Source organism: Mustelus asterias, unplaced genomic scaffold (assembly GCF_964213995.1).
Source record: "Mustelus asterias unplaced genomic scaffold, sMusAst1.hap1.1 HAP1_SCAFFOLD_35, whole genome shotgun sequence".
NCBI classification, from domain to species: Eukaryota; Metazoa; Chordata; class Chondrichthyes; order Carcharhiniformes; family Triakidae; genus Mustelus; species Mustelus asterias.
The window spans coordinates 3843895-3914342 of NW_027590117.1; the positions used below are offsets into that span (position 1 = coordinate 3843895).

At 45.0% G+C, this 70448-nt stretch overlaps 2 protein-coding genes, 4 non-coding genes and 1 pseudogene across 6 annotated transcripts; 1 reads left to right on the top strand and 6 right to left on the bottom strand.

Moving 5' to 3' along the window:
* Window positions 1-3928: 3928 nt before the first annotated feature.
* On the top strand, window positions 3929-16420 carry LOC144482240 (histone H1-like). The gene is made up of 2 exons (XM_078201430.1): window positions 3929-4552; window positions 16382-16420. The coding sequence occupies exons 1-2, from the start codon at window positions 3929-3931 to the stop codon at window positions 16418-16420; spliced, it is 663 nt and encodes a 220-aa protein (XP_078057556.1).
* Window positions 16421-18589: 2169 nt separating this feature from the next.
* Window positions 18590-19000, bottom strand: LOC144482241 (histone H3). The gene has a single exon (XM_078201431.1). The coding sequence runs from the start codon at window positions 18998-19000 to the stop codon at window positions 18590-18592; it is 411 nt and encodes a 136-aa protein (XP_078057557.1).
* Window positions 19001-19383: 383 nt separating this feature from the next.
* LOC144482242 (uncharacterized) lies at window positions 19384-21605 on the bottom strand (annotated as a pseudogene).
* Window positions 21606-33211: 11606 nt separating this feature from the next.
* trnad-guc (transfer RNA aspartic acid (anticodon GUC)) lies at window positions 33212-33283 on the bottom strand. The gene has a single exon. It is a non-coding gene; the product is annotated as a tRNA-Asp (tRNA).
* A 16531-nt stretch (window positions 33284-49814) lies between these two features.
* trnas-gcu (transfer RNA serine (anticodon GCU)) lies at window positions 49815-49896 on the bottom strand. Its single transcript has one exon. It is a non-coding gene; the product is annotated as a tRNA-Ser (tRNA).
* Window positions 49897-50652: 756 nt separating this feature from the next.
* On the bottom strand, window positions 50653-50724 carry trnam-cau (transfer RNA methionine (anticodon CAU)). Its single transcript has one exon. It is a non-coding gene; the product is annotated as a tRNA-Met (tRNA).
* Window positions 50725-55752: 5028 nt separating this feature from the next.
* trnar-ucu (transfer RNA arginine (anticodon UCU)) lies at window positions 55753-55843 on the bottom strand. Its single transcript is given in 2 exon segments — window positions 55753-55788; window positions 55807-55843. It is a non-coding gene; the product is annotated as a tRNA-Arg (tRNA).
* Between the last annotated feature and the right edge of the window lie 14605 nt (window positions 55844-70448).

Here is a 70448-nt window from a genome sequence, read left to right on the forward strand (position 1 = left end):
ATGTGCAAACTCCACACAGACAGTGACTCAAGCCGGGAATCGAACCCAGGACCCTGGAGTTGTGAAGCAGCAGTGCTAACCACTGTGCTACCGTACAGATAATGTGGGTGGAGGGAGCATTAAACACAGGTTAAAGAGATGTGTATTGTCTCCAGACAGAACAGCCAGTGAGATTCTGCAAGTCCAGGGGACAAGCTGTGGGGGTTACTGATAATGTGACATAAATGCAACATCCCGGTTAAGGCTGTCCTCATGTGTGCGGAACTTGGCTATCAGTTTCTGCTCAGCGACTCGGCGCTGTCGTGTGTCATGAAGGCCGCCTTGGAGAATGCTGACCTGAAGATCCAAGGCTGAATGCCCGTGACTGCTGAAGTGCTCCCCCACAGGAAGAGAACAGTCTTGCCTGGTGATTGTCGAGCGGTGTTCATTCATCCGTTGTCGTAGCGTCTGCATGGTTTCCCCAATGTACCATGCCTCGGGACATCCTTTCCTGCAGCGTATCAGGTAGACAACGTTGGCCGAGTTGCAAGAGTAGGTTCCGTGTACCTGGTAGATGGTGTTCTCACGTGAGATGGTGGCATCCGTGTCGATGATCCGGCACGTCTTGCAGAGGTTGCTGTGGCAGGGTTGTGTGGTGTCGTGGTCACTGGTCTCCTGAAGGCTGGGTAGTTTGCTGCGGACAATGGTCTGTTTGAGGTTGCGTGGTTGTTTGAAGGCAAGACGTGGGGGTGTGGGGATGGCCTTGGCGAGATGTTTGTCTTCATCAATGACATGTTGAAGGCTCCGGAGGAGATGCCGTAGCTTCTCCGCTCCGGGGAAGTACTGGACGACGAAGGGTACTCTGTCCAGCGTGTCCCGTGTTTGTCTTCTGAGGAGGTCGGTGCGGTTATTTGCTGTGGCGCGTCGGAACTGTTGATCGATGAGCCGAGCGCCATATCCTGTTCTTATGAGGGCATCTTTCAGCGTCTGGAGGTGTCTGTTGCGATCCTCCTCATCCGAGCAGATCCTGTGTATACGGAGGGCTTGTACGTAGGGGATGGCTTCTTTAACGTGTTTAGGGTGGAAGCTGGAGAAGTGGAGCATCATGAGGTTATCCGTGGGCTTGCGGTACAGTGAGGTGCTGAGGTGACCGTCCTTAATGGAGATGCGTGTGTCCAAGAATGCAACCGATTCCGGAGAGTAGTCCATGGTGAGTCTGATGGTGGGATGGAACTTGTTGATGTCATTGCTCACCATGACTCCAAAGGAAGAAAATATCATCGATGTATCTAGTGTATAGCATCGGTTGAAGGTCCTGTGCGGTGAAGAAGTCTTGTTCGAACCTGTGCACGAAGATGTTGGCATATTGAGGTGCGAATTTGGTCCCCATGGCTGTTCCGTGTGTCTGGATGAAGAACTGGTTGTTGAAGGTGAAGACATTGTGGTCCAGGATGAAGAGGATGAGTTGTAAAATTGTATCTGGAAACTGGCAGTTGACAGCATTGAGTACTGAGGCCGTTGCAGCCATTCCATCATCGTGGGGGATGCTGGTGTAGAGTGCCGATACATCCATTGTGACGAGGAGTGCTCCTGGTTCAACTGCTCCATGTGTGTTGAGTTTCTGTAGGAAGTCCATAGTGTCGCGACAAAAGCTGGGGGTTCTTTGTACAATGGGTTTCACGATGCCCTCAACATCGCCGGAGAGGTTCTCGCACAAGGTTCCATTGCCTGAAACGATGGGACGGCCGGTTGTGTTTGCCTTGTGTATCTTTGGGAGGCAGTAGAGATCTCTACTAGGTGGTGAAGAAGGCATATGGCATGCTTGCCTTTATAGGACGGGGCATAGAGTATAAAAGTTGGGGTCTGATGATGCAGTTGTATAGAACGTTGGTTCGGCCTCATTTGGGATACTGCGCCAGAAGGACGTGGAGGCTTTAGAGAGAGTACAGAGGAGGTTTACCAGGATGTTGCCTGGTATGGAAGCGCTTAGTTATGAGGAGAGATTGGGTAAACTGGGGTTGTTCTCACTGGAAAGACGGAGGATGAGGGGGTGACCTAATAGAGGTGTATAAAATTATGAAAGGCATAGATAGGGTGAACGGTGGGAAGCTTTTTCCAAGGTCGGTGGTGGCGTTCACGAGGGGCCATAGGTTCAAGGTGAGGAAGGGGGGGGGGGGGTAGTTTTAACATGGATATCAAAAGGACATATTTTACACAGAGGGTGGTGGGGGCCTGGAATGCGCTGCCGGGCAAGGTGGTGGAGGCGGACACACTGGGAACGTACGGAGTGGGAATGGAGGGATACAAAAGAATGGTCGAGTTTGGACCAGGGGAGCGGTGCGGGCTTGGAGGGCGGAAGGGCCTGTTCCTGTGCTGTATTGTTCTTTGTTCTTTGTTCCTGAGTTGCTGATTTCATCAAACACCAGATGTGTCCATAGCACAGTTTGTAAACTGAACTTGGCTTGTCTCGTAGTTCTGGACAGTTTCGGCCACCTTTCTTTTTCCCATTGTTTCTGACTGAGAACTCATTGATTAGTTTTGAGGCCTTTTCTTTCATTTAAACAACGTTTCAGCTGAAAGCAAATTGAATGTGGATTTTCCATTAGAAACACAGTGATTATGAGAATTTTTAGTGAATTTTATTTTAGGAGTGCCCACCTACTGTTCTGACCTGCGATAGATAATTAAATGAATTGCCACTGTGATGGCCAGGAACTGACCCTTGGTCAAATGCCCTCACAGTCACCACCATCACTCACCTGGCTCTGCCACCCCCTCAGTCTGAAAGTCCAGCTCAGACAGTGAATTTGGTTACCTTCGGGCCCAATTGGAGGATGGTCAGAACATGTCTGCTACTGTCAGAAACTCCATTATCAGCGAGTGGGGGATGATTATTTAACTGGCTGTCACTGGTTGTTGAGGTTGTGATTTACTGTTACCTGTCAGTGCAAGAGAAACAAATAAAACAGGAAAATCGAGAGACTCCGAGAGCAGTTAATTTGTATCTTCACCCTAAAGAAACACAATCATGTCTGCAATCGCTATAATAACTGAAAAAACAGATATAATTGGCTGTTGCCGTGGAATCTGGTTAACAGATGTGGCCGTGCACCCCATGGACTGCAGCGGTTCCAGAAGGCAGCTCATCACCACCTTCCCAAGGGCAATTAGGGATAGGCAATAAATGCTGACCCAGACAGCGACACCCACATTCCATGAATGAATTCAAAGAAAATCTGCGGGGAGCGGGCCTCAGAGTGTTTAACACTTACTAAGGTGAAAATTATAATGAACCCCCCGGAATACAGATGAAAGGCTAAAATGAGGAGAAATTCGGTCCTGGGACCTTACAGTTGGTGAACATTTTGTCCTGTGAATGTGTCGATGTGAATACTGTGTAAGGGAGAGTGTATGAAAGGAGCGGGCGGGTCAGACTAATCCAACTGTGTTTGTGTGTCTGTTCTGATCATGAGATCCCCGAGTCTCTCTTGTGTAAAATAAAGCAATCTTCCAATCAAAGATTCCCTTAGTCCCCCTGCTGAGCCCCAAAGTGAGATTTCAAGGCAAATGGTTCGCTAAATTGAAGATTTCAGTGGAAAAGTAGAGAACATGTCAGCTATCGCGTGTGAGAGCGCGATCAGTGCAGCAGTAAAACGGGTTTCAGTGGAAAATGGAGTCTCCAGTTCGAGTGAAACCTTTTCAACAGCAAACATTCGTGTGTCAGAAACATGAAGGATGTGAGCTGGATCTCTGGAGAGGCGGAATTTCATTGCAGTGGGAGAGTTTGTGAGGAGAGAGAAACACAGAGAGGCTGGAGGAGCCGGGAGCTGACAGCAGCTTGTCTCTGCTCCGTCCGCTCTCTGCCTTTAAGTTGCTCTGTGCCGCCACCACTGGGTTCATTTCGGATCCAGTTCTGACTCTCACACAGATTTTCCACACACTCTCGGATATGACTGAAACTGCAGCCGCCGAAACGGCTCCTCCAGCCGCTCCCGCTCAAGTGAAGTCTCCCAGGAAGAAGAAGGCGGCTCCCCGACCTGCGGCAGCCGGTCCCAAGTTCGGCGAGCAGATCCTCACAGTTGTGGCGGGATGCAGCGATCGCAAGGGGATGTCCCTGGCCGCGATAAAGAAAGCTTTGGCTGGCAGTGGAGTGGATGTGGGGAAGCGCGTCTCCCAGATCAGGTTAACGATCAAGAGGAAGGTGGAGACAGGGTCTCTGGTGCAGACAAAGGGACAGGGCGCCTCCGGCTCCTTCAAACTCGCTAAGAAGGAAAGCCCGGGGAAAATGGGAAAGAAGGTGAAGACACCAACAGCCAAGAAATCTTTAGTAAAGAAAACAGCGGCCAAGAAGCTGACAACAAAGAAAGCAGCAGCCAAGAAACCCGCAGCAAAGAAACCCGCAGCAAAGAAAACTCCAGTGAAGAAATCAACAGTGAAAAAAACAAGCAGCAAGAAGGCGGCAACTCCAAAAAAGGCGGTGAAGAAAGCAGCCCTGAAGAAAAAGCCTCCTGTGAAGGAGGTGACGGGCGGAAAGTCTGTCAAAAAAGTGACTAAATCGAAGGCCAAACCCAAAGTGAAAGCAGCAAAAGCGAAGAAAGCGTCAGGAAAGAAGTGAAACAACCCGAGCAAATTGTAAACCTCTGAACCCAAAGGCTCTTCTCAGAGCCACCCACATCTCTCAGGAAAGAGCTGATCCCGCTAGAAAATGCTTCCTGTCCCGCGGCCCGGCTCATTCTCAATAGAGATCATTTCAAATTCAGACTAAAGCAAAACACAGCAGAGGCTGAATTTCATTTGAATTTCACATTTGTTCAATCGCCACTTTCTCTCATAATAAAGATGTCTGGTAGATTCAGTGTGAGACAGTAACACTGGCGGCTAAATACCGCTTTCCAACTTCAATTTTAACACAGGAGATTTCTCCAAACAGCTGCAATACGGTATTTGTGAACAGCTGGAAGCAGATGTGGGTGAAGATGTTACTGAGGCAGATTCTTGCTGGAGAATAGACTATGTTTAAGTCGGAATATTACTGACTGGGAATCATAATGGGGCCAGGTTTAAAAACACAAAAGCAAAGAGTCACGACCCGAATCGTTAACTCTCCCTCTTCACAAAAGCTGCCGGAGCTGCTGATTATTTGCAGCATTTTCTGTTTTGATTCCATATTTCAAAGCTCCGGGTTTGTGGAAACTCTTGAGTGTGAAGGGCGGCTCTGGAAGGGTTTGTGTGGGGAGCTGTGTTTCGCTTCCATTGTTAATAAACGGGTTGAAATTGGCGGTTGCAGAAACATGGAGGTGGAGCTGAAAGATCAGGGGCCGTTCTGTGTGTGTGTGTCAGTCCGGCTCTCTCCTCCCTCCCGCTCTGTGTTTAATCTTCACTCTGTCTCCTCCCCTCTCTTCTCTCACTCCGCCTTTCTCAGTCAGGTCGGGGCGGGCTGTATAAAAGGAGACTGAAAAACTTCATCTCATATTGTGCAGAGATCTGAGTGAAGAATCATCATGTCTGGCAGAGGGAAAGGAGGCAAAGGACTGGGTAAAGTGTGGAATTAACTCTCTCGCAATCTATTACTGTATGTCAGTTTGAATTTACCTCTCTGTCTCAACATATTACTGTGTGTCAGTGTGGAATTAACTCCCTCTCAATCTATTACTGTGTGTGTGCGGAATTAACTCTCTCTCAATCTATTACTGTGTGTCAGTGTGGAAGTAACTCCCTCTCAATCTATTACGTTGTGTCGGTGCGGAATTAACACTCTCTCAAACCATTAGTGTGTGTTTATATGGAATTAACTCTCTCTCAATCTATTGCTGTGTGAGAGTGTGGAATGAAATCTCTCTCAATCTATTAATGTGTCCGAGAGTGGAAATAACTCTCTCAGTGTATTACTGTGTGGCAGTCTGGAATTAATTCTCTCTCAATCTATTACTGCGTGTGTGTGTGAAATTTACTCTCTCACAATCATTTATTGTGCATGAGTGTAGGATGAAGAACAGTAGGAGTAGGCCATCTGTCACCTCGAGGCTGCTCCGCCAGTGAATAAGATCATGGCTGATCTTTTTGTGGACTCAGCTCCACTTACCCGCCCGTTCACCATAACCCTTAATTACTTTACTGTTCAAAAATGTATCTATCCTTGCCTTAAAAACATTCAATGAGGTAGCCTCAACTGCTTCACTGGGCAGGGAATTCCACAGATTCACAACCCTTTGTGTGAAGAAGTTCCTCCTCACCTCTGTCCTAAATCTGCTTCCCCTTATTTTGAGGCTATGCCCCCTAGTTCTAGTTTCACCCGCCAGTGGAAACAACTTACCTGCTTCTATCTTGTCTATTCCCTTCATAATCTTATATGTTTCTATAAGATCTCCCCTCATTCTTCTCAATTCCAATGAGTATAGCCCCAGTCTACTCAGTCTCTCCTCATAAGCCAACCCTCTCTGGAATCAACCTATTGAATTTTCCCTCCAGTGCCAGTATATCCTTTCTCAATTAAGGAGACCAAAACTGTACACAGTACTCCAGGTGTGGCCTCACCAGCACCTTATACAGCTGCAACATAACCTCGCTGTTTTTGAACTCCATCCCTCTCGCAATGAAGGACAAAATTCCATTTGCCTTCTTAATTAACTGCTGCACCTGCAAACCCAACTCCTTGAGATTCCTTCACAAGGACACCCAGGTCCCTCTGCACAGCAGCGTGTTGCAATTTTTAATCATTTAAATAATAGTCCATTTTGCTGTTATTCCTACCAAAATGGATGACCTCACATTTACCAACAGTATCTTCCATCTGCCAGACCCCCGCCCACTCACTTAGATTATCTGTATCCCTTTGCAGACTTTCAGCGTCCTCTGCACACTTTGCTCTTCCACCCATCTGAGTGTCATCTGCAAATTTTGACACACTACACTTGGTCCCCAACTCCAAATCATCTATGTAATTCGTAAACAATTGCGGTCCCTACACTGATCCCTGAGGCACACAACTGGTCAATGATCGCCAACCAGAAAAATACCCACTTACCCCCACTCTTTGCTTTCTGTTAGTTAACCAGTCCTCTAACCATGCTAATACATTACCCATAACACTGTGCAACTTTATCTTATGTAGCAGTCTTTGGTGCGGCTCCTTGTCAAATGCCTTCTGGAAATCCAGATACACCACATCTACAGGTTCCCCATTGTCCACTGCACATGTAATGTTCTCAAAGAATTCCAAAAATTAGTCAAACATGGCCTGTCCTTTATGAACCCATGCTGCGTCTTACCAATGGGACAATTTATATCCAGATGTCTCGCTATTTTTCCCTTGATGATAGATTTAAGCATTTTCCCTACTACAGAAGTTAAGCTAACCAGCCTATAGTTACCTGCCTTTTGTCTACCTCCTTTTTTGAACAGTGGCGTCACATTTGCCGTTTTCCAATCCGCAAGAACCACCCCAGAGTCCAGCGAATTTTGATAAATTACCACTAGTGCATTTGCTATTCCTCCCGCCATCTCTTTTAGTACCCTGGGATGCATTCCATCAGGACCAGGAGACTTGCCTACATTTAGGCCCATTAACTTGCCCAACACTACCTCTTTCATGATGATAGTTTCTAGGTTCTCACCATAGCCTTCCTGTCATTAATTTTTGGCATGTTATTTGTGTCTTCCACTGTGAAGACCGACACAAAATACCTGTTCAATGCCTCAGCCATTTTCTCATTTCCAGTTATTACATCCCCCTTCTCATCCTCTAAAGAATCAATGTTTACTTTCGTCACTCTTTTTCATTTTATATATTATAACGGATTAACGGTCTCTCACTCTATTACTGTGTGTCAGTGTGGAATTAAGTCTCTCTCAATCTATTAGTGTGTCAGTGCAGAATTAATTCCCTCTCCATCTATTACTGTGTGTCAGTGTGGAATTAACTATCTCTCAATTACTGTGTGTGAATATGGAATTAACTCTCTCTCAATCTATTACAGTGTGAGACTGTGGAATTAACGCTCTCTCAATCTATTGCTGTGCGAATGTGTGGAATTAACGCACTCTCAATCTATTACAGTGTGTCTTTGTAGAATTAACACTCTCTCAATCTATTACTGTATGTCAGTGTGGAATTAACTCTCTGTCTCAATCTATTACTGTGCATCAGTGTGGAATTAACCCTCTCTCAATCTATTACTGTGTGTCAGTGTCCAATTAACTGTCTCAATCTATTACGGTGTGACAGTGCAATGGAATTAACTCCCTCTCAATCTATTACTGTGTGTCAGTGTGGAATTAACTCTCTCAATCTAATACTGTGAGAGAGTGTGGAATTAACTCTCTCAATCTATTACAGTGTGAGACTGTGGAATTAACGCTCTCTCAATCTATTGCTGTGCGAATGTGTGGAATTAACGCACTCTCAATCTATTACAGTGTGTCTTTGTAGAATTAACACTCTCTCAATCTATTACTGTATGTCAGTGTGGAATTAACTCTCTGTCTCAATCTATTACTGTGCATCAGTGTGGAATTAACCCTCTCTCAATCTATTACTGTGTGTCAGTGTCCAATTAACTGTCTCAATCTATTACGGTGTGACAGTGCAATGGAATTAACTCCCTCTCAATCTATTACTGTGAGTCAGTGTGGAATTAACTCTCTCAATCTAATACTGTGAGAGAGTGTGGAATTAACTCTCTCAATCTATTACTGTGTGTGAATGTGGAATTAACTCTCTCTCAATCTATCACAGTGTGAGACTGTGGAATTAACGCTCTCTCAATCTATTGCTGTGTGAGAGTGTGGAATTAACGCACTCTCAATCTATTACAGTGTGTCTTTGTAGAATTAACTCTCTCTCAATCTATTACTGTGTGTGAATGTGGAATTAACTCTCTCTCAATCTATCACAGTGTGAGACTGTGGAATTAACGCACTCTCAATCTATTACAGTGTGTCTTTGTAGAATTAACACTCTCTCAATCTATTGCTGTGTGTCAGTGTGGAATGAACTCTCAATCTATTGCTGTGTATCAGTGCGGAATTAACCCTCTCTCAATCTATTACTGTGCGTCAGTGTCCAATTAACTGTCTCAATCTATTACGGTGTGACAGTGCAATGAACTCTCTCTCAATCCATTACTGTGTTAGTGAGGAATTAACTCTCTCTCAATCCATTAGTGAGTGTCAGTGTGTAATTAAAACTCTCTCAATCAATTACTGTGTGTGTGAGCGTGGAATTAACTCTCAATCTATTCCTGTATGTGAATGTGGAATTGACTCTCTCTCAATATATTACAGTGTGAGTGTGTGGAATTATCTCTCTCAATCTATTACTGTGTGGGAATGTGGAATTATCTCTCTCTCAATGTATAACTGTGTGTCAGTGTGGAATTAACTCTCTCTCAATCTGTGACTGAGAGAGAGCCTGGAATTAACTCTCAATCTATTCCTGTATGTGAATGTGGAATTGACTCTCAATATATTACAGTGAGAGAGTGTGGAATTATCTCTCTCAATCTATTACTGTGTGGGAATGTGCAATTATCTCTCTCTCAATCTATTTGTGTGTGCCCACGTGGAATTAACTCTCAATCTATAACTGTGTGAGAGTGTGAAATCAACTCTCTCAATCTATTACTGTGTATGTCAGTGTGGAATTATCTCTCGCTCAATCTATTACTGTGTGTACATGTGGAATTATCTCTCGCTCAATCTATTATTGTGTGGGAATGTGGAATTATCTCTCTCTCAATCTATTACTGTGTGTCAGTGTGAAATTAGCTCTCTCTCAATCTATTGCTGTGTGTCAGAGTGGAATTAACTCTCTCTCAATCTATTGCTGTGTGTCAGTGTGGAATTAACTCTCTCTCAATCTATTGCTCTGTGTCAGTGTGGAATTAACTCTCTCAATCTATTACTGTGTGGAATTAACTCTGTCTCAGTCTATTACTGTATGTGAGTATGGAATTAACACACTCTCAACCTATTACTGTGTGTGTGTGTGTGTGTGTGTGTGTGTGTGTGTGTGTGTGTGTGTGTAGTTAACTCTCAATCTGTTAGTGTGAGAGTGTGGAAATAACTCTCTCTGATCTATTACTGTGTTAGTGTGGAATTAACTCTCAATCTATTACTATGCATGAATGTGGAATTAACTCTCCCTCGATCTATTACAGTGTGTCAATGTGGGATTAACTCTCTCAATCTATCAGTGTGTCAGTGTGGAATTAACTCTGTCTCAATCTATTATTGTGTGTGAATGTGGAATTAACTCTCGCCCAATCTATTACAGTGTGAGAGTGTTGAATTAACTCTCTCTCAATCTATTACTGTGTGAGAGTGTGGAATTAACTCGCAATTTATTGCTGTGTGTCAGTGTGGAATTAATTCTCTCTCAATCTATTACTGTGAGAGAGCTTGGAATTAACTCCCAATCTATTACTGTGTGCCAGTGTGGAATTAACTCTCTCAATCTATTACTGTGAGAGAGCTTGGAATTAACTCCCAATCTATCGCTGTGTGTCAGTGTGGAATTAACTCTCTCTCAATCTATTGGTGTGTGCCAGTGTGGAATTAACTCTCTCTCAATCTATTGCTGTGCCAGTGTGGGATTAACTCTCTCTCAATCTATTGCTGTGTGTCAGTGTGGAATTAACTCTCTCAATCTATTACTGTGAGAGAGCTTGGAATTAACTCCCAATCTATTGCTGTGTGTCAGTGTGGAATTAACTCTCTCTGAATCTATTGGTGTGTGCCACTGTGGAATTAACTCTCTCTCAATCTATTGCTGTGCCAGTGTGGGATTAACTCTCTCTCAATCTATTGCTGTGTGTCAGTGTGGAATTAACTCTCTCTCAAACTATTGCTGTGTGTCAGTGTGGAATTAACTCTCTCTCAATCTATTGCTGTGTGTCAGTGTGGAATTAACTCTCTCTCAATCTATTGCTGTGTGTCTGTGTGGAATTAAGAACAAAGAACAAAGAAAATTACAGCACAGGAACAGGCCCTTCGGCCCTCCAAGCCTGCACCGACCATGCTGTCTGACTCAACTAAAGCCCCCTACGCTTCCGGGGACCATATCCCTCTATTCCCATCTCATTCATGTACTTGTCACCACCGTATTCGCTTCCACTACCTCTCCCGGCAATGAGTTCCAGGCACCCACCACTATCTGTGTAAAACATCTGCCTCGTACATCTCTTTTAAAACTTGCCCGTCGCACCTTAAACTTATGCCCCCTATTAGTTGACTTTTCCACCCTGGGAAAAAGCTTCTGGCTATCCACTCTGTCCATGCCTCTCATAATCTTGTAGACTTCTATCACCTCCGTCACTCCAGTGAGAACAAACCAAGTTTTTCCAACCTCTCCTCATAACTAATGCCCTCCATACCAGGCAACGTCTTGTACCCTCTCCAAAGCCTCCACATACTTCTGGTAGTGTTGCGAACAGAATTGAACACTATATTCCAAGTGCAGCCTGACTAAGGTTCTATAAAGCGTCAACATGACCTGCCAATTTTTAAACTCAATACCCCAGCCGATGAAGGTAAGCATGCCGTATGCCTTCTTGACTACCTTCTCCACCTGAATTGCCACTTTCAGTGACCTGTGTACCTGTACACCCAGATCCCTTTGCCTATCAATACTCTTAAGGGTTCTGCCATTTACTGTATATTTCCTATCTGTATTAGACCTTCCAAAATGCATCACCTCACATTTGTCCGGATTAAACTCCATCTGCCAACCCTCCGCCCAAGTCTCCAACTGATCTATATCCTGCTGTATCATCTGATTGTCCTCATCGCTATCCGCAAATCCACCAACCTTTGTGTCGTCCGCAAACTTAGTAATCAATCCAGTTACATTTTCCTCCAAATCATTTATATATATTACAAACAGCAACGGTCCCAGCACTGATCCCTGAGGAACACCGCCATCCCAAGCAATAGATTGAGAGACTGTTAGTCCCACAGTCACACAAAATGAATGATTGAGAGAGAGTGAATTCCACAGTGACTTACAGTAATAGATTGAGAGGGAATTAATTCCACACTCTCACAAACTAATAGATTGAGAGAGTTAATTCAACACACACGCACTGTAATAGATTGAAACAGAGAGCTCATTCCACCGTGACACACAGTAATAGATGAAAAGAGGGAGATAATTCCACACTCTCTCTGTTTTGGATTGCGAGAGAGATAATTCCACACTGAGACACGGTAATAGATTGAGAGAGTTAATTCCACATTCACGCACACTAATAGATTGCGAGTTAATTTCACATTCATACAAGTAATTGATTGAGAGACTTTTAATTCCACACTCGCACACAAGACAAGATTGAGAGAGCGTGAATACCACAGACAGACAGTAATAGATTGTGAGAGTTAATTTCACACTCACACACACTAATAGATTGAGAGAGAGTTAATTCCACACTGACACACAGTAATAGAGAGAGAGATAAATCAACACTCTCACACAAGAAAAGATTGAGAGAGATTGAATCCACACAGACACACAGTAATAGATTGAGGCAGAGATAATTCCACACACTCACACAGTTATAGATTGAGAGAGAGTTAATTCCACACTCATACAAGTAATAGATTGAGGGACCGTTAATCCCAGTCACACACACAAATGAGAGGGAGTGAATTCCACTCCGACACATAGTAATAGATTCAGAGAGAGTTAATTCCAGACTGACACACAGTAATAAATTGAGAGAGTTATTTCCACTCTCTCACACAGTAATATATTGAGAGAGAGTTAGTTCCACACTCAGACACACTAATCGATTGAGAGAGTTAATTCCACACCCACACACAGCAATAGATTGAGAGAGAGTTATTCTATGTTCCCACACACTAATAGATTCAGAAAGAGTCAATTCCACACTGACACTGAAATAGATTGAGAGAGAGTTAATTCCACATTCACACACAGCAATAGATTGAGAGAGAGTTATTCTATGTTCCAACACAGTAATAGATTGAGAGAGAGATAATTCCACACTCTCACACAGTAATAGATTGAGAGAGAGATAATTCCACACTCTCACACTGTAATAGATTGAAAGTTAATTCCATGCTCTCACACAGCAACAGACTGAGAGAGAGTTAATTCTACACGTACACACAGTAATAGATTGTGAGAGAGTTAATTCCACACTGACACAATAATAGATGGAGAGAGAGTTAATTCAACACTCTTTCACAGTAATGGATTGAATGTTAGTTCCACACTAGCACACAGTAATAGATTGAGACAGAATTAATTCCACAGGAACACACAGTAATAGATTGAGAGAGAGTGAATTCAACACTGACACACAGTAATAGATTGAGAGAGCGCTAATTCCACACACACACACACACACACACACACACACACACACACACACACACACACACACACACACACACACACATGCCATTGTCACATTGTCTAATTTGGTAAAGCCAGAAGTACGGTACTTATTTACTATCTCTGCCATACCCTCTGCTTCACTGAGCAGTTTACCCTGCTTGGCCCTTATGAACCCCACTCTATCCTTCACTAATCCTTTACAATTAATATGTTTGAAGAAGATGTTATGATTTGTATTAGCGCAGCCTGTGAACATTTCCTCATGCTTCCTCTTCATTATTTCAGCCTTAGCCTCTCTCCTGCATTTTGAGCTGTTTTTCCTGATTTCTATTGCGATTATTATTCCAGCATGCATCATATGCCTCTTTTTTTCTTCCTTATTTTCGTGTCAATAACCTTAGACATCCAGGATACCCTCGCTTTGGATACCGCATATTTGTGCCGGTGGCTATGTACCTGGCTGGCATCCCATTCAACTCAACTTTGAAAGTCTCCCATTTGTCAACCACTGGTTTATCCTCGCAATTTGCCTCATTTGCCACATTTTGCCCTCCCTTAATCTATCTGTTTCCTTTTGAAACCTCCTCACGTATACTTCACAATTAATTTCTTATCTATCTTTATGCTGTCAGCAAATTTAGCAACGGTACCTTCAGTCCCTTCATCCAAGCAATTTTTATAAATTGTAACAATTTCTAGCCCCAGCATGAATACACCACTCATCAGATCCTGCCACCCAGAAAAATAACCATTTGTGCTAACTCTTTTTGACCTATTAGCTAGCCAACCATCAATCCATGCCAAAATGTTATGCCCAAAACGATGAATGTTTATTTTACACAATAACCTTTGATCTGGCACTTTGGCAAATGTCTTCTGGAAATGTAAGAACAGGACATCCACCGGTTCCCCGTTTACAGCACATGGGCCTCTTTCAAAAAACTCCAATAATTTAGTTAAGCATGATCTCCCTTTCAGAAACCATATTGACTCTGCCTGTAACCTTGTATTTTTTCCAAGTTGTAATATTTATAATATCTTTCATAATGGCTTCTAACATTTTCCCAATGACAGCTGTTAGGCGAACAGCCTGTAGTTTCCTGCTTTCTGTCTCCATCCCTTTTTGAATCAAGGTATTACATTTGTTATATTCCAACCTAATGGAATATTCTCCAAAGCCAGGGAAGTGCATCAACTATCTCATTCGCCACTTCTTTCATGTCCTTCACGAGAAGTCCATCCGGACCCAGGAATTTGTCAGCCTGTAGACCCGACAATTTGCTCAATACCACTTTCTGTTGATTGGAATTTTCCTGTGTTCCTCCCTCCCTTCCATTTGCTGGTTTACAGCTATTTCTGGGATGTTACTTGTATCCTCTATCGTGAACACCAATGAAAAATACCTGTTCAATTAATTTGCCAATACCCTGTTTTCCATTATCAATCCCCCAGTTGCACTTTCTATAGAACCAATGCTCACTCTGCTAACTCTTTTCTTGTTTAACTATCTGCAGAATCTCTGACTATCCACCTTCATATCACTGGCTACTTGTCAGCTTCAGCTTGGAAATTTCCTGATAAACGCAGCTTTAACAATTGTTTGTGGACAATTCAACATTTCCACCATCCTCTGTAAAGAAGCTTTTTCTGAAATTACCCCTGAAATGCCTCTCTGTCATTTTACGGTGAGGTTCCCCATTCAGAGCCAATAATTTATCTCTCTGTACCCTGTCAAATCATTCATTGTAAACATCTCACTCACATCATCCCTTAATCTTCCATATTCAGGTTATTACAGGACTTGTCTTTGCAATTTGTCCTCATCATTTGAGTCTGGTATCACTGGTGAAATCCTGTTGCTCCCACTCCAAGGCCAATCTAACCTTCTTGAGGTGTGTTGTCCAGACTGAACGCAGTGATCTAAATGGGGTCTAAACAGAGTTTTCTATAACTGTAGCACGAGTTCCAATTCTTCATATTCTATTCGCTTTGTTACATTATTTTTTACCTTCCTGTCCACTAGCTGATAATGATGTATGTACACGGCTCTCTGCTCCTCCACAGTTTCTTGCATCTCGCCACAAATATAACCACTCTGCTCTATTACATAACAAGGCAATTTCAAACTTAATGTGTTTCCCAAAGATAATCTGTTACTGCTCCACCACTAATAACGTTTTCCGTTGTTCTTTCAGCCGGTGTAAGTCCAGATAATGGAAGGGAGAAAGGAAAAATCTTGCTGCCTTTTTCCCGAATCCTATTTGATCATCATTCCAACAACAATTGGGTCAGGAAATCTAATTGGTTTTCCTCTGGGTGAATCATAGAATCCCAACAGTGCAGAAGGAGGCCATTTGGCCCATCAAGTCTGCACCAACAACAATCCCACCCAGGTCCTAACCCCACATAGTTATCCCGCAAATGCCTCTCAACGATGCATCCTGGGACACTAAGGGGCAATTTAGCACGGCCAATCCACCTCACCCGCACATCTTTGGACTGTGGCAGGAATCCGGAGCACCTGGAGGAAATCCAGCAAACACGGGAAGAGCGTGCAGACTCCACACAGACAATGACCGAAGCCAGCAATCAAACCCAGGTTCCTGGCGCTGTGAGGCAGCAGTGCCACCGTGCCACCGTGCCAACCCATAAACCTCTAATTTGCCCCATTAGGAATCCACCCCATTTGGGATTTGAACCCAGGTCTCTGGGTTTCCAGACCAGTACATCCATCCTCTGCCTCTTTCCTCTTCTGAAAGAGGAAAGGGCTCCTGTTTTCTCCCACAGTCCAAAGATGTGCAGGTTAAGTGAATTGTCCATACTAAATTATCCCTCAGTGTACCCAAACAGGCGTCGGAGTGTGGCGACTAAGGGATTTTCACAGTAATTTAATTGCAGTGTTAAATGTAAGCCTACTTGTGACGAATGAATTATCTTTTAAACTTTCGTTTGTGTCTCCTGTCCTGTAATCCAAACACTGACCCAGAATTCACTCACTGCCTTCGCTTTGTGCTAAAAACTGTGATTATTCTGTTATTTTCACAGCTCCTAAATGACCCCATTAGCGGCTGTTTTTCGCGGTAACGGTCCCTTCTCTCAATTCCTGAAATGTTCATTGATTCATCATTTTATTCACAGTAATTCTCCGCAGGGTAACATTCCGGAGTGGGATTATTCCAGAGCGGAATAAGGACAGTGTGCGGACTCGATCCGGCTCCCTGTTTTCAGTGAAGGACACTGGGTTCTGATTGAAGACTAAACGGAGTGTTTTCCTTCTGGGCATGCTGTGAACAGGGATTGATTCCCGCCCAGGACAGTTAGAAAGCGATATGAGAATGAAGCACATTGAAAGAAAATGTTAAAGCCGCGCCTGCGATTGGTGACGGGAAGAGCTGAATAAAAGGAAATCAATAGAAGGGATTTGAAATCTCTGACTGAGGGCAACATTGATTTGAATTCGCTCCTTTCCCACAATGAAATTGGCGGGCTTTTGGAAATGGACACATTCTCTGCTTCTGCCGGTTGTTGTGGGGAAATCCCGCCCTCTTCTGTTTCTAGTGAGCTGATTGGTGAAGAATATAGGCAAATGAGGTGAATAGAAATCATAGAAATCATAGAAACCCTACAGTGCAGAAGGAGGCCATTCGGCCCATCGAGTCTGCACCGACCACAATCCCACCCAGGCCCTTCCCCCACATATTTAACCGCTAATCCCTCTAACCTACGCATTTTAGGTTTCTAAGGGGCAATTTTTAACCGGGCCAATCAACCTAACCCGCACATTTTTGGACTATGGGAGAAAACCGGAGCACCCGGAGGAAACCCACGCAGACACGAGGAGAATGAGCAAACTCCACACAGACAGTGACCCGAGCCGGGAGTCGAGCCCGGGACCCTGGAGCTGTGAAGCAGCAGTGCTAACCACTGCGCTACCGTGCCGCCAAGCAGCGGCCAATCAGAGGAGCTGTCAGTTTATAAGAACAGTCAATGCTGGAGAAATTGCTGATTCTTTGTGAAAGTGTTTGTGAGATTGTGCAAATGTCTGGAAGAGGAAAGAGCGGCGGGAAAGCTCGGGCCAAGGCCAAGTCTCGCTCCTCCCGGGCTGGACTGCAGTTCCCAGTGGGCTGTGTTCACAGGCTCCTGAGAAAGGGCAACTATGCTGAGCGTGTGGGTGCCGGAGCCCTGGTTTATCTGGCTGCTGTGCTCGAGTATCTGACCGCTGAAATCCTGGAGCTGGCCGGGAACGCGGCCCGGGACAACAAGAAGACCCGCATCATCCCCAGACACCTGCAGCTGGCCGTCCGCAACGACGAGAAGCTCAACAAGCTGCTGGGAGGGGTGACCATCGCTCAGGGCGGGGTGCTGCCTAATATCCAGGCCGTGCTGCTGCCCAAGAAAAGCAGCGCTGGGACCGCGAAGAGCAAGTGAAGCGACCAGTCTTTAATCTGATAACCCAAAGGCTCTTTTCAGAGCCACTCACTTTATCTGAAAAAGGGCGACCTGGTGTCTATCGGTCAGTTTCTGCACTGCTATTCACAGCACAGCTGTTTCCCGCTTTGTTCTCTCAATCCGTACTATTGACGCATACAGTATTTTAATACAAGTTGCTGTTGTTTATCGGGGAAACCATCCCAGTGAACTGAAATGATCCTATTTCCAATATAATTGCTTTAAAATGTGATAGTCGCATAGACATTCACAGAGACAATAATTAACACTTTTCCAGATCCAGTGACTGACTTTGAAAACCGATGAATGTCCTCACAAAGTCAGTCACTGGATCTGGAAAAGTGTTAATTATTGTCTATGCGAATGTGCAAGCGTTCCTGCAATGGCTACATCTGTGTGAGTGGGTGACTGTTTGAGACATGCTTCATATTCTGAACTTAATTGACACAATTTTCAACACTCTCGCTGCGACTCGAAACACGTGCGGAGAAAGTGAATTTGCGGAATTATTGCTCGGAAACTGAAATGATCGCAGGTTTAATAAACTACTTTAAAATTAAATTGTGGTAAAATTGTTAACGGCATCGCTTTTACTCCAACCATCAAAGGATTGGAGATATGAATGACCTCAATGCAACGGAGAGTTAATTGTAACATTGAGAGGTGTCAGTACTGGAGCCCTGGGAATATCCTGTCCTGGGAATTGAAACACTAGAATCGTTAACAGGAGATCGCAGCTCTTTCATTTGTCGAGTTGGTGGCTCTTAAAAGAGCCGTTGTTGTACTTGGTGCTGAAGTCGGGGTTTAGGCGCGTTCCCCGCGGATGCGGCGGGCCAGCTGGATGTCTTTGGGCATGATGGTGACTCGCTTGGCGTGGATGGCGCACAGGTTGGTGTCCTCAAAGAGCCCCACCAGGTAAGCCTCGCTGGCCTCCTGCAGGGCCATGACGGCCGAGCTCTGGAACCGCAGATCTGTCTTGAAGTCCTGAGCGATCTCTCGCACCAGGCGCTGGAAGGGCAGTTTGCGGATCAGCAGCTCGGTGGATTTCTGGTAGCGGCGGATCTCCCTCAGAGCCACAGTGCCGGGTCTGTAGCGATGAGGCTTCTTCACTCCGCCCGTGGCTGGAGCGCTCTTCCGGGCAGCTTTGGTAGCCAGCTGTTTGCGAGGAGCTTTCCCTCCGGTCGATTTGCGCGCTGTCTGCTTGGTCCTGGCCATTTTCTGAGCGGATTCAGCACAATCTGAGAGACGAAGACTGTTAATACAGAGTCTGCGCTGCATCCGCGTTTTTAAACTCTGTGAGGAACCGCCCCCAGCGGGAATTGGCCCAGGAAGTTTCAATCAAATTGTGACCAGGGAATTAATATCTGTAACTCAGGTTCTAATTGGTTCAGTCGTTTCCTTAACCGCCCCTTTCAGAAATTGGGCCGTTTTCGATGCAAGAAATGACCGTCTGTTTCAAGAAGACTTTATTCTTTATTAATTGGACACTGAACAGCCTGTCCCAGCTGCCGTTCCCAGGTCACTGCTCTCTCTGTGAAGCGGGTGAGCAGCTTTTAAAAGAGCCTTTGTTGAGTGTTCGGTAGAAAGGGTCGAGTTGTTCAGCCGCTGAATCCATAGAGAGTGCGGCCCTGGCGTTTCAGAGCGTACACCACATCCATGGCAGTGACCGTCTTGCGCTTGGCGTGTTCAGTGTAGGTGACCGCATCCCTGATCACATTCTCCAGGAAAACATTCAGCACCCCGCGAGTCTCCTCATAGATCAAACCCGAGATCCGCTTGACACCGCCACGGCGAGCCAGGCGGCGGATTGCTGGCTTGGTGATGCCCTGGATATTATCACGGAGCACTTTGCGGTGCCGTTTTGCGCCGCCTTTACCCAGTCCTTTGCCTCGTTTCCCTCTGCCAGACATGATGATTCTTCACTCAGATCACTGCACAATATGAGAGGAAGTTTTTCAGGCTCCTTTTATACAGCCCGCCCCGACCTGACTGAGAAAGGCGGAGTGAGAGAGCAGAGAGGGGAGGAGACAGGGTGAAGATTAAACACAGAGCGGGAGGGAGGAGAGAGCCGGACTGACACACACTCACAGAACGGCCCCTGATCTTTCAGCTCCACCTCCAGTTTCTGCAACCGCCAATTTCAACCCGTTTATTAACAATGGAAGCGAAACACAGCTCCCCACACAAACCCTTCCAGAGCCGCCCTTCACACTCAAGAGTTTCCACAAACCCGGAGCTTTGAAATATGGAATCAAAACAGGAAATGCTGCAAATAATTAGCAGCTCCGGCAGCTTTTGTGAAGAGAGAGACAGAGTTAACGTTTCGGGTCGTGACTTTGTCCTTTTGTGTTTTTAAACCTGGTCCCGGAATAATTCCCAGTCAGTAATATTCCGACCGAAACACAGTCGATTCTATAGCAAGAATCTTCCTCCGGAACAACCTCACACACATCTGATTCTCGCTGTTTGCAAACACTTTATTGAAGCTGTTTGGGGCAATCTCCTGTGTTAAAATTAAGGGAGTCAGGATGGCCGAGCGGTCTAAGGCCACAGTCTCCTCTGGAGGCGTGGGTTTAAATCCCACTCCTGACATTGATGTTTGGCGAAGAATTGCCGTCTCACAGCGCCAGGCACCTGGGTTCGATTCCCGGCTGAGGTCTCTGTCTGTGCGGGCTTCTTCCGGGTGCTCCGGTTTCCTCCCGCACAACAAAGTGCCTGTCAGGTTGATTGGCCATGCTAAATTGCACCGGAGTGTCAGGGGGTAAGTCCGGTCAATAAATAGGGTAATGGGGATCCGGACTGGGTGGGATTGTGTTCGGTGCAGACTCGATGGGACGATTGGCCTCCTTCTGCATTGCAGGGATTCGGTTAGAAATGAGGCGGGAATGCGGTTTTGAGCCGCCAGTGTTACTGTCTCACACTGAATCTACCAGACATCTTTATTATGAGAGAAAGTGGCGATTGAACAAATGTGAAATTCAAATGAAATTCAGCATCTGCTGTGTTTTGCTTTAGTCCGAATTTGAAATGATCTCTATTGAGAATGAGCCGGGCCGCGGGACAGGAATCATTTTCTTGCGGGATCAGCTCTTTCCTGAGATGTGGGTGGCTCTGAGAAGAGCCTTTGGGTTCAGAGGTTTACAATTTGCTCGGGTTGTTTCACTTCTTTCCTGACGCTTTCTTCGCTTTTGCTGCTTTCACTTTGGGTTTGGCTTTCGATTTAGTCACTTTTTTGACAGACTTTCCGCACGTCACCTTCTTCACAGGAGACTTTTTCTTCAGGGCTGCTTTCTTCACCACCTTTTTTGGAGTTGCCGCCTTTTTGCTGCTTGTTTTCTTCACTGTTGATTTCTTCACTGGAGTTTTCTTTGCTGCGGGTTTCTTTGCTGCGGGTTTCTTGGCTGCTGCTTTCTTTGTTGTGAGCTTCTTGGCCGCTGTTTTCTTTACTAAAGATTTCTTGGCTGTTGGTGTCTTCACCTTCTTTCCCATTTTCCCCGGGCTTTCCTTCTTAGCGAGTTTGAAGGAGCCGGAGGCGCACCTTTGTCTGCACCAGAGAGCCTTTCTCCACCTTCCTCTTGATCGTTAACCTGATCTGGGAGACGCGCTTCCCCACATCCACTCCGCTGCCAGCCAAAGCTTTCTTTATCGCGGCCAGGGACATCCCCTTGCGGTCGCGGCATCCCGCCACAACATTGAGGATCTGCTCGCCTAACTTGGGACCGGCTGCCGCAGGTCGGGGAGCCGCCTTCTTCTTCCTGGGAGACTTCACTTGAGCGGGAGCGGCTGGAGGAGCCGTTTCGGCGGCTGCAGTTTCAGTCATATCCGAGAGGGTGTGGAAAATCTGTGTGAGAGTCAGAACTGGATCCGAAATGAACCCAGTGGTGGCGGCACAGAGCAACTTAAAGGCAGAGAGCGGACGGAGCAGAGACAAGCTGCTGTCAGCTCCCGGCTCCTCCAGCCTCTCTGTGTTTCTCTCTCCTCACAAACTCTCCCATTGCAATGGTATTCCACCTCTCCAGAGATCCAGCTCACATCCTTCATGTCTCTGACACTCGAATGTTTGCTGTTGAAAAGGTTTCACTCGAACTGAGCCGTCTGACCCGCCCGTCCCTTTCATACACTCTCTCTTACACAATATTCACATCTATACATTCACAGGACAAAACTTTCACCAAATGTAAGGTCCCAGGACGGAATTTATCCTCCTTTTCGCCTTTCCTCTGTCTTCCGGGGGGTTCCTTAGAGTTTTTCACCTCAGTAACTGTTAAACACTCTGAAGCCCCCTCCCTGCAGATTGTCTTTGAATTCATTCATGGAATGTGGGTGTCGCTGTCTGGGTCAGCATTTATTGCCCATCCCTAATTGCCCTTGGGAAGGTGGTGGTGAGCTGCCTTCTGGAACCGCTGCAGTCCATGTGCTGTACGGCCACATTTGTTCACCAGATTCGCGGCAACAGCCAATTATATCTGTTTTTTTTCAGTTATTATAGCGATTGCAGACATGATTGTGTTTCTTTAGGGCGAAGGACAAATTATCTGCTCTCGGAGTCTCTCAATTTTCCTGTTTTATTTGCTTCTCTTGCACTGACAGGTAACAGTAAATCACAACCTCAACAACCAGTGACAGCCAGTTAAATCATCATCCCCCACTCGCTGATAATGGAGTTTCTGACAGTGGCAGACAGTTTCTGACCATCCTCCAATTGGGCACGAAGGTAACTAGATTCAGTGTCACAGCTGGACTTTCTTACTGAGGGGGTGGCAGAGACAGGTGAGTGATGGTGGTGACTGTGCGAACATTTGACCAAGGGTCAGTTCCTGGCCATCACAGTGGTAATTCATTTAATTATCTATCGCAGGTCAGAACAGTAGGTGGGCACTCCGAAAATAAAATTCACTAAAAATTCTCATAATCGCTGTGTTTGTAATGTAAAATCCACATTCAATTTGCTTTCAGCTGAAACGTTGTTGAAATGAAAGAAAAGGCCTCAAAACTAATCAATGAGTTCTCAGTCAGAAACAATTGTAAAACGAAAGGTGGGCGAAACTGTCCAGAAAAACGGGACAAGCCAAGTTCAATTTACAAACTGTGCTGTGGACACATCTGGTGTTTGATGAAATCAGCAACTCAGGAAGCTCCTTAATTATAACTAATGAAAATAACAGTTGTTTAAGCAGAGTGAGTGATGGTGGTATAGGGGTGAGCATAGCTGCCTTCCAAGCAGATGACCCAGGTTTGATTCCTGGCCAACGCATTGGTCATTTATTTCGAACCTTATCCACGGCCTCTTGTGTTTTAAACTGAGTGGACAAAAACAGGGCAAACGAAACATTTGACAAGAATGAAATAAAATGCAGATAGCTTTTTCATTTTTTGTTCGGACATAATTCTTTTTTGATGAAAAATATTGGAAGAGAAAAACAAGTCTCTGACCGAATAAATGAATTTTCAGCCAGACACAAAGACTCAAAGTAAAAGTAGAAGAACAAATTTCAGCTCCCACACTGTGTGCTGCGCAATCCTGGTGCCTGATGAAGTTAATGTGAACGTTACTGAGGTGGTTACATTATTCAGACAAATAAGAGCTGCCAAAAGATAAAATACTGGAAAATCTCAGCAGGTCTGACAGCATCTGTAAAGAAAGAAAAGAGCTGACATTTCGAGTCCAGATGACTCTTTGTCAAAGCTTTGACAACGGATCGTCTGGACTCGAAACGTCAGCTCTTTTCTCTCCTTACAGATGCTGCCAGACTTGCTGAGATTTTCCAGCATTTTCTCTTTTGGTTTCAGATTCCAGCATCCGCAGTGATTTGCTTTCATTCTTTAAAGAAGCAGCTGCCGTGGCTGCGTGGTTAAGGCGTTGGATTTGAAACCCAATGGGGTTTATCCATGCAGATTCGAACCCTGCTGGCAGCAAGTGTGATTGGAAATGTTTGCTTTCGGCAGCCACAGAATTGCAAATCCAATTTTTTTGGAATGAATTCTTTGGATCTCCAGCATGCTTTCAGCTACATAACAGGAAGGTGAGCTTGGAAAGGACATAGAAACATAGAAACATAGAAACCCTACAGTGCAGAAGGAGGCCATTCGGCCCATCGAGTCTGCACCGACCACAATCCCACCCAGGCCCTACCCCCACATATTTTACCCGCTAACCCCTCTAACCTACGCATCCCAGGACTCTAAGGGACAATTTTTAACCTGGCCAATCAACCTAACCCGCACACCTTTGGACTGTGGGAGGAAACCGGAGCACCAGGAGGAAACCCACGCAGACACGAGGAGAATGTGCAAACTCCACACAGACAGTGACCCGAGCCGACAATCGAACCCGGGTCCCTTGGTGACCCGTAGGCGGCACGGTAGCACAGTGGTTAGCACTGCTGCTTCACAGCTCCAGGGTCTTTGCTGTTTGTAATATATATAGAAATGATTTGGAGGAAAATGTAATTGGATTGATTAGTAACTACTAATTACAGCAAAGGAACAGGCCCTTCGGCCCTCCAAGCCTGCACCAACCATGCTGCCCGACTTAACTGAAACCCTCCACCCTTCCGGGGACCATATCCCTACATTCCCATCTCATTCATGTACTTGTCAAGACGCCCCTTAAAAGTCACCACCGTATCTGCTTCCACTACCTCCCCCGGCAACGAGTTCCACTCTCTCTGCAAAAAGTCTGCTCGTACATCTCTTTTAAACCTTGCCCCTCGCACCTCAAACCTATGCCCTCTAGTAATTGACTATTCCACCCTGGGAAAAAGCTTCTGACTATCCACTTTGTCCATGCCTCTCATAATCTTGTAGACGTCTATCAGGTCGCCCCTCAACCTCTGTCGCTCCAGTGAGAACAAACCAAGTTTCTCCAACCTCTCCTCATAGCTAATGCCCTCCATACCAGGCAACATCCTGGTAAATCGTTTCTGTACCCTCTCCAAAGCCTCCACATCCTGCTGGTAGAGTGGCAACCAGGATTGAACACTATATTCCAAGTGGGGCCTAACTCAGGTTCTATAAAGCTGCAACAAGACTTGCCAGTTTTTCAACTCACTACCACAGCTGATGAAGGCAAACATGCCGTATGCCTTCTTGACTACCTTCTCCACCTGCATTGCCACTTTCAGTGAACTGTGTACCTGTTCACCTAGATCCTTTTGCCTATCAATACTCCTAAGGGTTCTGCCATTTACTGTATATTTCCTATCTGTATTAGACCTTCCAAGATGCATCACCTCACATTTGTCCAGATTAAACTCCATCTGCCATCTCTCCGCCCAAGTCTCCAACCGATCTATATCCTGCTGTATCCTCTGATGGTCCTCATTGCTATCCGCAAATCCACCAACCTTTGTGTCGTCCGCAAAGTTACTAATCAATCCAATTACATTTTCCTCCAAATCATTTCTATATATATTACAAACAGCAAAGGTCCCAGCACTGATCCGTGAGGAACACCACTTGTACTCTTACTGTGTTTACCCCAGTCCAACGCCGCCATCTCCACAAAACACTTACTGTGTTTACCCCAGTCCAACGCCAGCATCTCCACATCATGAACACCACTTTTCACAGCCCTCCATTCAGAAATGTACCCTTCCACTGCTACCCTCTGTCTTCTATGACCGAGCCAGTTTTGTATCCACCTTGCCAACTCACCTCTGATTTCACCTTCTGCACCATTCTGCCATGAGGGACCTTGTCAAAGGCCATACTGAAGTCCATGTGGACAACATCCATTGCCCTACCCTCATCAATCATCTTCGTCACTTCGTCGAAAAAGTCGATCACGTTCGTGAGACACGACCTCCCCTTCACAAAACCATGTTGCCTCTCACTGATACGTCCACTTATTTCCAAGTGGGAATAAATCCTGTCATAGCTAGGGTGTCGAAAAAGATCAACTTAATGCAAGGGAGGTCCATTCAGAGGTCTGCTGGCAGCAGGGCAGAAGCTGTTCTTGAGTTAAACATAGAAAAACATAGAACATTACAGCGCAGAACAGGCCCTTCGGCCCACGATGTTGCACCGACCAGTTGAAAAAAAAATAAAAAAAATAAAAAAATGTGACCCTCCAACCTAAACCAATTTCTTTTCGTCCATGAACCTATCTACGGATCTCTTAAACGCCCCCAAACTAGGCGCATTTACTACTGATGCTGGCAGGGCATTCCAATCCCTCACCACCCTCTGGGTAAAGAACCTACCCCTGACATCGGTTCTATAACTACCCCCCCTCAATTTAAAGCCATTGGTTGGTAGGTGACCCCAGACTGTTGTATCTTTTTCCGATGGAAGAAGGTCGAAGAGAGAAGGTTGTCTGGTGAAACATTCAAAAGTTGTGGGTCAGAATCTCATCGAAGTCGGATTTTTAGGTAAAGTTTGAAGAAATTAGGAACTGGCGTATCAATGCTCTCGGAGAAGTGAAGCTGCCGCCTCGAACTTCATAGAATGCCGACAGGGCAGAACGAGAACATTCGGCCCATCGGGCCTGCACCGACAACAATCCCACCCAACCTGTATCCTCGTAACCCCACAGTGTCCCCTGACACTGAGGGACTTTTGTAGCATGGCCAATCCAGCTAATACGGTACTAGTTCTCATGGCTGAGCAAGACAAAATCTGCTTTTCGGGCCGCAAATGAAGCTGGCGTCTGCTTTGGAGGTTCTGAAACCACAAGTTTACTCCTGTCCAAAACTGGTGCCCTGAATTGAATTTCAGCTCGAGCTTCCTCATCGGATTGCAAATATGGGAGCGTGGAATTGTTCTGGACTATTCACCCCTCAAGCCTGTGTGTCCAAGCTTCATTTGGTTCCGTGATCCTCAATACGCTGAATGAATCATCAGTTCACAGGCAATAAGGCGATAGAACAAATCCACAACCGACGAGGATGGGATTACGAACCCACGCGTACAGAACACAATGGATTGTGTTCATCGCCTTAACCACTCGGCTACCTCATCATGCAGTGATTGCTCCCCAACTGTTTTAACATCCGTAACAAAGAACACATTTCTCCCGCAGGAAAATGTTGCCTTTCTGCTTTCTCGTTAATCTTGATTCGCTGTTACTTTTCCATTTGATGTAAATCCAGAGAACGTAAAGAGAGAGGCAGTTAACCTCTCTGGTCCCGGTTTGGTTTTGAATTCACCGAACATGACCCTGATGTAAAAAGCAGCCAATGCTGTGAGTTTGTAGCGCAACGGTAGAGCGTCTGACTTCAGAGTAACGGGCTGCATGTTCGAATGATGGAGCTTTTCTGCGTATGTCTTTGGATTTTGGTTTCTTTGCGATTGTTCCTGAAATGACAAATTCCAAAACTATGATCCAAATGAAATTTTTGGGATGATCCAGTGCCCATGTTCAGTTTATTTTTAGCACGCTTTCATATTTAAACAATGTGTCAGAGATATGATTCGTCCATTGTTTGTAAAATTGAAGCAAGGTACACAGTCCCAGTTGTTTCTGGGAGCCATCAATGGGTAGAGCTGACTGGTGGTGATTTGAGCGGAGAATTCACACCTCAGGCGAAGAGCAAGGCTGAGAAGGCGCGGCCTTCATGAACAATCTCAACCGATACGGGAATTGATCCCGCGCTGTTGGCTGAATAAACTGTCCAACCAACTGAGACAAATACGCTGTGCTACTCGTTAATGGAAATCAAGGTGATGAAGCAAATTTACTGTCGAGAAAGCCCAGATTTGCCCTTGGGCAACAGCAGAATGCTTCTTCTTGATGGAGTGAGTACGTGATAGCAGAGGATCGTTTTGATCCAGCGACCTCTGGGTTATGGGCCCAGCACGCTTCCACTGCGCCACTCTGCTTCGAAAGTTGATGCCTCCCTGCTTATTACTGCTGCCCGCGAGCCAGGAAACGATTCACTGTCTCTTTTTATTTCAAACAAGGCCCACGTGTTGGGAAGTTCACAATGGCTGGATAATAACACATAACATCACCCCGAATGTAAGAGACAGAGAAAGACAGACAGAACAGCAGTAAAAGACTATTAGGACACACACACAATGAGAGACAGAAAAGCTTCGAGCAAACCAGCAAGATACTGAGATGGAAAAGCTGATTATATATGAAAAGGGATTTTCTGTTACACAAAGATAGGCCCTTTTGAATTGTATGCTCTGTTGTGTAACTGTGCTCTCTGCTGTGTAACTGTTCTCTCTGTTTGGAACTGTGACTCTGTCGTTGACAGATCTTCACTGTGGTTCTGACAAATTCTTCCCTGTTGTGTAAATGTGTTCCTGGTTTGTAAATATGATCCGTCTTGAGCAGAAGTTTTCCCTTTGTGTGAAATGTTCTCTGTTGTTCTGTGAAGATGTTTTCTGTGGGAAAACAATCGACGGAAATTTCAAGGCCGCCATTTCTGAGGGTTGCTTTCAATTCCAGGTTTGTTTGGGGCGAATGGCCTCCTCCTGTTTCTGTTTTCTATCCATGTGCCTATGTGTTAAATCAGTGAATTTGAATTTCACCAGCTGCCATGGTGGGATTTCCTCCGTGTCCCCAAAGATTAGCGCGGGCCTCTGGATTACCAGCCCAGTGACATCACCTTTCATCCCTACAAACAAAAACAGTTCATTCAGTTCAGTATTAAACCTCTTCCTGAGGAGATTAGAATTCCCGCCGCAGAATTTCAATTCGCCGATTGATGCAAATCATTTTGTTGTAGTTTGGAACACTAGCAATTTATCCAGATCAAACATACATCGTGGAATAGTTCTAATCTAAAAATACAAAGATAAGTGAGAATTAAATGAACAAAGTTACAAGGGAAGTAATTCTGTTTGGAACTAACGGTGGATTTCAGTTAACGGGCGAGAGCTCGGTTTTCAGGAGGTTCCACCAGATTTCTGTATAAAGAGAAAGGACTCGAACCTGCAATTGTTACATCGCAGCATGGAAAGTAGCGAAATTAATCGGCTGCATCGATGACTGTATCGGTGCCGCGTCCTGCTCTCGTCTGCACCTGGACAAAAAAAATAGCTACTTTCCTTCCAGTTTCCACCGTCGCACATTCACATGGTCCATCTCTGACGCTTCCCTACCCTTCCTTGACCTCTCTGTTTCCAATTCTACACAGACTGACCACCAGTAATTAAAACCCTACCGACTCACACGTCGAGTACAAATCTTCATTCCCCGCGCCCTGTAAGGACGCCATCCCCATTCTCCTGGCTTCTGTACCTCTGTCGCAACTGTTCCCCTGATGCCTCTTTCCAAAGCAGCGCTCCTGACATGGACTCCAGCTTCCTGAAACCAGGGTGACTCCATCCCCACCCTCGGTGTTTGACTGGGCGCTCAACCGTGTCCCATTCATCTCTGGTCGAGAAAAAACAAATTAATACAAGATAAGTCCAATCAAAATTCTGATGGCAGCAGGGAAGAAACTGTTCTTTAGTTGGTTAGTGCCTGTCCTCAGACTTTTGTAGTTTTTTCTCGACGGAAGCAGGTGGAAGAGAGCATGACCAGGCTGCGTCGCTCCATGATAAAACTGGCTGCTTTTCCAAGGCAGCGGGAGGTGTCAATAGATGGGAGGCTGGTTTGCGTGATGGACTGGTTTCTTTCACGACACTTTGTAGTTTTTTTGCGGTCTTGCACAGAGCAGGAGCCACAGCAAGCTGTGATGCAACCAGAATTAATGCTTTCTCTGGTGCGTCTGTCTGTATTCAGACTGTGCTTTGCATTATCTGCTGCTCAATGAGGATTGGGATCTTTCTGATTCTGTCAGCTGAACTGTGCGTGTACAAGTGACTTGTTCTGACTGTCAGCTTCCGGAACTGTCAAATAGTTTATAAATTAATTCTATATCAGTCAATTTTTGACACTGACTTTCTGTATCCCCACATTTTGAATCACTGATTAATTTTCTTTATTGATTCCTGGGATGTGGGTGTCGCTGGCTGGGCCCGCAATTATTGCCCATCCTAAATTTTCCTTGAACTGAGCAGCTTGATAGGTGACCTCAGAGGGCAGCTCAGAGTCAACCACATTGCTGTGGGTCGGGGAGCCACATTTAGGTCCAGACCAGGTAAAAAATCATTCCTTAAAGGACATTAGTGAACCAGCTGTGTTATTTTATGAAAATCGAGTCGTGGCCATTGGACTTTTAATTCCAGATGTTTTTATTGATGTCAAGTTTCACCATCTGCCGTGGCTGTGTGTGTGTGTGTGTGTGTGTGTGTGTGTGTGAGAGAGAGAGAGAGAGAGAGAGAGAGAGAGAGATTCTCACATAATCAGTCTGTTTGTGAGTTTGGATTAATCCTTTATATTCCCTCATAAACACGGTGATCCCTTGTCTTTGTGAATTCCTCCGATACACTTGTACCACTGAGACTCTGGTGTGCGGATGGAGGGTGGGGTGAGATTTGGAGGCAAATGGGCCAAATGGCCTCTTTCTGCACTATCGGGCTTCTATGATTCTGTAATCAATGCCGCAGGGTGTTCAGTGTAAAAACAGTCGATTTTAAAGCACGTGTGTAGGAAAGTGAAGGGTGAACTTGTCTGCGTGAAGATCACAGAAAAGCTCTCTCTGGTGCTGCGTTCAAGAGACAAGTTTTGGGTTGTCAGTAAATGAACTCCTGTAATGAAGGTACAAAATCAGAAACAGGAAATGCTGGAAATATTCAGCAGCTCCGAAAGCAGCTGTGGAGAAATATTCCTGTCGCCAGAATGAAACCCTCCAATTGCATAGTTCATGTTGCTCAGATCTCTCAATCATAGCGCCTTCTTGCAAGGAACAAGAAGGGCGGGAATTGGCTCTTTGTTGACTTGAGCAAATAGAGCAATGCACCAGCCTCGTAAACAGGTAGATCCCGGTTTCAAATCCCAGCGAGAACCTTGAGTCCTTTCAAGTGATCAGTGCAATTGTGCAAGTCACAATGTCCCACCCTTGCTCGTCAATATTGTCTTTACCTTTACAGTGGATGATCTACAAAGATGAAACAAATACATATTTCAAGACTCCCCACAAATATGTCTCCTATTTATTTACATGATCCAGGTATTTTCATCATCTTGCAGAGAAAAAAATAACCTGCAATAAACCCAATGTTGTAAATTCTACAAATACAGCTTTCCATTTTTTTTCCTCAGGGAATTTCTAACACAGTCGAATGGCCTTACAATCATACAATCCCAACAGTGCTGAAGGAGACCATTTTTCCCATCGAGTCTGTATCGATTCTCCAACAGAGAATCGCACACAGGACCTATCCCCGCGGCGCCACACATCCACCCTGCTAATCTACCTATACAAGCACCTTGAAGACCAAGGAGCAATCTCGCATGGCCAATCCACCCAACCTGCTCATTCTTGGACTGTGGGAGTAAAGAGGAGCAGTTGGTTTCCTGAGATAACTTGCCTGGGTGAGTGCAGCTTGAACAGCACTGCAGACGTTTGGCACCATCTGGACAAAGCTTCCCACTTCTTTCGCTTCCCAAGCATAAATATTCACTCCCTCCACTACAGCAGTGGGCACCATCTACACGATGCACTGCAGCAACTCAGCAAGTCTCCTTTGCCAGCAGCTTCCAAACCCACGACTACGACAGCCTGGAAGGACAAGCGCAGCAGACACATCAGAATGTTGTTGCAGGGCACTGATATTTATTTATTGATTGTAGCTATTTATAAATTGTGTTGTTGCGTGTGTGTTCTTTAATCTTTTTTATCTTCCAAAAGAAGTGAAATATCTAATTGAAAAAGAAGTTACTATTTCTAACCCAACCAGCGAACGTTGTATCAAACTTAAAGAAAGCCCCCGGCGTTTGCGATTTATTCTCGAGTCAATGGTTCCCTGGGAGCCGAGTTAACAGAAACAGCACGGAGAGATGGCAGAGCAGGAAATGTCGGTGCCGAAGCTGAATCACATCAATGAAACAGCAAACTGTTTGCCACAAATCTGATCAAAAATCGGACTCTGGTGGGATTCGAACCCACAAGCTTTAAATGCCTAACTTACCATTATTTTGAAGTCTTACGCGTTATCCATTGCGCCACAGAGCCGAGTGCCTGAAGCTTATTTTACTTGTCCATATATGGATTTTTGACAATGTAGAAACGATTCTTAAGTTCAATAATCTCATAGTTAAAGCGTCAAGAACTGTGAAGAGGAACTTCATTGATTGCAACTCGTGTTGGAACATCTTATGTCTGTTGAGACAGCTGTGGAAATATATAGCTTTATACAGGAAATGTGTCCATCACAGAATGATCCTCCCTTTCTCTCTTCCTCATTCTCCTGTACAGCTTGGAAGCAAATCTCGCAGGCTTGATAGTCGGGAGACACATTCTACTCTATCTGTCACAGAGCTGATCAGAACCTGTTCCCTGTTCCAGTGAAACATCTGCACAGAACACAACGCAAAGCTGGAAGCTGGAAATCTGAAACAAAAACAGAAATTGCTGGAAATGCTCAGCGGATGAAGCAGCATTTTCGATTAATGGAGATTTCTGGAAAACAAGCTCCTGAAGCACAGCACAGCTGCACAGTTTAAAGTTTCCCTTCATCCACAATGGAGGCTTCATTCTATGGTTTTGAACAATCCAAATTTGAGAATGTGCATTGTTATTCTCGTCGCCACAGCCTGAAAACCACTTCAGGCATTGATGTCGCCCTTGGATTTTAAATTTGTAAATCCATTCTCTACCTTTTTAAGCTACTATTGAAACTGTATCTGTCACCCACTCAGTTCTTTGTGAGTGAGAAGCAGAATTGAAGATATATTTGGATAATTTTCCTTTGACTGAATTTGTACAGAAGCATAAAGGCGGGAATCACACACAGCACTCCATGAAAATGACCCCCTAAAAGCTGACAGTGTTTAATCAAGGGATGGTTCTATTTATTCATTTATTATAAATGGAGAATAGAAAAGTTGGAACTGTATGCAATCTGGGCAATATAACTGAGCAAAGTGAAACACAATGGGGACTGGGCACGATAAGCCTCCCATGGGCAAAAGACAAAGTGGAGGTGCGACGTTGGCTGCCTTGTGAGACGGAGCAGGGAGACGTTGTCGGGTGCAGGTACATAGGAAAGTGGGAGTGCTAAGCGTTTAATGCTCACTTACAAGCAAAAGGTGTAATGCAGACTGCAGTCTGGATATTCAATCCTTACTATCCGAAACAGCAGTGATTCAAAAGGCTACTTGGTTCAAAATAAAATACCAACCGGCACTAATACATTCACTTATTTATCATAATTTATCATAATTTAAATGATTTAATTTAATTACAGAGGAAAGCAGGGTACGGCTAGATTTCAAAATGATATGGTCAACAGATGTAGTATTTCGAAATTCCACCGTCCCAGGTTCAATATAATGTGAACAATTTTTGTCTGTTGTGTCCCTCTCTGATGTCCAAACTTCAGTCGACCAGAGTGTACAATTTGACATAATAAAAATGCAACAAGCTCCCCGTCGGGGAATTGAACCCCGGTCTCCCGCGTGACAGGCGAGGATACTAACCACTATACTAACGAGGAAGCGATGTTTTGCGTACTGTACACTTGCCACTTACACTTTCAGAGCGACAACTGAGTTCGGACGAGATCAGTTCGTTTCCCCAATTCGGAGTCCCATTTTATGCAGCAAACAGCGGCTCTCACCAACCGACTTTTGGATTAGCAAGAAAGAGAATGAGATGGATGCATGAAAAAAACAAGAATCAAGCGGAGACAGAAAGGTGCGTTTGCCGTTCATTTCAAACTGCATGTTCTTATTAATTCTGGAGGAAAGACGGCCTGTGTTGAAATCTGAACAATCTGGACAATCTCAGCTGGTCTCTCTCCACAGATGATGTCAGACATGCTGAGATGTTCCAGCATTTTCATTTGTTGTTTCAGACTCCAGCAGCGGCAGTATTTTGCTTTTATCTTGTCTCGAAATGCGTTTTTTTTCTCCAAACTGCTGGAACTTCCAAAGTGCTTTACAGCTCAGATGTTTTTCTTTAATTCTATTGTCTTTTGTATAGCCCGAGGTGTAGGTGCGGATTGAGCAAAAACAGAAAATATCATCCCCAATCTCACAGGATCATGGAAAAATTATTTCTGTGGCTTTGACCATCTCATCAGTTGTTTGATATAGATACTCAGCTCAAAGCTGCCTCAGTTAAAATCTTATTGGTGCATATTTCTGTGAGCCACCGGAAAATGAGCGAAGTTTCCAACCCGTTTCTGAACTCATGAAGTTGAAGTTAATTATTCTCTGTCTCCGATGATAATTTTAAGAAGCTCAATTAAAGCTCTACTGTCCATGGTTCGGCCACGGATTCGAAAACCAAACAGATTTCCAAGCAGTGTCTGCAACATAGAACCACGTAATCCCTGCAGCGCAAAAACACGCCTTTCGCCAGAGTCTGATGTGATCTGATCAGTTGTTTCATTTCACTTGATTTGATTTGATTTATTTTTGTCACATGTTTTCGCCTTCAGTGAAAATCATTGCTTCTTGCGCGCTCGACAGACAAAACATTCCGTTCACAGGGAAGGAAAGGAGAGAGTGCAGAACGTAGTGTTACAGTCATAGATAGAGTGGAGAGAAAGATCAAATTAATGCAAGATAAGTCCATTCAGAAGTCTGATAGCCGCAGGGAAGAAGCTGTTCTTGAGTCGGTTGGTACGTGACCTCTGGCTTTGGTATCTTTTTCCCGACGGAAGAAGGTGGAAGAGACTATGTCCGTGGTGCGTGGAGTCCTTAATTATGCTGGCTGTTTTGCCGAGGCAGCGGGGAGTGTAGACAGAGTCAATTGATGGGAGGCTGGTTTGCGTGATGGATTGGGCTACATTTATAACATTTTGTAGTTCCTTGCGGTATTAGGCAGAGCACGATCCATACCAAACTGTGACAGGCTCAGGAAGAATGCTTCTTTGGTGCATCTGTAAACGCTGGTGAGAATCATAGCTGACATACCAAATTTCTTTTGGGAATGAAATTCCTTTGTTTTGGGCATGGAAAGTAGCTTGCCTGGCTGGGAATCGAACACAGGCCACGGCGGTGAAAAGCGCCGAATCCTTATCACTGGACCGTCGGAAAGTGCGTGCGGCCTCACCAGGCTGCAGCATTGCCTTCCAATCGGACTTCCGCAGTCAAGGGCACTCAGCCTCCGATCTTCGGGTATCTTCATGGCACACGACAAAGCAGGATCGCCGAGCAGAAGCTAACAGGCAACTTCCACATGCATGATGAAAGCCTCAACCGGGATCCTGGGTTCAAGCCACAGGACACACAACCCTCACCATACTCTCTGAGTTTGCAAAATCCTTCTAACTCTCCTGATTTGAGAGAATTCACACCTCTTTAACCGGTGGTTATCCCTCTCTCCACCCTTGCTCTTTATATCTTTACCTGAAAAGACTCGCATTCTAACCATTGTCCACGCTCCAATCTGTAATTATCGTACTATTGTATTTGTGTCTATCGATGCCCTGTTTGTCAACCTCCTCAACTCATCTGATGAAAGAGCACATCTCCGAAAGCTTGTGATTCCAACTTTACCTTGTATTGTGAGAATTCTTATTGTGCCCACCTCAGTTCAACGCCGGCACCTCCACATCAGCACGATTGCGAGCAGATCATCTGTTGAGGAAATAGGAAAATGGATCAGAAGTGTTGGTGTGATGTGTTCCATTATCCGTCCTCACTATTCAGAGCCCTAACCACGCAGTCCAGGTACATACCAACTATCAACGACATGTATGAAAGGGTAAGGTACATTCTTATCTGCCCTTCTCTGGTCCATTTTATCGAAATGATTTTTTAAATAATCTTTCACTAATTTAAAGCCCAGCATCAGGCCACACCTCAGCCTTGTGATTACAAGAAAAGAAAGATGCAAGCAGTCAAAACTTTACCAGGTCTTTCCTTTGTTCTCAATGACACTACTTTTTATGGGCTGTGGGTGTCACCTGCAGGACCAACATTTGTTGCCCTTCCCTAATTGGCCTTCAACTGAGAGTGGCTCACTCGGCCATTTCAGAGGGCAGGTAAGAGTCACCCACATTGCTCTGTGTCTGGAGACACATGTAGGCCAGACCAGGTAAGGCGGTCAGACTTCTTTATCTAAAGTGCACTGGTGAACCAGATGAGGTTTTACAACAATCGACGGTAGTTTCGAGGCGGCCATTACTGAAACCAGTTTTCAATTCCACTTTGATCAAATCAGTGAATTTAAATTTCACCAGCTGCCATGGTAGAATTCACTCCATATCCGCAAATATTAGTGCGGGCCCCTGGATTACCAGCGCAGTCTTTCATCCCTGTAAACAAAAACAGTTCGTTCAGGTCCTTATTAAACCTCTTCCTGAGGAGATTAGAATTCCCCCCACAGAGTTCTACTAAACCGATTGCTGCAAAGCCTGTTGCTCTATTCTGGAGCATCAATAATTTATTAGGATCACACAGGTAAGATTGATTTTTCGGAACTCAAAAAATTAATGATCTGAGAAAATTGAATGAACAGAACAAGGGAGTACTTTCTGAAAAGGCGCCCTGCAATGTTGGCAATAAATGCAGAACTTTCAGCTGACGAGGCATATCACGGTTTTCCGGAAATACCACCAGAAAATTTCTGCATAAAGCGACGGCGGCAGGACACAAACCGGCAATCTTCTGATATTATCGTCATCATGATCGCCGAAGTCAAACACCTTATCCATTAGCCCACGGCATTAGCACACGCATGAAAGCGGCGGATGCCAGCGCCATGTGAATAACTACTGTGGTGAGATTAATTGTCAGTTCTATTTTTGGATGCTCCGCTGGTTTCCGGATACCAGAAAATTGAAGGGAAATTTCCAGCTGCTGTAACCAACGAAAACTAAAGTCTACTTCTTACATTCTTGGGTGCCTGCCTTTGTGGAGTTTGAAACCAAAAGAGAAAATGCTGGAAAATCTCAGCTCGTCTGGCAGCGTCTGTAAGGAGAGAAGGAGCTGATGTTTCGAATCCAGGTGACCCTTTGTGTGGAGTTTGCATGTTCTCCCCGTGTCTGCCTGTGTTTCCTTCGGGTGCTCCGGTTTCCTCCCAGCTTCAACAATGCAGGTTAGATGGATAGGCCAGAATAAATTGACCCTTAGTGTCAGGGGGATTAGTTGGGTAATTACTTGTGGCTACAGGGTTGGAGAGGGATTCTCTGACGGAGAGTCGGTGCAGAATCACTGGGCAGAATGGCCTCATACAGCACTATAGGGATCCTATATCTGCTACACATCCTGTCTTAAACATTCACTACTGATCCCCAGAATCCCTCTGCTCGCAGCTAATGCAGCAACATCCCCTGTGTACCTTAGTTCAATATGTTATACCCTTTTACACGTCACTTACTGCACCACTCAATCTTCTTTGTTGCAAAGAGAGAAACTTCGAAATCTTCAACCAAACCTTGTATCTAAAATCCCTCATCGCTGGATCTAAAATGGTAAATCTCCTTTTCTCCCTCCCATGGACCCTCACACTCTTTCGAGAATGTGGTTCCCGGGTCTGGGTGCAATCCTAAAACAGCTGCAGTTGATCAGAGCTTTATAAAGATTGAGCATAATTTCCCTGTTTTTATACTCAGTATCTCGATTGTTGAAGCCAAGGATTCAGTGCACTTTCCGATCGAATCTCTCAAAATCTCCTCTTACGTTCAAAGATCTCTCTGAACCTAAGGTCCCTCTGATACTGAACACTGATTAGAACTGGACCATTCAGAATGCCACTGCGGCAAAGTGATTGGCACGGTGGTTAGTGCTGCTGCCTCACAGTACCAGAGTCCCAGGTTCCATTCCAGCCCCGGGTCACTGTCTGTGTGGAGTTTGCATTTTCTCCCGCGTTGCGTGGGTTTCCTCCGGGTGCACTGGTTTCCTCCCACAGCCCAAATATGTGTGGGTTAGGTTGATTGACCACGCGAAATGTCAGAGGGATTGAATGCAGCGTGTCAGGGGGATGATCCGGGTAAATGTGTGAGGTTGTGGGAATATGGCCTGGGTGGGATTGCAGTCAGTCCAGACTCAGTGGGCCAAATTTTCTCCTTCTGAACTACAGCGTATCTATGTTCTGTCGCCGCTCCCCATCCCTTCTGTCAGAATGCAGCACTGTTCCTGATTGTGGGATGAATAATGTGTCTCTGCTACAATATCAGTGAGAGCTAAGACTGCAGCTTCTGTTTCTCCAAACCAGAATTTACAAGGATTTTTGGCACTGATGCATTATCTGGCCGAGCAGACTTTGTCGCTGTCTATCCCTCCAACAGAAACTGATAGCCAAGTTCCGAACACATGAGGACGGCCTCAACCGGGATGTTATGTTCATGTCACACTATCTGTGACCCCCACAACTTGCCTGGACTTGCAAAATCTCACTAGCTGTCCTGTCTGGAGACAATGCACATCTCTTTAACCTGTGCTTAATGCCCTCTCCACTCGCATTGTCTGTACCTTTAAGACTTGATTAGTAGGGATATGGGAGTAGGGCCTGGGTGGGATTGTGGTCGGTGCCGACTCGATGGGCCAAATGGCCTCTTTCTGCACTGTCGGGTTTCTATCTATGAAGCTGTATTAGCATTGATTAGCTTGATTAGCATTCCAATCATTATTCTGTAAATTGAGTTTGTGTCTCTGTATGCCCTGTTTGTGAGCACATCTCCCACTCCACCTGACGAAGGAGCAGCACGCTCCGAAAGCTAGTGGCATTTGCTACCAAATAAACCTGTTGGACTTGAACCTGGTGTTGTAAAACGTCTTACTAAACTTCGGTCTACCAGTGTGTGATGCCATCTACTGGCCGCAACCCGGAACTGCAACAGCGAGGAAGATATTTACATGAACTGTCCCTGTTGCAGAGGCAGATCAAACAGGAATTAATGATTGGATGTCAGCATTAAATCCAATAAAGTATTCAATATTAATGTACTTTCCCATGTAGTCGGTATAATTTGGAACTTGTTATAGGCTGGAGCAGTTGACTCGATTAGTTCAGCTGTACTGAAGGGAAATCTGGGTAATGAGACGATGGAGAATGAAATTCAGAGATAAGCAGATGATGTTACGTTAAAGATTTGAGCAGAGGATCGTGTGGAATCATGTACTAAGTGCACCAAAAGGTCCAATTTCAATTCGATATCTTCCGGGTAGAATGAGTACAGATTTGCAAAGTGTCTCAGATGGATTTATAATGAATATCACACACTTATGTTGTACCAGAGACAGAATGCGTCCAGCACCTGTAGAATCTTAGAATAGATACAAAAGAGAGGGCGAGAGACCATTACACCCTTTGTCTGTGTGCTGTCCTGTACAAGAACAACTCATCTCGACCCTTTCCCAGTCATTGTATCAAAAACCTGCAAATCCTTTCTCTTCAGGTGCTAATTCCTTTCCCCTTTGACAATCCTGATTTGATGCTGTCTCTGCCACACGCTCAGGCAGTGCATTCCAGGTCCTAAACTCTCAGCATATTAAAAACGATCCTTCTCCAATCTGCCAATGGGAACAGTTTTTCTTCATCTACTCTCCTTGGACAGCACAATCAAACCCACGACTGCTACCGTCTAGAAGGTCAGTGGCAGCAGATGCATGGGAACACCAGCACCTAGAAATTGTCCTCCAAGGCACTCACCATTCTGGCTTGGAAAAATGTCACGACCTTCACTGTCGCAAAATCCTGGAACAACCTCCCGAAAACTATTAGGTTACGAGCGCTGTGGCAGTACCTACACCTCAGGGACTGCAGCAGTCATTCTCAAGGTCAACTATGGACGATACACTGGTGTTGGGTTAAATAAAAATACAGCAATGAATATTTCTCTCGCTACATTAACAGGCAGCAAAACTTCAGAGTGCTGTAGCAGAGTGGCACAGCGGAAGTGTGCTGGGCCCATAGCCCAGAGGTCGATGGATCAAAATCATTTTCTGCTAATTTCTGTTAATACTGATAATAAAATCTCTTGAAATCAACACCAATGCATTTGTGACTTTTACGTGGAATATATAGACAGATATTTACATTCGCTTCAATTTTTCGTTAAATGCTTCAATCTGCAGCGAATCTCTTGTCTATTCACACAAGCTAGGAATACTATGAAAATGCATCAGCATATATTAGTGATCGAGGTAATGTTGTACAGGGCAGAGTTCCTGAATTTGTGGATAATGTAAAACTTAGAAGTGTTGCGAACTCTGAGGAGAATCGTGCCAATCTTCAAAAAGGACATAGATAAGTTGTTCGAATGAATGGAAAAGACGCCGGCGGAATTTAAAGCAGAGAATTGTGAAGGGATTCATTCTGGTGGGAAGATTGTAGAGATACAAAATAAAGGGTACAACTCTAAATGAGGTGCAGGAGCAGACGGAACTGGTTGTGCATGTGCATATGTCACTGAACAGGTCAGGACAGGTTAAGATACGTTTAATAAGGCATATTGAATTCTACCCTTTATTAACAGAGTCATAGACTACAAGAGCAAGGAGGTTGTGTTCAAATGGTGTAAGACACTAAAACATCCAGCTGGAGTGTTGTAGCCTGTTCTGGAAGCCACACTTTAGAAAGAATGCGATGGCATTGGAGAGTGCATTAAAGGTTCATGAGATTGTTTGCGAGACTGACAAACTTCACTCATGAAATGGATCAAAGACTTTGGAATTGTTCTCCTTGGAGAAGTGAAAATTGAAGGGGATTTAATAGAGGTATTAAATGTCACGAATCGTCTGGATAGAGTGGATAGGGACAAACTGTAACTAAACTTGGAATGATCAAGGATGAGAAAGCAGATGGAACACGATTAGCAAAGGATGGAATAGAAATACAAACAGAACCTTTCTCACACAGTGAATGCTTAATGTGTGGAATGCACTGCTGGAGAGTGTGATGAAGGTAAGTTCAAATGAAGCATTTTAAAAAGAATTCGGCTGTGACATGAAAAAGTCAAATGTGCAGGGTTACAGGGAGGAGGTGGAGATGTTAATTTTCTGTCAGAACATTAATAAATTCTCATTCGTCACTCATCACTGAATCGAGTATGAACTGTTCTCTTGTTGTTTCTAAATACGGTGAAGTACAGCAATGTTTAACTGACAAAAAAGTTGGTGGGGTAAGTCGAAACGGGAGGTAAAGAACCCAAGTTTGTGTTGAAAAGGAAGTGAAAACAAAAACAAGAATAAACATGAGGGTAAAAACCAAAACCTGCAAAGAAAAATGGACGCAAAATGGAGCTGTGTTTAATGTCTGAAATTGTTTGACTCGGTTCTGAGTCTGGAAGGCTGTAAAATGTTTCATTGAGAGATGAGTTTCTGTTCCTGGAAATTACATTAAGCTTCATCGGAACATTGCAGGAGGCTGAATGGAAAGAGCAGTAGAAAGCAAGGTAGAAAATTAAAATGACAGGAGACTGTGAAATCCGAGTGATGTTTATGAACTGAACAGAGATGTTTCACGAAGCAGTCCCTGCCTCTGCGACTGGATCCTGGACTTCCGAAATTACAGACCACAATAAGAAAGGATAGACAACAACACCTTCGCCACGATCATCCTCAGCACCGCTGCCCCACAAGGTTGTGTTCTCAGCCCCCTACTATACTCCTTATACACCTATGACTGTGTGGCCAAATTCCCCTCCAATTCTATTTTCAAGTTTGCTGACGACACCACCATAGTGGGTCGGATCTCAAACAATGATGAGAGAGAGATTCTGGTGAACTGGTGCGGCAACAACAATTTCTCCCTCAATGTCAACAAAATGAGAGATTGTCATCTACTTCAGGAAGCGTAAAGGAGAACATACCCCTGTCTGCATCAACGAGGACGAAGTAGAAAGGGTCGAGAGCTTCAAGTATTTAGGTGTCCAGATCACCAACAACCTGGCCTGGTTCCCCCCATGCCGACACTTTAGTTAAGAAAGCCCACCAATGCCTCTACTTTCTCAGAAGACTAAGGAAATTTGGCATGTCAGCTACGATTCTCACCAACTTTTACAGATGCACCAAAGAAAGCATTATTTCTGGTTGTATCTCAGCCTGGTATGGCTCCTGCTCTGCCCAAGACCGCAAGGAACTACAAAAGGTCATGAATGTAGCCCAACCCATCAAGCAAACCAGCCTCCCATCCATTGGCTCTGTCTACACTTCCCGCTGCCTCGGCAAAGCAGCCAGCATAATTAAGGACCGCACGCACCCTGGACGCTTCCATCTTCTTCCATCGGGAAAAAGACACAAAAGTCTGAGGTCACGCATCAACCAACTCAAGAACAGCTTCTTCCCTGCTGCCATCAGACTTTTGAATGGACTTGCCTTGCAGTAAGTTGATCTTTCTCCACACCCCAGCTATGACTGTAACACTACATGCTGCACTCTCTCGTTTCCTTCTCTATGAACGGTATGTTGTGTCTCTATAGCGCATAAGAAACAATACTTTTCACTGTATGTTAATACTTCTGTCAATAATAAATCAAATAATATATAATAAATAAATACTCTGCCCAATATGACATATAAGCAAAATAACATGTTGGAAAAAAGAATTATAGAAATCAATCTTACATGTGGAATTTGAGTTTCGTGATCTGAACAGTGAGGAGAGAATATGGAACTTATCACACCAACAATTGTAATCCATTTTCCTGTTTCCTCACCAGATGATCTGCTCCCACTGAGGTTGACAGGGATTTCAAACTTTTCTGTCCCACTTCCTGTTTTTCATTCCTATCCCTTCCCCTCTAAAACTATGGATGTTTTCCCCTTGTCCTCACGGCGACACAGTGGTGCAATGATTAGCATTGCTGCCTGACAGCGCCAGGAACCTGGGTTCGATTGCTGACTTGGGTCTCTGTCTGTTTGAAGTTACTCCGTTCTCCCCATGGCTGCGTGAATTCCTTCTGGGTGCTCCAGTTTCCTCCAACAGTCCGAAAGATGTGCTGGTTAGGTGCATTGGCCATGCTAACTTCTCCCTCAGTGTACGCAACACGTGCTGGATTGAAGCGAATGGGGGACTTTCACCATAGCGTCATTGCAGTGTTAATGTCTGCCTACTTGTGACACTAATAAATAAACAAACTTCACTTTATCTTCTTCCCCAATATTCTTCTCATTTAATGCATCATCCTTTGTCATTTCTGCCAACTCCAGATTGTTGCCACCACTAGAATTCCACTCCCCTCTGCAGTCCTTTCAATTTTCTGAGTGGAGATTTTCCTCTTTACACCTTCACCCATTTCCTATCAGTTAAGGCAATTCCGCCCCCCCCCCACGCCCCCCACCCCCAACGACACCCCCCCCCCCCACCGCACGCCCCCCTCCCCTCCTCCTCCCCGCCCCCCCTCATCCGATCCAATCTGCTCATAGTAAAACGCCTTGAACATTACTTCCAGATGAAAGGCCAGTTTCGTCTCCCAAATTAATCGTATTTGCTGTTTATATCATGAACTGCTCTGGATTGTGGAGACCAAACAAAGATTGTGTAATAACCCTGTGGGATTCCTCCATTCAGTCCAAAATTGTGGCTCCACTTCTGATCAGAATTTTGGTCCACTATCTTTTTAATTCTTCACTTGTTTTCACTCTGATCTCTCTGTCCTTCGTCTTCTCTCGTGTTCCAATGAATCTCAGTGCACAATTCCTCAACGCATTACTTTGATATCTTCACTCGTTCTTTTTCTATTCTTGGTAGTTTTGCACCACCAGTTCCTGCATTTCATCTCTCTTGTACTCTACACAATCACAGACCTTCTATTTTGTCCCTTTTTTTCTGCCGTTATCAATCTGCCAATTTCTTTTGGTCGAGAGGTTCAAATTTTTAGGTGCGCAGATCAAGAACAACCTGTCCTGGTCCGTCCAGGCCAACGCTATAACAAAGCCCCCCAACACTTCTATATTCTCAGCAGGCTAAGGAAATTCTGCATGTCCACTACGACGCTCAGCAACTTTTACAGATGCACCATAGAAAACATTATTTCCTGTTGCATCACAGGCTCCTGCTCTGACCAAGATTGGAAGCAACTACAAAGGGTCATGAACGAAGCCCAGTCCATCACACACACCAGCCTTCCATCCATTGACTCTGTCTACACATCCCGCTGCCTCAGAAAAGCAGCCATCATAATCAAGGAACTCACAAACTCCTGACATACTGTCTTCGACATTCTGTTGGGAAAAAGATGCAAAAGCCTGTGATCACGTATCAACTGACTCAAGAACAGCTTCTTTCTTGCTGCCATCAAACTCTTGAATCGACCTACCTTATATTAAACTGATCTTTTTCTACATCCTGGCCATGACTGGAATACTACATTCTCATTTCATATTCTATGATTGGTATACGTTGTCTGTATAGCATACAAGAAACAATATTTTTCACAGTATACTAATACAGGTAACAATAATAAATCAAATCAAAAATCAAATAAAATCAAATTTAAGGCGGGAGGGTAGCACAGTGTTTAGCACTGTTGCCTCAGAGCGTCAGCGACCCGGGTTCAATTTCAGCCTAGGGTGACTGTCTGTGTACAGTTCACATGTTCTCCCTGTGTCCTCGTGGCTTTCCTTTGAGTGCTCCTGTTTCCCCCCACACTCCAAGGATGTGTGCCTTCGGTTGATTGGCCATGTTATAATTGTCCCTTAGTGTCAGGGGGACAAGCAAGGTAAATACATGGGGTTACGGGGATAGGAACTCGGTGAGTTGTTTTCTATGCAGGCTTGATGGGCGAAACGGCCTCCTTCTGCATTGCAGGGATTATATGATTCTTCATTGAAATTGTTGCATTTCTTTGAGTGTGGAATCTCTGTCCCAATTTTGTACATTTCTTGGAATATTATGCACATTTATAGTCTCAGTACTAGTGCATTTACCTTAGCCTCATACCATCAACTCCTTTGTCATTTAGTGTCTCCTGCCCTCAACGATGCTTTGAAACCAGAAGAGAAATATTAATGCTAAATTCAGTAATAAGTATCAAGAAATAATTAATTAATATTCTGACAGCAGCGAAACATTCAGAAATGAGTGTTTGAGGCAGGGCAAAATCACTCAAATGCTGTAATTGTTACCTTATGTAAGGTTGATATGGACAGAATGAGCGGTAAGTTGAACATGTTAAATTGGAACAGGTGCCAACAGGCAAACACAAACAATCGGAGACACAGAAAGATACAGATGGAACAATATGTATCTAATACAACCGGAAAGAATTGAAACCTCACTTTATCAATTCATAGTGATTTTGGGAACAAAATTCCATGTTTTAAACCATTAAGAAGGAATGTTGATTTCTGTCCAAATAATGATTAGCTACGTCTTTAACGTGGTGCCGTTTCCACTTTGCTGACTCTCTCGTCCTTCTTGGTGGTACATGTCACAAGGAGGACGCTGCTGTCCAAATAAGCATGGTGACTTACTGCAGGGTGTCCTGTAGATCAGACACACACGCAGCAAATATGGATAAACTATTTCTGTGAAATTATTGATCGTCTCTGCTTCCACCATCCTCGTAGAGAACTTGATTGATCCATTACTCGGCTTTTCTGGCCGAGTGATGTTGCTGTAGTGGTGACACAGCTGCTTCCCAAGCAGTTGACCCGAGTTCGACTCCCGGCTATCGCATTGTTTTAATTTATTTGAGACGGCACAGTGGTTAACACTGCTCCCTCACAGCGCCGGAGCCTCAGGTTCGATTCCTGGCTTGGGTCACTGTCTGTGTGGGGTTTGCACCCTCACCTCGTGTCTGCGTGGGTTTCCTCTGGGTGCTCCACTTTCCTCCAACACTCCAAAGATGTGCAGGTTCGGTGAATCGGTAAATTCCCCCTCAGTGTACCCGAACTGTCGCCGGAATGTGGCGACGAGGAGATCTTCACAGTCATTTCATTGCAGTGTGAATGTAAGCCGATTGCGACAAATAAATAAACTTATCTTATCCACAACCACTTTCACTGTTGCCTCACAGGGCCAGTGACCCGCTTTCAAATCTGTCCGTGATTCACTGTCTGTGTGGAGTTTGCACATTCTTCCAGTGTCCCCATGGGTTTCCTCAAAGATGTGCAGCGTTGGTGAATTGGCCATGCTAAATTGCCGTACAATGTCCCAGGATGTTTGGGTTAGGGGGAATGTCGGGGTAATTACCTGGGGATAGAGTGGGATGCTCTGTCAGAGAGCCGCTACAGACTCAATCGACCGAATGCTTCCTTCTGAAGTGCGATGCCCCTATGCCTTCCATACATTTTAAATCTTCACTGTTCCCAAATCTTTCTGCGAGCTGTTACTGCAACAATTTCCGCCTGAGTACTTTAGTTCAACATTAGGCAATAGGATTCTGTGTGAGATCCTCTCTGGCTAAGTCGAGGGCATCCTTAAACCCATCGAAAAGGGACCCCCGGCTTCTGAAACGACACCACGAACTTCTTACAGAAACTCAACACCCATGGAGTAGTTGAACCAGGAATACTCCTTGTCACAATGGACAATGGCACTCTACACCAGCGACGACGACATTGCTACAATAGCCTCAGTACTCAATACTGACGCCGGCATCTCCACATCTTAGTTCAATATGTTATACACTTTTACGATTCTCTCAGAGCCGCACTCAATTGAGTTTGCTCCAACGAGAGGAACTCTGGATTCTCCAACCAAACCTTGCAGCTAAAATCCCTCATCGCTGTGTCCAGTGCAGTAAATCACATTTACACCCTCCCAAGGACCCTGACACACTTCCTAAAATCTCCCCATCTCTTCTGTCAAAGTGCAGCACTGTTCCTGAGTGTGGAATTAATAATGTCTCTCTGCGACAATATCAGTGAGAGCTGAGACTGCAATTTCTGTTTCTCCAAGAGAATCTTTCCGTATAAAGCCGGAATTTACAAGGATTTCAGTCATTGATACGTTGTCTAGCCGTCGGTGTCTCACTGCTCGAATTCACTCTGTCTCTGTCTATCACTTGAACCCCTCTCATTAATTCAATTAAAGGTGAGATATTGTTGCTTAGTAACCGAGTGCACACAATCTGCATCTTCATCAGATCAAATAGAATTCAGCTTGTGAACAACATCAATATTTCAACCAGTTCTGGGTTAACTTAGGCACAGCTCTGATTGGAGACAGCCCCCTGAATCTCGGGAGCAGACACTATGAGCATTACCGTCCTCAGAGACTTTAACAGTTACTGAACAGGGAAACTCCAACTAATCCTGGAGAATCCACAGCACAGAGCGAGAGGAGAGGAAAGCCTGTCCTGGGAGCTCTCAATCTGAGACACAGATTGGCCTGACAATGTGCAGATGTGAACCTGCTCCTTCCATTCCCAAACTGTTATCACCAGGAATACAGAACGCCCAGTAATGACCAGCTTGTTGCAATGTGTTTGAATGAACACGATGTCATATCATCGAAGCAGCATTTTGAAATTCTCATTCATTCACTATATTCTGATGAAATGTATTTCTTATGCTCTGTGTGTCATTGCACAAGAATCTTCCCCTGACATGCCCTTGTGCCCCTGATGCTGATTAAAAAAACATTCTGTTCATGCTATTTTCCTCATGGAACCATAGAAAGGACGAAAGAAAGGTAACAGCAGACAAGGAACCCATTCGGCCTAGCTTCTCCATGCCAGCCCGGAGATACTAAGGTGTCATTTCCAAGTTCACCCAGCTGCACCCGGCCCGGAAACATGCAGCTGAAAGCATGATGGAGATCCAAAACCTTCATACCAAACATTCACTGGGATTTGCGGCTCTGTGAAGCAGCCGACGTAAACACTTCCAATCATAATCGCTGTGAGCAAGGTTCGAACCTACGTGGGGAAACCCTATTGGATTCCACCTCAGTAACGTTCATATTAACTTCCTTCGGCACCAGGATTGTGCAGAGCCCAGTGTGTGAGGTAAAATTTGTTCCTGTCCTTTGTATCTTTGTCTCTGACTGAGAACTCATTTATTAGATCAGAGACTTGTTTTTCTATTTCAATAATTTTTCATCAGAAACGAATTACATCCGAATAAAAACTGAAAAAGAGAAATCTCCATTTTATGTCATAACTGCCAAATGTTGCGTTCGCCCTGTTTCTGTCCACTCGGTTTAAAACACAAGATGCCGCGGATAAGGTTCTAAATAAATTACCAATTCGATGGTCGTGAATCGAACCCAGGTCAACTCTTTCGGAAAAGCAGCGAGACTCACCACTATACCATCATCACTCACTTTGCTTAAACAACCCTTATTTTCATTCGTTATAATTACAGAACTAACTTAGTTGCTGATTTCATCAGGCTCCAGGTGTGCCCATTGCACAGAATATAAAGTAAACTTGGCTTGTCTCATTTTTCAGGACGGCTGCCACCTGTTTACTACTGTTTCGGACTGAGAACTCATTGATGAGCTTTGAGGCCTGCTCTTTGATTTAAACCAAGTTTCCACTGGCAGCAACTTCAAACTGAATTTTACCTTGGACACAGATGGATATTTCTGAGGTCAAAGCACTGAATGTTTTCAAAGCAGTTAGATATAGCACTTGAGGCAAACTGGAGCAAAGGATATGTGGGTACAATGTGGGACCAGGCGATTGAGTTGGATGATCAGCCATGATCATAATGAAAGGCGGAGCAGGCTCGAAGGGCCGAATGGCCTCCTCCAGCTGCGATGTTACGTTTCTGTGTTTTTTTTCACTGTATCTGTTAATTTGCAGAAAGTTCAGCTCTGACAGTGAATCTGGTTTCCTCCAGGCCCAATCGGAGGGTGGTCAGAAACTGTCTGTCACTGTCAGAAACTCCATTATCAGCGACTGTGGGATGATTATTTAACTGGCTGTTGTGGTTGTGATTTACTGTTACCTGTCAGTGCAAGAACAACAAATGAAATTATACAAACACCTATTTGGAGAAAGGGCTTCTCTTGTGTCACTGGGAGTATTTGCATAATGGATGTCTGGTTCTGTTCAGTTCGACGGCAGTCACGTCTGATGAACTTTGATTCTTGTCTTTTTTTCCCCACGATACCCTTTCCCTAGCGCGACGTGTCGTGTTTATTTGCTCGTTTGCTGAAATGTTGAACTGGAATTGGCCTATTATTTCAGCAAGATGCACTTTCTACTCTGATCACTCTTTGTTGCAGTATGAGCGCTGCAGCTGCGGATCTGTGGCGCAAAGAATGGCATGTAGGACTTCTCATCATTGTTTTATTTAATTTGATTTGATTTGTTATTGTCACATGTATTAGTATACAGTGAAAAAGTATTTTTTCTTGTGCACTATAGAGACAAAGCATACCGTTCATAGAGAAGGAAAGAAGGGACTGCAGAATGTAGTGTTACAATCATAGCTAAGGTGTCGAGAAAGATCAAAGTAATGCAAGGGAGGTCCATTCAGAGGTCTGATGGCAGCAGGGCAGAAGCTGTTCTTGAGTCGATTGGTAGGTGACCCCAGACTGATGTATCTTTGTCCCGATGGAAGAATGTGGAAGAGAGAATGTTGTCTGGTGAGACATTCAAAGGTTGTGGGTCAGAATCTCATCGAAGTCGGCTTTTTAGGTAAAGTTTGAAGAAATCAGGAACTGGTGTATCAGTGCTCTCAGAGAAGTGAAACGGCCGCCTGGAACTTCATGAGAATGTCTACAGCGCAAAAGGAAAACATTTGGTCCCTCGGGCCTGCACCGACAACAATCCCAGCCAGCCTGTAACTTCGTAACCCCACATATTTACCGTGCTAATCCCCCTGACACTGAGGGACTATTTAGCATGGCCAATCCCGCTAAGACGGCGCTAATTTTCATGGCTGAGCTGCCTATTCTGGAAAGACAAAATTTGTCTTTCGGGCCGCCAATGAAGCTGGCGTCTGCTTTGGAGCTTCTGAAAGCACATGTTAATCTGGTGGCAAACTCCTGTCCAAAACCGGTGCCCTGATTTGAATCGAGTTTCTCATCGGATTAGAAAAATGGGAATGTGGAATTGTTCTGGACTATTCACCCGTCAAGCATGTGTCCCCAAACTTCATCTTGGTTCCGTGAACCTCAAAATACGGAACGAATCATCAGTTTACCGCCAATAAGGAGAACAAATGCACCACCGACGAGGATGGGATTCGAACCCACGCGTGCAGAGCACAATGGATTAGCAGTCCATCGCCTTAACCACTCGGCCACCTCGTCATGCAATGGTGGCTCTTCAAACCACCTCTTGTGGTTTAACATCCGTAACAAAGAACACATTTCTCCCACAGGAAAATGTTGCCTTTCTGCTTTCTCGTTAATCTTGATTCGCTGTTACTTTTCAATTTGATGTAAATCCAGAGAAAGTAAAGAGAGAGGCAGTTCACCTCTCTTGTCCCTGTCTGGTTTTGAATTCACCGAACATGACTCTGTTGCAAAAAGTGGTAAGTGGCGCAATGCTACTTCAGAGTAGCCGGCTGCGTGTTCGAATCACGGAGCTGTTCTGCATCTTTGGATTTTGGTTGTTTCCGATTGTTCCTGAAATGATACAACTGTAATAGAAATGAAATTTTAGGGATGCTTCCGGTTCGCATGCTCAGTTTACTTTTTGCACACTTTTATATTTGAACAATGTGTCAGAGAAATGATTCGTCCATTGTTTGTAAAATTAAAGCAAGGTCCACAGTCCCAGTTGTGTCTGGGAGGCATCAATGGGGAGAGCTGACCTTTGGTGATTTAACCAGAGGATTCACACCTGAGGCGAGGAGCAAGGCTGAGCCTTCATGAACAATCTCAACCAATACGGGAATTGATCCCGCGCTGCTGGCTGAATAAACTGACCAGGCAACTGAGACAAATACGCTGTGCTACTCGTTCATGGAAATCAAGAAGGTGAAGCAAATGAACTGCAAAGAAAACCCGAATTTGCCTTTGGGCAGCAGCAGAACATTCCTACTTGATGGAGTGAGTATGTGATAGCAGAAGATGGTTTTGATCCATCGACCTCTGGGTTATGGGCCCAGCACGCTTCCGCTGCGCCACTCTGCTTCGAAAGATGATACCTCCCTGCTTGTTACTGCTGCCCACGAGCCAGGAAACTATTCACTGTCTCTTTTTATTTCAAACAAGGCCGACGTGTTGGGAAGCTCACCCTGGCTGAATAATAACACACAACATCATCCCGAATGTAACACACAGAGAAAGACACATAGAAAAGCAGTAAAAAACTATTAGGACACAAACAATGAGAGACAGAAAATATTCGACCAAGATACTGAGATGGAAAAACTGATTATGTATGAAAAGGGATTTTCTGTTGCACAAAGATAGGCCCTGTTTTGAAATGTATGTTCTGTTGTGTAACTGTGCTATCTGCTGTGTAACTGTTCTCTCTGTTTGGAACTGTGACTCTGTCGTTGACAGATCTTCACTGTGGTTCTGACAAATTCTTCCCTGATGTGTAAATGTGTGCCCGGTTTGCCCTCTTTTTAGGTCAAACCAAATAAAGAAACTCAGATTAAGTCAGGACAAAGTAAAAAAGGGGCAGCTCCCCAAAAGGAGGTGGAACAGCCCGAACAGAAATGAAAGTACAAAGGAAACTTAAAAACATCAAATTAAAATGTGATTGTCAGGGTCAATAACACACCCCAACCCCTGCGGTGCCCAACGGGCGCGGAAGGCGTCAACCACGCCCTTGGACACCGCATGCTCCCTCTCCAGGGACACGCGGCCGCGAACGTAGCCGCGGTAGAGGGGCAGACAGTCAGGATGGACGGCCTCCTCGATCGCCCGCTGCCTGGACCGGTAAATGTCGCGTTTCGCCAGGCCCAGGAGCAGGTTCACGAGGAGGTCGCCATCCCGAACCTCCCCTCTCCGCACCGGGTGAGAAGGAACCCATTCGGCCTATCGCGTCCATGCCAGCCCGAGGACACCCAGGTGTCCTTTCCAAGCTCAGCTTCCGACACCCGGCCCAGAGCCATGCAGCTGAAAGCATGATGGAGATCCACATACTGAATAGAAAAAGTTGGCGACTTTGTCCCTGCCTGAAGCAAACATTTCCAACCATAATCACTGCGAGTAGAGTTCGAATCTGCGCGGGGAAACGCAATTGGACTTCGAATCCAACGCCTTAACCACTCGGCCATCGCAGCTACTTTGGTAATTTAACCAGAGGATTCACACCTGAGGCGAGGAGCAAGGCTGAGAAGGCGGGGCCTTCATGAACAATCTCAACCAATACGGGAATTGATCCCGCGCTGCTGGCTGAATAAACTGGACAGGCAACTGAGACAAATACGCTGTGCTACTCGTTAATGAAAATCAGGAAGGTGAAGCAAATGAACTACAGAGAAAACCCTGATTTGCCTTTGGGCAGCAACAGAATATTCCTACTTGATGGAGTGAGCATGTGATAGCAGAGAATGGTTTTGATCCATCGATCCATGGGCCGAGCACGCTTCCGCTGCGCCACTCTGCTTCGAAAGCTGATACCTCCCTGCTTGTTACTGCTGCCCGCGAGCCAGGAAACTATTCACTGTCTCTTTTTATTTCAAACAAGGCCTACGTGTTGGGAAGCTCACCCTGGCTGAACAATAACACATAACATCATCCCGAATGTAACAGAGAAAGACACATAGAAAAACAGTAAAAAAAACTATTAGGACACACATACAATGAGAGACAGAAAATATTCGACCAAGATACTGAGATGGAAAAAATGATTATGTATGAAAAGGGATTTTCTGTTTCACAAAGATAGGCCCTGTTTTGAAATGTATGCTCTGTTGTGTAACTGTGCTCTCTGCCGTGTAACTGTTCTCTCTGTTTGGAACTGTGACTCTGTCGTTGACAGATCTTCACTGTGGTTCTGACAAATTCTTCCCTGTTGTGTAAATGTGTGCCCGCTTTGCAAATATGATCCGTCTTGAGCAGAAGTTTTCCCTTTGTGTGAAATGTTCTCTGTTGTTCTGTAAAGATGTTTTCTGTGGGAAAACAATCGACGGAAATTTAAAGGCCGCCATTTCTGAGGCTTGCTTTCAATTCCAGGTTTGTTTGGGCCGAATGGCCTCCTCCTGTGTCTGTTTTCTATCCATGTGCCGATGTGCTAAATCAGTGAATTTCACCAGCTGCCATGGTGGGATTTACTCCGTGTCCCCAAAGATTAATCCTGGCCTCTGGATTACCAGGCCAGTGACATCACCTTTCAACCCTGCAAACAAAAACAGTTCATTCAGCTCAGTATTAAACCTCTTCTTGAGGAGGTTAGTATTCCTGCCACAGAATTTCAATTAGCCGATTGATACAAAGCATTTTGTTCTAGTTTGGACCATTGACAATTCATCCAGATCAAGCATACATCGTGGAATAGTTCCGATCTAAAAATACGAAGATAAGTGAGAATTAAATGAACAAAGTTACAAGGAAAGTAATTCTGAGAGAGCTGTTTGGAACTAACGGTGGATTTCAGTTAATGGGCGAAAGCTCGGTTTTCAGGAATTTCCACCAGATTTCTGCAGAAAGAGACTGGGCTGGAACCTGCCGTGGTTGGATCGCAGAATGGACAGTAGCGAAATTAATCGCTTTACCCGTTAGGCTACGGCCACGCAAGACTGCCTGTTTCTGGAGTTTGTGGAATATTCCTTGTTCAGTCCTGTTCGTTCTTCAGTTAGTTAGTGGCAGTCCTCAGACCTTTGTCTCTTGTTCTCGACGGAAGCCGGTGGAAGAGAGCATGAACAGGGTGCGTCCCTCCATGATTAAACTGGCTGCTTTTCCAAGACAGCGGGAAGTGTCAATAGATGGGAGGCTGGTTTGTGTGATTTCACGACACTTTGTAGTTTTTTTGTGGTCTTGGACAGAGCAGGAGCTGAGATGCAACCAGAAGGAATGCTTTCTCTGGTGCGTCTGTCTGTATTCAGACTGCGCTTTGCATTATCTGCTGCTCAATGAGGATTGGGATCTTTCTGATTATATCAGCTGAACTGTGCGTGTAGAAGTTACTTGTTCTGACTGCCAGCTTCCGGAACTGTAAAATAGTTTATAAATTAATTCTTTACCTGTCAATTTTTGGTACTGCAACTGACTTTCTGTATCCCCTCATTTTGAATCACTGATTAATTTTCTTTGTTGATTCCTGGGATGTGGGTGTCGCTGGCTGGGCCCGCAATTATTGCCCATCCTAAATTGTTCTTAAACTGAGCAGCTTTATAGGTGACCTCAGAGGGCAGCTCAGGGTCAACCACATTGCTGTGGGTCGGGGGCCACATGTAGGTCCAGACCAGGTAAAAAACCATTCCTTAAAGGACTTTAGTGCACCAGCTATGTTATTTTATGACAATCGATTCGTGGTCATTGGACTTTTAAATCCAGATGTTTTTCCTGATGTCAAATTTCACCATCTGCCGTGGCTGTGTGTGTGTGTGTGAGAGAGAGAGAGAGAGATTCTCACATAATCAATCTGTTTGTGAGTATGGATTAATCCTTTATATTCCCTCATAAACACCGTGATCTCTTATCTTTGTGAATTCCTCAGATACACTTGTACCACTGAGAATCTGGTGTGTGGGTGGAGGGTGGGGTGAGGTTTGAAGGCAATGCCGCAGGGTGCTCAGTGTGAAAACAGCCGATTTTAAAGCACTTGTGTAGGAAAGTGAATAGTGAACTTGTCTGTGTGAAGATCACAGAAAAGCTCTATCTGGTGCTGCGTCCAAGAGACAACTTTTGGGTTGTCAGTAAATGAACTCCTATAATGAAGGCACAAAATCAAAAACAGGAAATGCTGGAAATATGCAGCAACTCCGAAAGCAGCTGTGGGGAGATATTCCTGTCGCCAGGATGAAACCTTCCAATTACACAGTTCCCGTGGCTCAGACCTGTCAATCTTAGTACCTTCGTGCAAGGAACACGTAGGGTGGGATTTGGGTCTTTGTTGACTTGAGCAAACAGGACATTGCACAAGCCTAGTAAACAGGAGATCCCGGTTTCAAATCCCAGCGAGAACCTTGAGTCCTTACAAGTGATCAGTTCAATTTTGCAAGTCGTAATGTCCTATCCTTGCTAGTCGATATTGTCTTTACCTTTACAGTGGATGATCTACAAAGATGAAACAAAAACATGTTTCGAGACTCCCCACAAATATGTCTCCTATTTATTTACTCGGTCAGGTATTTTCTTCATCTTGCAGAAAAAAATAATCTGCAATAAAGCCAATGCTGTAAATTCCACAAATACAGCTTTCCATTTTTTTTCTCAGGGAATTTCTAACACAGTCGAATGGCCTTACAATCATACAATCCCAACAGTGCTGAAGGAGACCATTCTGCCCATCGAGTCTGTATCGACTCTCCAACAGAGAGCACACAGGACCTATCCCCGCGGCGCCACGCATCCACCCCGCTAATCTACCCATACAAACACCTTCGGGACCAAGGGCCAATCCACCCAATCCACGCAACTTGCTCATCTTTGGACTGTGGGGGTAAACAGGAGCACTTGATTTCCTGAGATAACGTGCCTGGGTGAATGCAGCTTGAACAGCACTACAGAAGTTTCGCATCATCCAGGACAAAGCATCCCACTTCATTCGCTTCCCAAGCATTAAAAATTCACTCCCTCCACTACAGCAGTGCGCACCATCTACACGATGCACTGCAGCAACTCAGCAAGGCTCCTTTGCCAGCAGCTTCCAAACCCACGACTACGACAGCCTGGAAGGACAAGCGCGGCAGACACACCAGAATAACACCACCAGGTTGCAGGGCACTGATATTGATTTCTTGATTGTAGCTATTTATCAATTGCTGTTGTTGCGTGCGTGTGTTCTTTAATCTTTTTTATCTCCCAGAAGAAGTGAAATATCTAATTGAAAATATGTTACTATTTCTAACCCAACCAGCGAACGTCGTGTCAAACTTTAAGAAAGCCCCTGGGGTTTGCGATTTATTCTCGAGTCAGTGGTTTCCCTGGGAGCCGAGTCAACAGAAACAGCATGGAGAGATGGCAGAGCAGGAATTGTCGGTGCCGAAGCTGAATCACATCAGCGAAGCAGCAAACTGGTGGCCACGAATCTGATCAACAATGCGACTCTGGTGGGACTCGAACCCACAACCTTTGAATGGCTAACTTGCCCTTACTTAGAAGTCCAATGCGCTATCCATTGCGCCACAGAGCCGCGCATTGGAGCCTTCCTTTATTTGTCCATCTATGGATTTTTGACAATGTAGAAACTATTCGTCAGTTCAACAATCTCACAGTTCAAACGCCAAGAACTGTTAAGAGGAACTTCGTTGATTGCAACTCGTGTTGGAACATCTTATGTCTTTTGAAACAGCTGTGGAAATTCACACCTTTATACAGGAAATGTGTCCATCACAGAATGATCCTCCCTCTCTCTCGCTTCCTCATTCTCATGTACAGCTTGGAGGCAAATCTCGCAGGCTTGATAGTCGGGAGACACATTCTACTCTATCTGTCACAGGGCTAATTAAAACCTGTTCCCTGTTCCACTAAAACATCTGCACAGAGCACAACGCGGCACGGTAGCACAGTGGTTAGCACTGCTGCTTCACAGCTCCAGGGAGCTGGGTTCGATTCCCGTCTTGGGTCACTGTCTGTGTGGAGTTTGCACATTCTCGTCGTGTCTGCGTGGGTTTCCTCCGGGTGCTCCGGTTTCCTCCCACAGTCCAAAGATATGCGGGTTAGGTTGATTGGCCATGCTAAAATTGCCCCTTCGAATCCTGGGATGCGTGCATTAGCGGGTAAAATATGTAGGGATATGGGGGTGGGATTGTGGTCAGTGCAGACTCGATGGGCCGAATGGCCTCTTTCTGTACTGTCGGGATTCCATGAACGCAAAGCTGGAAATCTAAAACAGAAAATGCTGGATATGCTCAGCGGATGAGGCAGCATTTTGGATTAATGTAGATTTTTGGAAAACAAGCTCCTGAAGCACAGCACATCTGCACAGTTTAAAGTTACCTTCCATCCACAATGGATGATCCATTCCATGATTTTGAATAATCCAAATTTGAGGATGTGCATTGTTATTCTGGTCGCCACAGCCTGAAAACCACTCCAGGCATTGATGTCGCCCTTGGATTTTAAATTTGTAAATCCATTCTCTATCTTTTAAAGCTACTATTGAAACTGTATCTATCACCTATTCAGTTCTTTGTGAGTGAGAAGGAGAATTGAAGATATATTTGGATAATTTTCCTATGACTGAATTTGTACAGAAGCATAAAGGCGGGAATCACACACATCACTTCATGAAAATCACCCGCTAAAGGCTGACAGTGTTTAATCAAGGGATGGTTCTCTTCATTCATTTATTATTAATGGAGAATAGAAAAGTTGGAACTGTATGCAATCTGGGCAATATAACTGAGCAAAGTGAAACACATGGGGACTGGTCACGATAAGCCTCCCATGGGTAAAAGACAAAGTGAAGGTGCGACGTTGACTGCCTTGTGAGACGGGGCAGGGAGACGTTGTAGGGTGAAGGTACATAAGAAAGTGGGAGTGCTAAACGTTTAATGATCACTGTACAAGCAAAAGGTGCAATGCAGACTGCAGGTTGGATATTCAATTCTTACTATCCGAAACAGCAGTGATTCAAAATGCCACTTGGTTCAAAATAAAATGCCAACCGGCACTAATACATTCACTTAAAAAGCATCGCCTTGCTGATTTATCATAATTTAAGTGATTGAATTTAATTACAGAGGAAAGCAGCGTACTGGTAGATTTCAAAATGATCTGGCCAACAGATTTAGTATTTCGAAGTTCTCCGTCTCAGGTTCAATATAATGTGAACGATCCTTGTCTGTTGTGTCCCTCTCTCATCTCTAAACTTCAGTCTACCAGAGTGTGCTGACATCCACTGGCCGCAATGCAGAACTGCAGTAGCGTGGAAAAAATGCACATCAACTATCGCTGCAGACCGACATGTTGTTGGTCAAAGAAGACAGGGGGTAGCAGTGGAAGGGTGCGTTTCTGAATGGAGAGCTGTGACAAGTGGCGTTCCTCAGGGATCAGTGTTGGGATCTCTGTTGTTTGTCATATATATATAAACGATTTGGAGGAAAATGTAACTGGTTTGATTAGTAAGTTTGCGGACGACACAAAGGTTGGTGGATTTGCAGATAGCAATGAGGACAATCAGAGGATACAGCAGGATATAGGTCAGTTGGAGATTTGGGAGGAGAGACGGCAGATGGAGTTTAATCCGGACAAATGTGAGGTCATGCATTTTGGAAGGTCTAATACAGATAGGAAATATACTGTAAATGGCAGAACCCTTACAAGTGTTGATAGACAAAGGGATCTGGGTTTACAGGTACACAGGTCACTGAAAGTGGCAATGCAGGTGGAGAAGGTAGTCAAGAAGGCATACGGCATGCTTACCTTCATCGGCCAGGGCAATGAGTTTAAAAATTGGCAAGTCATTTTGCAGCTTTATGGAACCTTAGTTAGGCCGCACATGGAATATAGTGTTCAATTCAAGTCGCCATACCACCAGAAGGATGTGGAGGCTTTGGAGAGGGTACAGAAAAGATTTTCCAGAATGTTGCCTTGTATGGAGGGCATTAGCTATGAGGAGAGGTTGGAGAAACTTTGTTTGTTCTCACTGGAATGACGGAGGTTGAGGGGCGACATGATAGGAGTCTACAAGATTATGAGAGGCATGGATGGAAGCTTTTTCCGAGTTTGGAACAGTCAATTACTATGGGGCACAGGTTTAAGATGCGAGGGGCAAGGTTTAAAGGAGATGCACGAGGCAGATTTTTTACACAGAGAGTAGTGGGTGCCTGGAACTCTTTGCCGAGAGAGGTAGTGGAAGCTGATATCGTAGTGACTTTCAAGGGGCATCTTGACAAATACATGAATAGGATGGGAATAGAGGGATATGGTCCCCGGAAGGGTAGGGGGTTTTAGTTCAGTCGGGCAGCATGGTCGGTTCAGGCTTGGAGGGCTGAAGGGCCTATTCCTGTGGTGTAATCTTCTTTGTTCTTTGTTCTATAACTTCGAATTTGCTATGACCTGGAACATTTGAGTCGACGAGCACAGACGTACTAAAGGAAAATCTCGGTAATGAGACGATGGAGAATGAATTTCAGAGATAAGCAGATGATGTTACGTTCAAGACTTTGAGTAGAGGATCGTGTGGAATCAAGCACTAATTAGAGCAAAAGGCCCAGTTTCAATTAGGTATCTTCCAGGTAGAATGTGTACAGATTTGCAAAGTCTCTCAGATTGATTTAGAAATTAATATCACAGACATATGTCGCATTAGAGACAGAAAGATACAGAATGAGTCCAACACTCATATATCTAGAATCTTAGAATGGATACAACAAGAGAGGGAGACCATTCGGCCCTTTGTCTGTATGCTGGTCTGTAAAAGAGCATCTCATCTCATCCCTTTCCAAGTCCTTGTCTCATAAACCTGGATATCCTTTCACTTCAGGTGCTGATCCCATTCCCCCTTGACAGCTCTGATTTGATGCTGCCTCTGCCGCCCTCCCAGGCAGTGCATCCCATGTCCTAAACACTCAGCACATTTAAAACCAACCTTCTCTCCTCTGGCAATGGGATCAATGTTTCTTCATCTACTCTTCTTCGACTACACCCACAAACCCACCACCTCTACCATCTCGAAGGACAGTGGCAGTAGATACAAGGGAACACCTGCACTGCAAGCTCCCCCTCAAGCCACTCACCATCCTAACTTGGAAATACATCGCGGCTCCTTCACTGTCGCAGTGGCAAAATCCCGAAAGACTGTTTGGCTAACGGCACTGTGGCTGTACCGACACCTCAGGGACTGCAGCAGTTCAATAAAGCAGCAAACCACCACCTTCTTAAGGTCAGTTAGAAATTGGCAACGAATGCTGGCCTCGTCAGTGATGCCCACCTCTCGAAATGAATAAAACAAACACAAACTCACAACTACAACCAGAGACGGACGAATACTGAACAAATCTCACTCACGTGCCTGTGTTGGACACAATGTGAATCCCCCAATCCCATTCACTAACAGAGGGTAAAATGCAGTCGAAATTGGGCGATCGTTATCCAGTTGCAGTTTAACCAGAGTTTTATACAAGAATAGAGAACATCTTAACATAACGTGCAACATTTTAACCGAATATGGAACATCATGAGACCAGTTAATTATCTTTCTGCCGAACAGAAAACATCTTCACGGTGAACATTTTGACACAACAGGGAACACGGTTACAGAGCAGGGCATATATTAACAGAACATTTTTTAAAATTACACAAGATGGACCATATTTATACAGCCGAAAAGATACTTTCAGCATGAGGGAAGCATTTTACACAACAGCAGAAAACACCTCTCAACAACAGAGAGCACAGTTGCACAGCAGGAATTATATTTACAAACATGTATTTGCAACAGAAAATTCCTTTTAAAATAATGATTGATTTTCCAATTCCGTGTTTTGCCGGTTTTTCATCACCTTTGTCTGTCGTTACGTGTCCAGACAATCTCTCTTACTGCGATTGTGTGTTTTTCTCTGTTTTCTTCTCGGTGTGATGCAGTGGCTGAACCTCCTGACACTGGAACGAGTATTAAATGATACAACGGCGAAAATTTGCCTGGGTGGCACGGTAGCACAGTGGTTAGCACTGCTGCTTCACAACTGCAGGATCCTGGGTTCGATTCCCGGCTCGGGTCACTGTCTGTGTGGAGTTTGCACATTCTCCTCGTGTCTGAGTGGGTTTCCTCCGGGTGCTCCGGTTTCCTCCCACAGTCCAAAGATGCGCGGGTTAGGTTGATTGGCCAGGTTAAAAATTGCCCCTTAGAGTCCTGAGATGCGTAGGTTAGAGGGAATTGTGGGTAAAAATATGTGGGGGTAGGGCCTGGGTGGGATTGTGGTCGGTGCAGACTCGATGGGCCGAATGGCCTCCTTCTGCACTGTAGGGTTTCTATGATTCTATGACTACATTGATAGACAGCACAGCTGACTTTTACCATGGCAGAGTGTCACAGCGGAAGCGTGCTGGATCCACAACCCAGCAGTGGTTCAGAGGTGGATCACAACCATCCTCTGCTATTCCTATTATCACTGATAATGAAACGACTTGTGACTTTTAGATGGAGTCTGCAGACATGTAATTACATCGGCTTCTCTTTCCCCCAAAAAACCTCGATCTGCAGTGAATCACTTTTATATGCAAGAAAGCATATGAACGGGGAACATCTTAACACAATATGCAACAATTTATGACAGAAACATCTTCCCGGAGAATCTTCTCACACAACATGGAACACATTTGCAGAGCAGGGGCCATATAAACAGAACAGAGAAAGAAAACATTTACACAGCCGGAAACACAACAGGGGAGCATTTTACACAACAGCAGAAATCATCTCTCAACAACAATTGAGACAGCTACATGGGTAAGACGTTCCTGGAGGGATATGGGACAAAAACGGGCGATTGGGAATAGCTCGGTGGTAAGAAAAAACTGGGCGGCATGGACAGGTTGCGCCGGGGGGGCTGTTTCCATGTTGTAAACCTCTACATCATAGAGCACAGCAGGAAAAACAGTGAAACACTTTGCACAACAACAGTGAACATCTTTGAACAGCGGGGCTGGGGGGGGAGGGGTAGAGGGGGGAGGGAGGAGGGGGGAGGGGGAGAGGAGGGGGAGGGGAGGGGAGGGGGGAGGCGGAGGGTTAGGCGAGGGGGAGGGGGATGGGGGACGGGGGATGGGGAGGGGGATGGGGGAGGGGTGGTTGGGGAAGGGGGAGGGGGAACGGGGAGGGGTAGGGAAGATGGAGGGGGAGGGGGATGGGGGAGTGGGAGGGGGAGGGGGAGGGGGACCGGGAGGGGGAGTGGGGAGCGGGGAGGGGAGGGGGAGGCTGGAGGGGAAGGGGTGAGGGGGGAGAGGGACGGGAGGAGAGGGGGAGGAGGGCGGAGGGGACGAGGGTGTGTGGGGAGAGGGGCGGAGGGGACGAAGGGGGGGGAGAGGGGGGAGAGAGGGAGAGGGCAGTAGGGAGGGGGGACGGGGGAAGGGGGGAGATGCGGGGAGGAGAGGAGAGAGGAGGGAGAGGGGGTTGAGGCGGTGGGGGAGGAGGGGTGGAGGCGGGAGAAGGTAGGCGAAGCTGGGCTTGCCGTAGCAGAGTGGCGCAGCTGAAGCATGCTGGGCCCATAGCTCAGAGGTCGATGGATCGAAAACATTCTCTGCTACTTCCTCTTAACAATAATAACAGAACCACTTGACTGCAATTCTGCAACATTTGCGTGGAATATGCAGGCAGGTATCTGCATTGTCTCCTCTTTTCTGATATAAGCCTCAAACCAGTTTGGTATGCACAAAAGGTGTAGATACTGTGAACATCCCAGGATCTATTAGTGACAGACGTAATGGTGCACAGGACACAATTTTAGAATTTGGGGATAATGTTAAAGTTGGAAGCATTGTGAACTGTGAGGAGGATAGTGTGAAACTTCAAAAAGGACACAGACAAGTTGACGGAATGAGTGGATAAGTTGCAGATGAAATTGAAAGATGAGAATTGTGAACTTATTCATTCTGGTAGGAAGATTATAGAGAGACAATGAAAAGTAAAAGGAAAATAGTTCCAAAGTATCTAATCCATTTCATTAGTGAGGTTTCTCAGTCCTACAACTCTAAATGAGGTGCAACAGTACAACTCTAAAATAAAAGCAAATTGCTGCTGATGCGATCATCTGTAATCAAAAGAAAAAATGCTGGAAAATCTCTGCCGGTCTGGCAGCATCTGAAAGGAGTAAAATGAGTTGATGTTTCGAGTCCAGATGACCCTTTGACAAAGTCTCATCTGTATTGGTTTACTGCTAACTGGTATCTTCCTTAAAGTTAATAATAATCCATTCAAAATATCAGCATATGTGTTTTACAATCATAATTACTCGTTTGAATCAATTACTGCATCTCATATTGTTTCTTGTTAGCTCATAAACGCATTTAGAAGTCGCTTAACTGAATGCTGCGAGTTTTATCAGTACCTTAATGTCGACTGGTTTAAAAATCTTACCATCCCATCAGGGGTTCCACTTACAGGCATTAAATGTTATGAGGCATCTGGACAGAGTGGATAGGGATAAACTTTTCCCACTCTGGAATGATGAAGATGAGAGAGAACAGGTTTAGCATCATTGGCAAAGGAAGGAATAGGAACGCGAGGAAAACATTTTTCACACAGTGAGTGTGTAAAGTGTTGAATGTATTGCTGGAGAGTGTGGTGGATATAGATTCAATTGAAACGTTCTAAAGGAATTCGAATGATATCTGAAAAGGAAGAATGTGCAGGGTTGCAGGGAAAAGGCGGAGATGTTCATTTTCTGTCACAACTCCTCACATAATTTCTCATTCACTACTCTCACTGAATCGAGTGCGAGCTGTTCTCTTGTCGTTTCTAAACAAGGAGAAGTGCAGCAATGTTTAAATGACAAGAGAGTTGGTGGCCGAAGTCTGACGGGAAAGTTAAAAAAAAACAAATATATGTCTAAAAGGTGAGGATGGCAGAGAGACGAAATTTGAAATAACAACAGAAAATGCTAGAAACCTTAGCAGATCTGGCAGCATCTATGGAGAGAGAAACAGAGTTAATGCTTCGAGTCTGTATGATTCTTCTTCAGAGCTGAAGAGACGTTGAAATGTGACGGATTTAAAATGTTGCAGAGAATTCGGAGCACAATCCAGATTATTCATTAAAGCAATTACAAAAGCAAATGGCATGTTTGTTTTTATTGCAAGTGGATTGGAGTAGATGAAGAAAGGTGTTTTTGTACAATTGTACAGGATTTTATGGAGACCACATCTGCAATGTTGTGTACAGCTATGGTATCCACATTTGAGAAAAGATCAGCTTGCATTGGAGGCGGTACAGATAAGGTTCACTAGATTGCCCCCCGGAATGAGGAGGTTGTTCTATGTTGAGAGGCTGAGTGAATAAGGCGAGAGACCCGAGAGCTCAGAACAATGTGTCGATGCTGAGTGAACGCTTCCATTGCTGTCCTCTGGGCAGACGAGTGGCAGATAAAGTAAAAGTAAAGAAAAGTAAAGTTAAAGTAAAGTTTATTCATCACAAGTAAGGCTTACATTAACACTGCAATGAAGTTACTGTGAAATTCTCCGAATTGCCACAGTCGGGCACCTGTGTGGGTCAATCACCTAACGAGATGAAGTTCAATGCAGAGAAGTGTGAGTTGATTCATTTTGAGATTGTGGAGAAATAAAGAGAGAAACACTTAAGGAAATGCACGTAAAAAAGGGATCTCGGTTTCTCAGTACAAAAGTCATTGAAGGTGGTTGGGCATGTTGAGAGAGCAGGTAATATAGCAAATGGCATCCTACGTTTTATTGGAGGATTGAATACATCCTCCAATGTATTGGAGACAGATTGAATACATGATTAATAAGGGGATCAGGGGTTATGGGGAAAAGACAGGAGAATGGGAATGAGTAAAATGGCGGAGCAGACTCGATGGGCTGAGTGGCCTAATTCTGCTCCTACATTTTATGGTCTTATGGAAGAGAAAGAATTGTGGCTTTCGCACTGCTGCTGCAGAATGACAGGGACCCGGGTTCAATTCAGGCCTTGGGTGACTATACGTATTTTCCAACATTTTCTCTGTGTCCACGTGGCTTTCCGCCGGGTGCTCTGGTTTCCCCCCACACTCCATTGATAGGGTAAGTGGATTTACCATGCTAGATTTGCCCTTATGTCTCCCAGTACGTTTAGATTAGGAGGATTAACGGGGTAAATATGTGAGGTGGCATGGACAGGTCGGAGAATCAGTCAGCCTCAATGGGCCGAATGACCACCTTTTGCAATGTAGGAATTCAATGATAGATGTTTTCATGTTCCAGTCAAGAGTTCATCAAGAACCAGGAGAAAATTTTCAAAATAAGTGTCAAAATTGCAACATCTTAGGAAAATAAGGGAACATTTAACATGGCCAATCCACCTAATCTGCACATCTTTGAACCACGGGAGTAAACCAGAACACCCAGAGGAAACCCACGGGGGAAGATGTGCAAAATCTGCACAGTCAGCAAAGGTCAGGACCAAACCCGGGTCTCTGGGGCTTTGAGGCGGGAGAGTGGGATTAGGTAGCGTGCAATTTCAATAACGCAGTGTAGACTTGATGGGCCAAATGGACTGCTACTGCATTGTAAAGATTCTGTGGTATGGAATCTAAAACATGATACTATTGAATGGAGCAGCAGGCTTGAGAGGCCACGTAGTCCACTTCTGATCCGATTTATTGTGCTGCTGTGTCCAGAAAGCTGCTGATTGATTTCTCATCATTAAATCAGAATTTTAGTCCAAATACTGTTAATGCATCAACCCTGTGCTCAGTGACAAACACTGACTCGAGGTTAAGCAATGTCTCAATTTTAATATTCTTATCTGTGTTTCCAAAACCCTCCATGTCCTCAGCTCTTCCTCCCTTTCATCACCTCCAGCATAACAATAGAACCATAGAACCAGAGAAAATTACAGCTCAGAAACAGGCCTTTTGGCCCTTCTTGTCTGTGCCGAACCATTTAATGCCTCGTCCCACTGACCTGCACTTGGACCATATCCCTCCACACCCATGAACCCGTCCAAGTTTTTCTTAAATGTTAAAAGTGACCCCGCATTTACCACTTTATCCGGCAGCTCATTCCACACTCCCACCGCTCTCTGCGTGAAGAAGCCCCCCCCTAATATTCCCTTTAAACTTTTCCCCTTTCACCCTTAACCCATGCCCTCTGGTTTTTTTCTCCCCTAGCCTCAGCGGAAAAAGCCTGCTCGCATTCACTCCATCTATACCCATCAAAATCTTATACACCTCTATCAAATCTCCCCTCAATCTTCTACGCTCCAGGGAATAAAGTCCCAACCTATTCAATCTCTCTCTGTAACTCAGCTTCTCAAGTCCCGGCAACAGCCTTGTGAACCTTCTCTGCACTCGTTCAATCTTATTTACATCCTTCCTGTAACTCGGTGTCCAAAACTGTACACAATACTCCAAATTCGGCCTCACCAATGCCTTATATAACCTTACCATAACACTCCAACTTTTATACTCGATACTCCGAATTATAAAGACCAATGTACCAAAGGCACTCTTTCCGACCCTATCCACCTGTGACGTCACTTTTAGGGAATTCTGTACCTGTATTCCCAGATCCCTCTGTTCAACTGCACTCTTCAGAGTCCTACCATTTACCCCGTACGTTCTACTTTGATTTGTCCTTCCAAAGTGCAATATCTCACACTTGTCTGCGTTAAATTCCATTTGCCATTTTTCAGCCCATTTTTCTAGTTGGTCCAAATCCCTCTGCAAGCTTTGAAAACCTTCCTCACTGTCCACTACACCTCCAATCTTTGTATCATCAGCAAACTTGCTGATCCAATTGACCACATTATCATCCAGATCATTGATATATAACAACAATGGACCCAACACCGATCCCTGCGGCACACCACTAGTCACAGGCCTCCACTCAGAGAAGCAATCCTCCACAACCACTCTCTGGCTTCTTCCATTGAGCCAGTGTCTTATCCAATTTACTACCTCCCCATGTATACCTAGCGACTGAACCTTCCTAACTAACCTCCCATGAGGGACCTTGTCAAAGGCCTTGCTGAAATCCAGGTCGACAACATCCACCGCCTTCCCTTCATCCACTTTCCTGGTAACCTCCTCGAAAAACTCTAATGGATTGGTCAAACATGACCTACCACGCACAAAGCCATGTTGCCTCTCCCTAATAAGTCCCTGTCTATCCAAATATTTGTAGATCCTATCCCGTATCACACCTTCCAATAACTTGCCCACCACCGACGTCAAACTTACTGGCCGATAATTTCCCGGATTTCTTTTGGAACCTTTTTTAAACAACAGAACAACATGAGCCACCCTCCAATCATCCGGCACCTCCCCCGTGAATACTGACATTTTAAATATGTCTGCAAGTTCAACACTAGCTTCCCTCAAGGTCCGTGGGAATACCCTGTCCGGTCCTGGGGATTTATCCACTCTGATTTTCCTCAAGACAGCGAGCACCTCCTCCCCTTTAATCTGTAAAGGTTCCATGGCCTCCCTACCAGTTTGCCCCATTTCCGTAGACTCCGTGCCCGTTTCCTCAGTAAATACGGATGCAAAAAAACCATTTAGTATCTCCCCCATCTCCTTTGGTTCCATACACAGTCTACCACTCTGGTCTTCAAGAGGACCAATTTTATCCCTCACTATCCTTTTGCTCCTAACATACCTATAGAAGCTCTTTGGATTTTCCTTCACTCTGTCTGCCAAAGCAACCTCATGTCTTCTTTTAGCCCTCCTGATTTCCCTCTTAAGTAGCTTCTTGCACTTTTTATACTCCTCGAGCATCTGATCTGTTCCTTGCTGCCTGTACATTTCATACAACTCTCTCTTCCTCTTAATCAGTGTTACAATCTCCCTCGAGAACCAAGCTTCCTTATTCCTATTTACTTTGCCTTTAATCCTGACAGGAACGTACAAACTCTGCACTCTCAAAATTTCTCCTTTGAAGGCCTCCCACTTTCCATTTACATCCTTACCAGAGAACAGCCTGTGCCAATCCACATTTCCCAGATCCCTTCTCATTTCATCAAATTTGGCCTTTTTCCAGTTCAGAACTTCAACCCGAGGACCAGATCTATCCTTATCCACGATCAGGTTGAAACTAATGGCATTATGATCACTGGATCCAAAGTGTTCCCTCACACTCACATCCATCACCTGCCCTAACTCATTTCCCAATAGGAGATCCAATATCGCATCCTCTCTAGTTGGCACCTCTATATACTGATGTAGAAAATTCTCCTGAACACATTTTACAAACTCGACCCCGTCTAAACCTTTAACAGTATGCGAGTTCCAATCTATATGTGGAAAATTAAAATCCCCTACTATCACAACTTTGTGTTTCTTGCAGTTGCCAGCTATCTCTCCGCTGATTTGCTCCTCCAATTCTCGCTGACTATTGGGTGGTCTATAATACAAGCCCATTAATGTGGTCATATCTTTCCTGTTTCTCAGCTCCACCATAGGGCCTCCGTAGACAAGCTCCCTAATCTATCCTGCCTGTGTACCGCTGTAACATTTTCCCTGACCAATAATGCCACCCCCCCCCCCCCACCTTTTATACCTCTGCCTCTATCCCGCCTGAAACATTGGAACCCTGGAACATTGAGCTGCCAGTCCTGCCCCTCCTGTAGCCAAGTTTCACTAATGGCTATAATCTCATATTTCCACGTGTCTATCCACGCCTTCAGCTCATCTGCCTTCCCCACAATACTCCTGGCATTGAAATAGACACACCTCAAAAAATTATTTCCACCACACTCTACCCTTCCATTTGTGATTCTGCTTGAACTAACCTGTCTTTTTACCCCTGCTCCACTATCTGCTCTGGCACTCTGGTTCCCACCCCCCTGCAAATCTAGTTAAAACGCTCTCCAATAACACTAGCAAATCTCCCTGCAAGTATATTGGTCCGCTTGTAGTTTAGGTGTAACCCGTCTCTCTTGTACAGGTCCCACCTGCCCCAGAAGAGGTCCCAATGATCCAAGAATTGGAAACCCTGCCCCCTGCACCAGTTCCTCAGCCACGTGTTTATCCGCCCAAGCATCCTACTCCTGCCCTCACTGGCATGTGCCTCAGGTAGCAATCCTGAGATTACTACCCTCGGGGTCCTGCTTTTTAAATTCCTTCCAAGCTCTTTGTACTCACTCTTTAGGACCTCCTCACTCTTCCTTCCCACGTCATTGGTACCGACGTGTACCACGACATCTGGCTGATCACCTTCCCACTTTAGAACGCTGTGCATGCGATCAGAGACATCGCTGACCTTGGCACCTGGGAGGCAACAAACCATGCGGGAGTCTCTGTCCCGACCACAGAACCTCCGGTCTGTACCTCTGACCATCGAGTCCCCTATCACTACTGCTCTCCTCTTCTTCATCCCACCCTTTTGCGCTGTAGAACCAGACACAGTATCAGAGTTCCGGCTGTCGCAGCTTGTCTCAGGTAAAGCATCTCCCACAACAGTATCCAATTCCGTATACCTGTTGTGGAGGGGTATGGCCACAGGGGAACCCTGCTCTGCCTGTCCTTTCACACTGCCATTTCCTCTCCTTACAGTAACCCAATTTCCTGTGCTCTGCTGCTTAGGTGTTATTATCTCCCTAAAGCTACTGTCTATAATCATCTGAGATATCTGAGCTCCTCTGATTCTGCCCTCGTGAGCATTCCTGATTTGGTTCATTCCAACATTGATGATCGTAATTTCAGCTCTCTGGGTTTCAGCTCTGGAATTCCCTCTCTCAATGCCCCTGCTTCTCGCTTGCTTTCCTCTCGTTCATTTTTGTCGCCTGTTTCCTTCATTTATTTCCTCCTTCCTATCCCGTGGGTCTCACAGTTTGCACCCTCTGACTTTCCGCAGTCCTTTGGCCGCTTTAACTGTCTTCAACGAATTATAATTGTACAACTAGAATTTTCCCCGTGGTTCCACTTTTAGGATTATTTCCGACTCCAGCTCTTTGATTTCTCAATGGTTTCAGCTCCAGATCGAATTGAATGACGCAATGACGCTGGGCTGGGAGTGACGCTGCACGAGTCGCGCAGGAGCGGCGCATTCCGATTGGGCAGTGGGTTACGATTGGCTAAAAAAGATGTCAATCATATTGAGGGCGTGTGTTGCCATCAGCGCGGTCTGCGATTGGTTAGAATTGGGAGCGTCATTTTCAATGTTCTCACAGTTCAGCTGGATGGAGCTCAGGGATTGGATAAAGTAGCTGTCACTCAGTCGGCGCAGAGCGTCCATTGGATAACCGTGATGCGGCAATTTCCGATTGGTTTTCCCAGTTTCCGTCACAGGCCGTTGGCGGGGATTTACCTTGGGCCCATCAGACACCGCGCGGAGCGGCAGCAAATGTACCGCCAGTGGCTTCAGTCCCCGGGTCCGGATCCATCCAGCGGGGCTCCGGATGGGTGAAGGGTTTTGGTAGCGGGAATCTCATCCTGCCCGGCTGTCACATGCAGGCCCGTAACCTCACACGCTTAAATGCTTGTAACAAATCAAATATTCCATTAACCTTTTTTATTCCTTGCTGAACATGCATACTAATTATTTGTGACTCGTGCACTCGAGCACCGAGATCCCTCTGCACCTTAGAAATCTGCAGCCGTTCTATATTTGAGTAATATTCTGATTTTGTTATCTTCCTGCCAAAGTGAATAACTGCACATTATATTCCAGTTGCCAGGTTTCTGCCCATGTACAAAACCTGTCTGTAGCTATCTGCAAGCTCCTTACGCACTCTCCACAAATTACTTAACGACATATATTGTGTCTTCTTCAAGTTTTGCTGCCATGCTTTCATGATGTGGGCTGGGATAACTGAGCTTCTATATAAAAGCCAACTCCCAGACACAAAGGGCCGGATGATCTTTTCCTGTGCTGTAACTATTCTGTGTGTATGGGTGTGATAACCATTCTGTCGCACTTAGTGTGTGGTGCAGGATTTGAGTGTGGAATTCATTGTCTATCTTGCAATCTCAATGGATGTACATGAGTGAATGATTCATTCTGTATCACCCTGTGTTTTGTTCATCCTGTGATTGGGGAATTACTAATTGTCTCCCAGTCTCTCAGACACTTTGTAGATCTGGATTGATTCAATAAATAAGATACCTAAGTGAAATTGGGACCATTTTTTCGAATTCTTAAACTGC

What these genes read in the sequence shown, in the direction of transcription:
- LOC144482241 (XM_078201431.1), bottom strand. Translation starts at nt 19,000, where the DNA reads ATGGCCAGGACCAAGCAGACAGCGCGCAAATCGACCGGAGGGAAAGCT.
- LOC144482240 (XM_078201430.1), top strand. Translation starts at nt 3,929, where the DNA reads ATGACTGAAACTGCAGCCGCCGAAACGGCTCCTCCAGCCGCTCCCGCT. An exon ending in AATCGAAGGCCAAACCCAAA is followed by an intron (nt 4,553 to 16,381) that starts GTGAAAGCAGCA and finishes TTATTTTCACAG; the next exon opens with CTCCTAAATGACCCCATTAG.